The 68,320-nt window shown below is 40.2% G+C and overlaps 2 protein-coding genes across 6 annotated transcripts; one reads left to right on the top strand and one right to left on the bottom strand.

Moving 5' to 3' along the window:
• The first annotated feature begins 9,079 nt into the window (after positions 1 to 9,079).
• TERF1 (telomeric repeat binding factor 1) lies at positions 9,080 to 34,324 on the top strand. 5 transcript variants are annotated; one of them, XM_071554354.1, is made up of 10 exons: positions 9,080 to 9,265; positions 15,924 to 16,019; positions 18,189 to 18,319; positions 19,992 to 20,078; positions 21,401 to 21,550; positions 24,579 to 24,685; positions 25,643 to 25,703; positions 25,785 to 25,828; positions 26,886 to 26,946; positions 33,644 to 34,324. In XM_071554354.1, exons 1-10 carry the CDS (start codon positions 9,082 to 9,084, stop codon positions 33,800 to 33,802), a joined length of 1,080 nt encoding a protein of 359 aa, XP_071410455.1. In that variant the 5' UTR covers positions 9,080 to 9,081; the 3' UTR covers positions 33,803 to 34,324. The 5 variants fall into 5 exon arrangements, with proteins under 5 accessions (XP_071410455.1, XP_071410454.1, XP_071410457.1 ...); XM_071554353.1 differs by having other exon boundaries at positions 25,643 to 25,708; positions 26,886 to 26,950; XM_071554356.1 differs by having other exon boundaries at positions 26,886 to 26,950; positions 33,644 to 33,779.
• A 1,618-nt stretch (positions 34,325 to 35,942) lies between these two features.
• Positions 35,943 to 44,733, bottom strand: SBSPON (somatomedin B and thrombospondin type 1 domain containing). Its single transcript, XM_071554359.1, has 5 exons — positions 44,473 to 44,733; positions 38,651 to 38,845; positions 37,984 to 38,074; positions 37,014 to 37,190; positions 35,943 to 36,366 (listed from the first exon to the last, which is right to left on the bottom strand). The coding sequence occupies exons 1-5, from the start codon at positions 44,687 to 44,689 to the stop codon at positions 36,249 to 36,251; spliced, it is 798 nt and encodes a 265-aa protein (XP_071410460.1). The 5' UTR covers positions 44,690 to 44,733; the 3' UTR covers positions 35,943 to 36,248.
• Positions 44,734 to 68,320: the final 23,587 nt, after the last annotated feature.

Here is a 68,320-nt window from a genome sequence, read left to right as displayed (position 1 = left end):
TTATTTGGGGGTTATTATGTTGTGTTGTTAAGAAGATAAAGGACAAAAGAAAGATAACACAGATATAAATACAAATATTGTGTTAGGAATCTACAAAAACAGCCAGGGAGGTTACATGAACTGAGTCAATACAGTATTGAAAAAACAAAAAAAAGAAATCCACATTTTATCTTTATTTGTTGTGAGGTTGAACTTCTAAAATACGCAACTATGAATTAAAAGAATTATTAAGTCAAAGGTAAAAAAATAAATTTAAAATGTAAATTAATGTCTGATAGAGTCTAGGACTAAAACATCACACTTCTATAAAGCATTTTATGAGATATGTTCAAGTAGGAAAGCAGCTGAGACCACTAGTGTCACCAAAATAAACTGTAATGTTAAAGTATTGAATTGCCCATGGCCAGAGTGGCTAATACAAGTAATAAATTTGAATTCTGCTCCTTTATGCTTAGTGTTTGGAAATGTGGAATGACCCGGGAACAATAAGCAATCTTTATAAATTTAATTCTGTATTTGCTTCTTTGTGATTTCACATTCTAAAGCACTCAGGCAAAAGAAAGGCTGCATTAAGAGAACATCAGTGACTCATTCAGGAGATCGGCAATACCATATCTGAGATTGTTTTATAATGTTAATTCAGCTCAGCTGCGTGAGCACCTTGCCAAACAGTGAGTCATTTCTTGAGAGCATTTTTGCCAGAAGACCTCCATCTCACTCAGATCTGGGAATAAGTCAACAGGTTATGTTGAAGAAGGTGCTAAATGTGAGGTAGCAAATCCCTCACTTGCTGTAGAAGAGTAATTTGATGTAGTGAATGAGGTAGTGCTTGCAGAAGGGTTGCTACATAAAGGAATTTGAGTATTACCTAAAAAAATTCAAACTTTTCTTTCACTATAAAGTTCCAAAGCCATACTGGAATAAATTAAATAATATTTTTTTAAAATTCTCAGTAATTTGTTTTTATTCATTTTCCATACCCAATTTTAAATCCTCCCAGCTTGACTTGTGGAATTTTGAGATCTTATTTTTGTAATTTAATATTTCATGCACTGTAGGTCTCAAAGGAATTGCAGCTACTCAGAGTTAGTCAGAAGCTGAGTTATAGGATGCCTGCTATTCATCTAAACCAAAGTCACTGTGATAATTTGTCCTTCTTTCCTCTTTTATTATTCTTGGAACTTAATTCCAGCGGGCTATAGGCAGTCTAAACTTATGAAATACTATGAAAAAACAGGTCCTAGATTCTTCATCCTTGGCATCCAAAGTCAGTGAATAATTTGGGCTGTACTTTGTTTCCAAAATATGGAATGAATGAAAACTGAAATCTGTATATAGTGGCTGAATAGTAATAACAAGATGTATGTTGACCAGTTCTCCAGATCTTTGACCCACTTCCCAAGATAAAGAAGGATCCATAGGTGGACCTGAATTTCCATCACTGCTTTTCCATTCCAGGTGTTTCATGTGAACTGAAGGATTTCAGGGAACATCACAAAATGGACTTGCTGTGCAAGCTATACATAAACTTAACTCATTTTCAGCAAGCAAAGATGATACCACTGACTTGGCTCATGAGAGTAAAGACAAATTAGTGGTTGGTTGTGAATTGGTCAGAGCAGAGTGTGATAAATAAAGTGCAAGGTCACATGCTGAAATGGGAAGAAAATAACAGTGAATTATGTGGGCACCATCCATTCTATCCAACAAATGAAGTAAGGGTATATTGGAAGAATAGTTTATGATCTGATAAAGCAAGGCCATTGAAAGGTACCTTCACAGAGGGGCATGTTAAGTTTGCATGGATATTTTTAATTCTGACCTGTTCTAAATGTTTTGGTCTTTGCTGATCCTTAAGCAATAACCATGTACAATCCTGTTTCTATGCCATTTCATAGATTTTTGTTAAAAGGAAAAGTATCTACTTCATATTACACAGAGATACACAGATGCCATTTATTTGATACTACATTTCATTGTGACTTTCTAGTTCCCTAATTTGTTGAAACTGCTAAAACTCTAAATTTGAAGTTTGTATCCTTCACAGACACACACTCCAATTACCCATACCCTAACACATGTATTCACTTGTCGGAGGAGACCCAGGGTTTATACACTGGCAAAAATACTACAAGAGATGGATAGACGAGGACACCGAAGTCCAGGAACCCGGCTCCCCGAATATGGAAGCTCTGCGAGAGATTTATAAGGACTCTAATGTTCACACCCTATATTGATGTTTCCCCAGTTTGAATGTTATACACCCCAATGTGTCTACCCTGGTTGTTTTTCCCTTAGTAGTTCCTTGTCCGGGTTCCCTCTTCCCACAAAACCCTCCGGGTCGCATCCCCCCTGTCCTGGCCCGACCCGGCCATGCGGGCGGTTGCCGGCGGGGCCGCCCACGGGGTGCCGCTGGAGCCCGGGCGGGGGCTGTCCCCGCCTCAAAGTGCCTGAAGCCCTACGGTAGACTTTCCCTGCCCACCTCATTCTCCCATTGGTCCTTTTGCCGCTCCTCCCCTCCCTCCTTCCCTTCGTTTGCATGTACCCAATGAACTGTGTTACTCCACCCCGTCTCCGCCCCTCTTCCCCGCCTACATCCGGGGAATTCCCATGCTCTCCTCAAACGCTAGCGCGCGGCAATAAACTTTGCTTTTCCTCGTGGACTCCTGGCAAGTGCGGGCTTGTTCCGTTCGGGACGGTCGCCGGGCCGGGGGTGGGAGGAGCCGACCCTCGCTTCTAAGGGGCCTGATCGTAGGGAACCCTGCTTGTCACTTTCCTAGCCTGGCTCCTGGAGGCGGAAACCTCTCCACCGTATCGGTGGGCTATTTTTAATCCGCTGATATTCACTAGATACCCAACTCATTATGGAATTTGTGTACAAACAAGCTCAAATAGAGATAAGAAATTACACATCAAATCGAGCAACTTCCCCCAATGCTGGTTTTCCTAACCATCTGGTCTACAACAAAATATTATTATCACATACACTTTTTTTGTCTTATGACTTCCACATTTTTTCATATTAAAATAGGGGTTTAAATAAATTATTTCATAAAGATCAGCTGAAAATCTGTGGCACTGCCAGACACCACACCTGCATTTACAAATCCCTGGTTGGTGCTTTGGTCACAGTAAAATCTTCCTTCCTTTTATTACTCAGTAGAATTCAGTTCTTGTGATATTACTCCTATAAAATTTTTTGAGTCTTGTGATTTTTTAAATTTATGGAGCAAGAGAAATTTTTTTAATAGAAATACTGAGTATTAACTTTGATTCCCATCTTGCCTTCAGCATGATCCAATCTCCAGCTCACCTGTAGTCACTTCAGAGGAGTCCCACAAACAGCAGTGTTGTTGCTTAATAGTTTTGATTAGATCTCAGAAAAGGTGCAGCTTGTCTGTATATTGCAGATGATGTCCTATGGGATAACAATAGAGTCAAGACCATCTGGATGCCTTTACACTTAGGCATCTACATTACAGCTGGGAACCAAACTTCTGCATAGTTAAGGAAGAGAGGCTAAGTGCCTCCAAAGGAAAATTCTAAACACCTCAGTGGGGTGGAAGGCTAGTGTCAGTCAGTGTCACATCCTCTGGATGCCCCTATGAGCCCACTGAATCAGAGGAGGATGGGGTTGTATACCCAAGGTGCCAGGGTATGGTGCTTAAGAGAAAGAAGTTTTGCAGGCATACTGCCTTCTGGCATTCTATTCACTCATCACTTGCATGGACTTTACTTCCTATAGCATTTTAAATGGTCTAAATTTTACTTCAAATTTTCATTCTGTGTACATCACCCCCTGTGAGAAAAGGAACTTTCTTCATGTAGTTATTTTCATTTGGGGGCTTGTTCCAGTGCAAAGCTGAATCCCAGCTTTATTGATGGATCCCCTATACTTGGAGTAGCTATGAATAAAGTCTAGATCCACCATTCTGATCACTAAATTTTTGATACATTAGTGAAATGGATATTATAATAAGAATGTTTTTATTCTAAAGTTTTACATTACAATGCCCTGCAAAACTGTTTCACTAACACACCACCAGAAAACCAGAGTATCACTATATAAGAGATGTTAGACTGGGGCCATCTACTGGTTGTTTGCGGAGCTTTCACTGACAGATTTGAAAACCAGATGTAAACCACATGTACATCTACTGTAATTATAAAAATAGCAGCATATATTAATAGATTGATCACCTAAGTACGTGATGTTTCTTGTTTAATGTTTCTTTGTTTTTGTTTAAATATTCTATGAATTTTTTATGGCCCAATTATAAAAAAAAAAAAGAATAAATAAAATAAAAACAGGGGCTAAAAAAGCTCTTACTTCCCAATAATATTAAAAAGAAAACAAGGAATAAATTAAAATTAATGCCAAGATTTAAACAATTTAGTTTACATATCTTTAGTATTATTGCTGTGATGAAGAGGGTAAATAATTCTTATTGCCTTATTTGATGCTTTTTAAGATTTCACCCTGAATTTTTATATGGTGTTCTAAAATAACTAAGATGCACCATGCGTAGTTTTCTTGGGATTAAAGAAGATATGTCAATTTTATTATGTTCTTCAAAGGCTTTTATTAAAAATAAATTCAGACAAAAACAATGTAGCAGATGAGTAGAAGAATAAAGCCTTTAAAATTAAGAGTTCTAACAAATGAGCTACTGTGAACAAAGAATAATCCAGACAATTTACATTGGAGAGCAGAAGTATATCTATATAATGATGCTGTTAAGTATGTATTTACTCATTTATGATATGATAATATTGATAATTATGCTGTAATTTAATCTTAATTCTTATTTTAACTGTCTTCAGGAGCAAGAGAGAGCACTTTACAGATTTTACCAGTTTGAGAGAGATTATTTGCACCTATGAAATTACTATACATATACACTTATGTATATGTATGTATACACACAGAAACACAAATACATGTACACATTAACTCATTATTCTACTGTCTATACATACATACACCTGCATGTATGTATACACATATGTGGATATATACATATACACACACATATGCAATATATGTACATTCACCTGTATCTGTATATACACATGCACACCCATATATCACACCTAACATCAAACTTACACCTTTTACACTCTTGGTTGAACAAAATTCTCTGTTGGCTTTTAGTTGTACTGGGATTAAACATTATTCACATTTGCCCTCAGCAGATCCATCAGCAGGAGAGACTTCTAACAGGAGCTGTGAGTGGCATGTCATTTTTTCAAGAAATGCAAATGACAATCTAAAATGTTTAAAAGACAGGTAAGTGACTAGACTTTCCACTATGAAAAGGGAAGTGTAAACATGCTGCAGTTTTGGAGACCAGACTATGGGAGCTCAAAACAGGAAGACATTGCCAACATCACAAATGGAACTGGCAGAAACACCTGCAAGAGAATGAAAAAAACTGGTTTATGAATTAAACCGCACAACTGTGATTTTATGCCTCATTCATAAGAGTAATAACATGTTCTGTGCCACACTACATTACCATTTGTCATGCTACTGTAAGCTCACCCAGGACAAGAGTCATCTGATCTAAAACTGCCTACAAGACAGGCATCTTGTCTAAAATACTTCTTCAGGCTATCATCAAGTGGGGAGAGACAGGTAGTACCTGAAAACCATTTGCCCACATATGATATCATGGGTTCCTAAAAGATGCTTAGGGGTAGGTGCTATGCAGGTTTTGGCTGGAGCAGAACCAATTTCTTCACAGTGGCTGATATGGGGCTATGTTTTGGACATGTGCTGAACACAGTGATGATAATAGAGATGTGTGTTATTGCTGAGCAGGGTTTACACAGAGCCACAGCCTCTTCTTGCTTTTCATACTGCTGCATTGGCAAGGAAGCTGGGGCTGCATGGGGGGCTGGGAGGAGACACAGCTGGGACAGGTGACCCAAACTGACCAAAGGGATATTCCATACCATATGACATCATGCCCAATATATAAAGTTGGAGGAAGAAGGAAGGGAGGTATTTCAGAGTGATGGGGTTTGCCTTCCCAAGTCACTGTTAGACCTGATGAGGCCCTGCTCCCCTGGAGATGGCTGAACATCTGCTCACGGGAAGCCAGAGAAATAATTTGTTTTGCTTTTCTTGCGTGTGCAGCTCTTGGTTTCCCTAGCAAACTGTCTTTATGTCCACTCACAAGTTTCCTAGCTTTTACCCTTCCAATTGACTCCTTGATCCTGCTGAGGGAATGAGTAGGTGGCTGTGTGGGGCTTGGTTGCTGGCTGGGGTTGAACCACCACAGATGCCTAGGAGAAGCCTTCACAGTAAGCAGGGACTTCTAATCCAGCTTTCTGACCACTAGATTAAGAGAAAATTCAACCTATCTTTAATGTCCGTGGTTATGTCAGGAAAGATAAGAGTAGATCAATGTTTTATTAACTGTGAAAGGCCAGCCTGGATCCCACTGTGTTCTGGTTACTGCTCCACACTGGTACAATTCCATGTTGTTTGCACTTTTGCACACCTCCCCAGTCTGCATTTAACCATCTCCTGTTTTCAAGTGCAAGTTCTCTGGCGCACAGACCATCTGTTTATTTCTTTTCCTTCTACAGTGAAGTAAAGCTTTTTAATAAGGTTCTAAGCATTGAGATTATTATTTGCATTTTTGTGACTATCTGCTTTTGACTCAGACTTCTTCCATAACTTCTGTATACTACCCGTGACTCAAATAATCTGTCAAAATATTTCGTAGCTTAATTCCAGTTACCTTATATGGTCAATGTAGATGAGGTTTCTGGTATCAAAGTGTAATCAGGCTTGCACAAGTCAATCCAATCATAAGCCAGACAGAAATTCCAAAGTAATTTGTTAATGTAATAAGGTCAGAGAGCACAATAAAAGTGGATGCACTGATGGTCGAAAAACTCAGTACCGGTGCTGCAGTCCATAAATAGACATTAAGGTGGGTATTAAAACAGGTCAGTATCCTGACTGATTTCCAGCATAGCTTAATTGACCTACTGTGAACATTTTGCCATTAAGAACCTCAAATACTGAGGAGAGCAACAGAGAGAGGTGATCCAGGCAACAGAGGGGGTAATTCGATCAGCCCAAGTGATGGCCACAGCAACTGCAAGAAAGCAGAGTATTAGTACAGTACAGGTACCATATTCTGAATCATTGATGGAAGAAAAAATTAAAATTGAAGAAACACCTATTATTAACAGCAATGCCTGTAGTTAAACATTAATCTAATCATAAGGATATTTAATTCAGAAGCTAGATATCCTGGGGGGATGATAGCAAGGAGGAGTCCTGTCTGCCAGAGTAAGCCAGGCAAATCAGCTGGGGCCAATACCACAGTACTGGAGCATCCAGCAGGAGAGAGCTGCATCTCACCTCTGTCCTTCACAAATGGACACACATGGGCAAAGGAAAGAAAATTAACACCTTAGTCCCCAGCATGACCATGGTGGTGACATCTCTCTTACAGCAGAATTGCCAACAGAAGAAGCACAGGTATGTGCAGAGATACGTGAGCGAATGTGCTCTTAATGAGATTTTGCTTTGGGTGGAACTGGGAAACGTCAAAGATTGTTTCTGAACAAGAGATACTCAATATTCTTTGGAATATTCTTTGGAGTAGCCCATATTGTAGCAAGCACTAATATTTAGTGGGTCTATAGCTAAATGCTGCGAGGAACACAGGTCTTGCAGTGACCTGCACAGCATTAGAAGTTCTTAGAGATAGGGGAAACAGCTGCCCCCCAAAAAAACTGTAGTGAAAGAACAAGAACCACAGAAACGCATAACTGACAAAAAGCAAACAGTTTTCAGGTTTGGTCCTGCTGTTGTTTGACTGTTTCTACTACAGAACTCCAAAAATGCCTGCTCAAATAAACATTAATGCATAAGGACCTCATTTTTATGTCTAACTGGTTCATGGCAAACATTCTGAAAATTTTGATTCTTGAGATTATCAGCAGCTTGATGAAGCCTGTCACAGTTTCAGGCTTGTCCTTATCCCGAAGTACTACCATCAATAAGGCAAATAACCAAGCCAAGAAATTTGTCCAGTCTGAAGCATTCAAGTCCTTAAAGTTGTTACTGTAGATACACAAGATACACATGTAAAGCATCTGAAAGCTTACTACAACATAAGGTTACAACAGTTTCCAAATACTGTCTTTCAAAGTTCAAACTTAAATCTTACTTTCTATTAGTATAGCTCCGAATAATGATTCTTTTTAGTTAAATTATGTGTTTTCTTGTTTCTTTAGACTCATTTTTTGATGTCACTGCTGCAGGTGAATTTAACGTGACCACAGGAGTCAAAGGCAGCAAAGGCCGAGCAGCTCATTCATTCTGCTCTGTGATACCACCCTGCTCCTGCCTGGAGTGAAGCTCAAATGAAAGCCTTTCATCAGATCTACCAGAAGATTGTTTGACTCTCCATCAAGTTTCTGAAAGGTAAAGTGTTCTGCCATTCAGCATTTGCCTTAAAATTCAGCCCCCTGGAGACTACCTTGTTCCTCCTCAGGTGTTACATTTTAACACATACTGTGTGCCTTCTCACACAGACGCACTCCACACTCCAGCTAATTCAGTGCCTCTTCACATTCCATCCTGGGCTTCATTGCCAAGTCGAGGCTTCCCCTTTACGGTTGCTCCAGGCCCTGCAACGCTGGTATGTCCTTCCTTCCTTCGGCAGGTTCCTCTATCCAGAAAAAAGGTGCTTAGAGAAGCCCTTCGTATCACACACGCCCAAACAGCCACGTTTCGCCTTGTATTATCTGAGAAAGCGTGGGATGCGGCAGTTCTCAGAGCCACCCGCTCCAAGCACGACACTCATTCCTTCGCTTCCCAGCCTCTGACACCAGAAGGAATTCGCGCACCGGAGCCAGCGGCGGAGCTGGAGCGGGCCCGGCCACAGGGAGGAGGGGGCACGGCGCGGAAGGGCGTGGCAGGGTCGACAGCTTCGATTGGCTGCGGCGCAGATTGGGGGGCGGAGTCTGGACGGGACGGGCGTTATGATTGGCTGCGGCGCTGACAGAGGCGGGGCAGGGCGCTATTGGCCGTTAGCGCGCAGTTTGAACATGGCGGCCGCGGGGCTGGGGCGCGATGGCGGCTCCTGGCTCTGTTCGCCGCCGCCGCCTCCTCCTCCTGCCGTGGAGGCCGTGGCCGCGGACTGGATGCTGGAGTTCGCCTGCTCATGTCTGTGCCGGCACTTCGGAGAGGAGAGCGAGGCGCAGTTCCGGTGGTGGAAGAACGTGGTGAAGGGTGAGCTCTCCGGCAGCCTGAGGGGCAGCTGCCTCCAGCAGCGCCGAGGGAGAGGGTGGGTGTTCGGCTCCTTCGAGGCTTCGGGAGATTCCCGGAGCGCGGGGTAACCTGCTGAGGCGGCTTGATGGTATCGGCAACACTCGCACACGGTGTCAGTGAAGCAGTGCTGGCTGAGTTTTGGAGAGGTTTTGGTTGATGTGCGGGTGTTCGAGCTCGAGTGTTGTGAGGTAATCGCACCTCCTGTGACCTACTATTTTGATTGAGTAAGACTTTTTTATAGCTTACTCTGCTGCCATGTAGAAATAGCTAGGTTACCTGGAATTAAGGATTTAAAGACAGCGTGACAAGGTTACATGCCCTGCCTACCGTATCATTGGCGGAGTGTTAAGGTCTGTATACCTGAACTAGCTTGTGTAGTTATTTGTATGGCAAGGTTGATCTCTTCTCCCAGGCATTTAGCAATAGGACAAGGGGGCACGGGCTCAAGCTCTGCCAGGGGAAATTTAAGTTGGATATCAGAAAAGAATTCTTCAGAGAGAGAGTAATCAGGCATTGGAATGGCCTGCCCAGAGAGGTGGTGGATTCACCATCCCTGGAGGTTTTTAAACTGAGATTGGGCGTGACACTGAGTGCCATGATCTGGTAAATGGACTGGAGTTGGACCAAGGGTTGGACTCGATGATCTCGGAGGTCTCTTCCAACCCAGTCGATTCTATGATTCTGTTAACTGGATTTCTAGAATTTCTAGAAAGGCTAAGATGAGAAACACATTAGAGTGGCAACAGGAAGGAAAGTGATTTATGAGTTAATAGAGAAAATGCCTTGGGTGTGGGGAGGGAGAGCAATCTAGAAAAGATTATTAAGCCTATGTCCTTTTCTGTTTGTGTGCATTAATAGTGAGTGATTGCTGCTACAGACCAGGTGTTCACACAGTAAACATTTAAAAGTTTCTTACTGTTTGGAATAGCTCTAAAGGAGTTCAGTTTGCATAGTCAAGACTATTCCATTGCACAAACTAAGCACAGGAGGTTTGCTTTAAAAAGGCTCCCTTGCTCTGAATTAAAGCGCTAGTGTAGGTGCACCTTAAGAGAACAGAGAAAGCTGAAAGATCTCAAGCTGCTTGCCGACATGACCCCTTTTGTCCTGTGGAATTGTTCATCTATGGTATTCTGCCTGCTCCCAAAATGTCAAAGTTCTGCTTTCATCTTCAGAGCATGGTGTTTATCAATGAGCTCATCCAATCTCTTTCTCAAATTGATTTCTCTCTGTTGTTTGCTGTGAAAAGCACATAACTGATCACTATGAGGGGTGCTTTCCTGTTGTTCTAAGCAACATTCTTCTTTTACTTCATATTTTGGCAATAGGAATTAAAATCTCTTACATTGTGTGTCCTCACTGAAGCCATTATAAATGTTCTTCCAAGTCCAAATGACAATATTCTGATTGATTCATCATGGCTTGGCTTCGCGAATGAAGATTTGAGAAGGGCACTACCCACGCTTGCTGCAAGCGTGCTGGTGGCTGAAAAGGCCGATACAGGATAGGCAGGTCCAGTCACAAAAGGCACAGCGGAACGTCTCCCTAGGTGACATTGGCGAGGAACGGTTCTTTCTGTGTTGTCTTCTCTCCTCAAGACTGACTCTCCGTGCATTCTCAAAGGAAGCAGCAGCGTCGTGAATGGTGTGTCTCCATGAATCCCGATTGGAGGCCAGAGTGGACCATTGGTGGCAGTCAATATGACCAAGGCTGAGGTGTTGTTTCAGGGAGTCCTTGTATCTCTTCTTCGGGGCTCCTCTCTTGCAGCAGCCGGTGGCGAGTTCACCATAGAGCACAATCTTTGGAAGGCAGTGATCCTCCATCCTGGAGATGTGCCCTGCCCAGCACAGCTGCATTCTCAGCAGCATGGCCTCGATACTGCTGACCCCTGCCTGTTCAAGAACAGACACATTGGCCACGTAATCAGACCAGTGGATGTTTAGGATTGAACGGAGGCAGCGCTGATGAAAGCGTTCGAGAAGCCGCAGGTGGTGGCAGTAGATGACCCAGGATTCAGACCCATATAAAAGAGTAGACAGTACAATGGCTCTGTAGACACTGATCTTTGTACTTTTCTTCAGGTGTTTATTGGAGCAGACTCTTTTATGGAGTTTTCCGAAGGCTTTGTATGCCTTTGCCAGCCTGTTGTCTATCTCTTTGTCAATCTTACCGTCTGAGGAAATGATACTTCCCAGATAGGTGAACTGCTGGGCTGACTTAAGCTCTGAATTGCCTATGGTGATGTGAGGATGATGGAAGACTTCTTGAGGTGCAGGTTGGTAGAGAACTTCTGTCTTCTTCAGGCTGACTTCCAGTCCAAAAAGCTCAGCAGCCTCTGCAAAGCAGGATGTTAAGCGCTGCAGAGCTGCTTCTGTGTGAGCAACGAGGGCGGCATCATCAGCAAAAAGCAGCTCACGGACAAGGTGATTCCGGGTCTTGGTGTGGGCCTTCAGTCGCCTTAGGTTGAACAGGCTTCCATCGGTACGATATCGGATGTAGATGGCGTTTTCTTCATCGAGGTCTGCTGTGGCTCTTTGGAGCATCATGCTGAAGAAGATTGTGAATAGAGTTGGTGCAAGAATGCAACCTTGTTTCACACCATTGGTTATTGGAAAGGGCTCAGAGAGTGCATCGCCATATCTGACTTGTCCACGCTGATCCTCATGTAGCAGGATGATCATTTTGAGGAACCTGGGGGGTCATCCTAAACGTTCCAAGATCTGCCACAGACCTTTTCTGCTCACAGTGTCAAAAGCTTTGGTGAGGTCAACGAAGGTTACATAGAGACCTTTGTTCTGTTCCCTACACTTCTCTTGCAGTTGTCTGAGAACAAACACCATGTCTGTGGTGCTTCTATTGGCTCTGAAACCACACTGGCTTTCAGGTAGAAGATCTTCTGCAATAGTGGGTACTAATCTTTATTCTTGCAAGGATTTTACCAGCAATGGAGAGCAAAGTAATACCTCAGTAATTTGAGCAGTCTGATTTTTCTCCTTTCTTCTTGTACAGGGTGATGATGACTGCGTCACAGAGATCTGGTGGTAGTTCCCCTTGTTCCCAGCAATGCACAACAAGCTCGTGGAATTTGGCATGGAGTGCTTGACTGTCATGCTTCCAGATTTCAGATGGAATTCCATCAACCCCAGCTGCCTTGCCAGTTTTCACCTGTTGTATGGCCTTGAGTATCTCTCCCATAGTAGGGGCTGCATCCAATTCATGTTTCACCGGTTGTTGTGTAATGTGCTGAATTGCTGAGCCTTGGACTACACGGTTGGCACTGAAGAGAATCTGAAAGTGCTCAGACCATTGGTTCAGGATGGAGGTTTTATCTGTTAGAAGCAGTTGACCATCTGCACTGAGTAGGGGGCTTTGAACCTGGTGTGTGGGTCCGTACACTGTTTTCAGGGCCTCATAGAATACTCTTTGATCACCCAAATCTGTGCATAGTTGTGTCTTTTCTGCTAGGTCGAGCCACCATTTGTTCTGGATGTCTCGAAGTTTCAGTTGGAGCTTGCTGCATGCAAGACGAAAGGCGGCTTTTTTTATATGGCAAGATGGCTGAGCAAGGTGTGCTTGGTGAGCAGTTCTCTTCTTCTTCAGCAATTCCTGGATCTCTTGATTGTTCTCATCAAACCAGTCTTTGTTTTTCTTGGAGGAGAACCCTAGGGACTCTTCAGAGGGCTGCAGGATGCAACTTTTAATATGTTGCCAAAGCGCTTCAGGAGAGGGATCTATGGGATTATCTTTAAGTCTAGTTTGAAGGTTTCCCTGGAAGCTGTCTCTCACTGTGGCTGTTTGAAGATTGCTGACTTGGAGCCTCCTCCTTGGAATGCTGCCTCTCTTAGGTTTGGGCTTGAAGTGGAGGTTAAGTTTGCAGCACACAAGGTGATGGTCTGTTTGACATTCTGCACTCGGCATCACTCGAGTATGACGGACATCACTGACATTTCTCTGTTGTACTAAGATATAGTCAATGAGGTGCCAGTGCTTGGATCGAGGATGCATCCAGGTTGTCTTCAGGCTGTCTTTCTGTTGAAAGATAGTGTTGGTGATGGTGAGCTGCCGTTCTGCACAAAACTCTAGCAGGAGGCATCTGTTGTCGTTGCAGTTTCCAACACCATGCTTGCCCAGGACTCCTTTCCAGGCTTCAGAGATCTTACCTACTCTGGCGTTGAAGTCACCAAGGATTATGATCTTATCATCTGCAGGAACATTTTGGGTGAGGCAGCGCAGGTCTGTGTAGAATTTGTCTTTTTCCGCTGGGTCATCTTGGAGAGTTGGGGCATATACGCTAAAGAGAACAACATGTTGCTTGTTGTGTAGAGAGAGGTGTAAGGACATAATGAGATCGGAATGACCTGTTGGCAGATTTTCAAGTTTGGAGGCAATGGAGTTTTTAATCATGAAGCCAACTCCTGAAAGGTGTCTTTCGGTTTTGGGTTTGCCTGAAAAGTAGAGTGTGCAGCCAGCACCATGTTCTTTAAGGCTGCCTTCCTCATGAAGACGAACTTCACTGACAGCAGCAATGTCAATGTTGAGCCGTGACAGTTCGTGGGCAATTAGAGCAGAACGACGCTCAGGACGTCCACTATCCCCAGTATCAAGCATGGTTCTGATGTTCCAACATGCGAGTGTTAGTTTGAGCACAACTTTGCAGGCAGGTGTATGCCTTTGAAATCTCTTTGGTTTTGTTGGACCTCATGGAAGATGCCGGTTGGCCGCAGTTATCCAACCGGGTGTGGAGATGAGCTTTGTTTAGGCCACCTTTGCTAGGCCCCTCTCTGTGTGGAGCAAGCAGTGCTGTCCCTAGAAAAGGCTGCTTGGTCATTCAGGATGCTGCCGCAAGAGACTGTCATCTCCGGGGTCAAGTCTCTAATGACCAATATCCTGAACCACCTGCATGCAGGGTTGGGTCTGCGGCTTCCAGCTGCTTCCTATCACCTGCTGTTTTCGACCCTCTCCTGTCGCTACAGGGCTTTGCAATGTGGGTGAACCCTTCAAGCCTGCACAATGGATTTTTTAGGTGAGGCACAGCGTGCGCGGAACTGGCCCCACCCTTTACTCCTAAGGTTCATCTGCCACGGCCTAGCGAGCTTGGATGGTGACAGCAAATACCTCAGGACGTAGGTTTGGTTAGAGTATCCTTCTCTTAGATGGATGGCCTTACAGGGCTAAATGAGCTCTATCTGCCTGGGTTTGGGGTTGGAGTTGTCCTTCTCCTAGGATGGTTGCCAGACGGCTAGCGAGCCCATCCTGCCCATGGACACACTTTGTCTGACCCTTCAGCTGAGACCTGTCTGGCATGGGAGACCCTACCGGCGGCACAAACCACCTCCAGCATAGCTCTCAACCTCATGAGGGCACGCAAGCTTCTCCCCCACGACAAGGGGGTGTCCCCGGAGAAGTCTGATTGATTATAGCTTAGGTAATCATTCAGGGCTATTTACTTTATATTTTCATGCTCATCTATTCTTCATGGGAGATGATCATACACTAATAATCAAGTAGGCTGAGTACTTCCAAGTGAAACGATGTGTTACATGCTCTAGTTGTGTCATTGCAAGACTCAGGGGTTCCATGCTGCAGAGTCCTGGGTTTTTTTGCTAGGATAACACTGAAATATGTATATAAACAATTCCTGGACTAGAGTGTTCAGTCTGCAACTTGGACAAGTAACAAGACATGTTCTTCATAATTCTGTGATTTTGTTGAGCACAGACTGAAACACAATAAAGTTTCATCTTAATGCAAGGAAAAACTTTTCTTTGGGAGTGACTGGAACAGGCTGCCTAGAGAGGTTGTGGAGTCTCCTACTCTGGAGATTTCAGAACCTGTATGGATGTGATCCTGTGCAACCTGCTCCACCTGAACTTGCAGAGTGTTGCACTACAGAATCACAGAATGGGTAAGGTTGGAAGGGATCACAGTATGTACAGATGATATCCAGAGGTTTCTTCCAACCCCAGCTATTCTGTGATTCACTTTTCATTTGGAATGTTACTGTATTATGCTGTAAAGATGAATTACTATATCCAGCACACTAAAATAAGAAATTCACAGTAACCAGCATGATGGGAATAAACTCATGATAGTTCCCATTCTAAATACATAAGAATCCTTCTGACCTTCCAGCCTTGAAGGGAGGGTTTCCCTTGTAGATACACATTTCTGACTGAGCTCTCCTTGTAGCTTTTACAGCTTTTTGTCTGGTAAGTTGCTATAGCAACATGCAAGTGTTACCGGTCTGCCCGTGGCTCATTGTTTATGGGCATTCCGTGGACGTGTTCCCTGGAGCAGAGAGATGTCTTTTGTAGTAAGCTACTTACCAAAACAAAACTTTATTTCAATTCTATGGTCTTTGAATTTGATTAATATAAGCCTGTGATGCATTTTATTGCTTCTCTGGAAAAAGAGATCTTTTTCTGCTTAAGTTCCTAAATATTATTTATTTAAGTTTTTTTTTAACATAGAAGAATACTAATTAACTGTGCTTCGTTGGTTTCTTAATGATTTAAAAAATTTGTAGATCATTGAATTCTGATAACACAGTGTCTAGTATATGTCTAACCACACTGTGGCAGTGCTGGAGCAAGACTGACTTATCTTTTGTCTTCCTTTCCAGCTCTTACGAATGGTTTCTCCGAAATACCTACACATCAGAAAAAAATGGTTTATCTCTGCCAGCTTTTGATAAAAATTGCAAAAGGAAAAAGACTTGGTAAATACTCTGATTCTTCTTTTTCAATTGTTTAAAAATATTTGTGTGAATTTGCACAGAGCTGTATTAGATATGCTTTCACAGAGCCTTTACTGTACATATCTATAAATACATACATTGATATATATATTTATATAGAAATAAATTGAATTAATTCCACATTTTAGACTGTCTATTCTGCATGTAACTGACTTGTATGCAGGACTGGTGTTACTCTGTTCTGATTGACTCAGCTGCTTTGACTTTGAATGACTATATACTTCTTAAATTACCAGTCTATTTTTGTCAGAGTAGCATCAACAAAAGAATACTGGAAAAGACTGACTAGCTCTTGGCAAGCAATACTTGCAAGTTTAAAGCTCAGGATGTGCATTCCTTTCTGCACATGTAACCAGAGGTTAAAGTAGGACAAACAGTAAGAATAAATATGGATGAAAAGGATAACTGCCCTTGTGTCCTACAGAAGGCTGTAAGACTTTCAGCCGGTAGCAGGTCCTTGGGACTCTTCTTCACTATCATCTTTGGCTGTGTTTGCAACTTGTTGGTTTAGCCAAGATGATTTTGTTTCACTCTGGAATTTTTGGAAGTCTTAACTTTTTTTGCTGCAGATTTTCTCTGTTTGATAACATTCATTGGAATTTAAGGACTTCAGAAACAGGCTTGCCAGAATGACCGTGGAAGAAAGGAGTGTATTCTAGCCTAGCAGTGCCACAAAAGCTTGTTTTTATAAAATTAAATTCTCTATGTTGCTTTTCAGGTAATAACAGGTGTCTTGATTTATTTTAGCTTGAGAATCAAATTCTAATATTTAAAGTAGTTAATTTTATACAAATTATTAATATTTTCTGATAATGCTCTAAAACTATATTATTGAATATAACACTTGGGAATGTGATGTCCCTGTGTTGTTCTTATCAATGTGGAGAATGACTGGTGTGGTGAGGAACATTGCATATGTTTAGTAGGTATTACATCAGGTGTAACTGCACCATATACATAGAAAGCTGCCATATGGTAGCTTTCCTATTTTTTTCTAATTATTAAAATATTTAATCTGTACTGAGTCTTAAAACAGAGTAGGCTGTTTCAGATGCCAGATCTTTTAGAGTGAAGCGCTTTGGTTTTACAGTATTAAAATAAACTTATATGAAGTTATGACTTGATTGAAACAATAATTAGAAAAACACAGAAGTGTTATTTTTTTAATTATGTGTATATATGAACGTAACTCTGTTTGAAATTTCACCATTTGACTTATTGTAGCTGGTATAATGTAATTTTTATTTTTTCAGTACTGCTTAAATCATTTACCTTCTGTCTGAAAAATACTTAATGAAAGGAATAAGTTAGAGAGATTCTGCTGATGTCATATAATATGAAGGAATAATGAAGCTATAGTTCAGTGAACACCTTGAGCTAAGCTGGCAGTGGTGCCATGAGAAAAAAGCACTTGTGGACCTGCCAGCTCCTCCTGCATCTGTTGCACTGGCATATTCACCTATGCAGATGTTCAGTGACCAGACTGGGAAACTTCTGAGAGTGTTGAGTGGATGACTGTTTGGCTAGGCTAGATCTCTGCCAGAACTGACCACTGATCCTGCTTGCTGGGAGTTTGCACAAACCTTGATGTTGGCACAGCAGTGCACTGAGGTTGCTTCTGCTTTTTCAGGGACACTCCAGAGTCAAACTCTTTGATTTTCCCTCTTGGTTTAAGCACTTCAACAAAAGGTTAAGACATGAAAATATAGTGAAATAACCCCCAAACCTTAGGATGGTGATTATGTTACATCATTAACAGTATCAATACCAAATGTTTTGATATGTGATACTAAGCTTCCTGTACTATGAATGCCAGCCCAATTACCTAATGCTGAAGCAGCACTATTGCAAGAAGCATTTTAGGTGAAGAATAAATAGCTGACACATAATATCCCTTGAAAATGCAACAGTAATGTTATTAGAAAGGATAAGAAGAACTAGTCTGTCTGAAAAAGAGATAGTTACTTCAGGTTTCTAAAACACACTTGGAGAGAGAGACTAAAAATTATTTGAGGAAAAGGGAATAAAAATATGTATAGTACATATTACTTCAATGCATATAAATAATGTAATATATTTAGCTTTATCCTTTAAAGTACTTTTTTAAGCAGTTTTTTTCTCCCCTCTAAGAATTACAGTTTGAAAATGGTCAAAGAATTTCACCTTTGGAATCTGCTCTCTCTTTTTGGACTTTACTTGAAAAGGAAGAAATCAAACTGGAAAAGCTTCATGAAGATATTCGTCGCTTAATTCAAATTCAGGTCAGTGTAACTTACTCAAAATGCTTCAGCCTGCTACCTATTCTTTGGGAATGAGTAGCTGGAAAGCTGCCCAGCAGAAAAGGACCTGGGGGTGCTGGTCAACAGTGGCTGAACACAAGCCAGCAGTTGCCCAGGTGACCAAGATGGCCAATGGCAACCTGGCTTGGATCAGAAATAGTGTGGCCAGCAGGCCCAGGGCAATCCTCATCTCCCTGTACTTGAGGTCTTGGGAACCAATGTGGGAACAGTTCTCGAGCAATTAACACACACACAGTGGAGTTTGGAATGCTCAAAGCCTTTATTTCCAGTTGGGGTGGAGTTTTAAGGGTTCAGATGGGGCAGGGTTTGGAGGAGATTGGACTGTACATCTGAGGGCAGGGCTAGGCTCGAGGGCAAGGCAAGGAGAGGCTTAGGTACTGGGAGGAACCACAAGGGGACAAGGGGAAACCATGGGGAAAAACCTCAGGGAAAAAACACACAGAGAGCGAGAAGGAACATGGGGGGTGTGAGCCTGACACTTGGGGTATGTGGTGGCGGTGAGGCTGCACCTCAAGTATTGTGTCCAGTTCTGGGCCCCTCACTCCTGAAAAGTGATTGAGGTGCTGGAGTGCATCCAGAGAAGGGAAGGGTCTGGAGCACAAGTCTTATGAGGCGTGTTTAAGAGAGCTGGGGTTGTTTAACCTGAAGAAAATGAGTTTCAGAGACCTTACCATTCTCTACAACCACCTGAAAGGAGGCTGTAGCAAGGTGAGAGTGGATCTCTTCTCCCAAGTAACAAGCAACAGAACGAGAGCAAATGGCATCAGGTTGCACTAGGGGAGGTTTAGATTTTGTTTTAGGAAAAGCTTTTTCGCAGAGAGGGTTGTAAAGCATTGGAACAGACTTGTTTAGGGAAGTGGTAGAGTCACCATCCCTGGAAGTGTAAGAAACACATGGATGTGACACTTGAGGACGTTGTTTAATGGTGAACATGGTGGTGCTGGGTTGATGTCTGGACTTCATGACCTCAAAGGTCTTTTCTAATCTCAAAGATTCTGTGATTCTATCCTGCTGAAACAGAGGCCCTTTTACAAAAACTTGGGCTATTAACAAGCTGAACTGAATTTTCTAAGTTTTAGTACAGAGTTAATACATCTGTACAGGGGACTTTTTCTATCTAAAGTGGCTACCTTTTATACCAGTTGAAATTTGTATCAAAACCTGTCAGTCTGAAAAAAAGTATATATCAATTGAGATCAATTTCAAAACACCACTATCTTGAGCTTTAAAATATATTATCAATAGCTTTTTAAAATGGAAAATTAATAATTTGTGTTAGAAAAGTTTTGATTTCAAAGAGGAACATATAAAAACACATGTACAGCTACTGAGACTCTGAAAGTCTTTCAGGAAGAGATGGAAACAATGCTTAGTGGGTAAGTAGGGAACAGTTAGCATCAGTGAGGAGCCTTTTAAATGCCTGATGGGGAGGCTTTTGGGCCTTTGTACATGAAGTTTAATATTACTTCAGAATTAACATTATAATTAGATAATTGTTGGTAACCCTTAAGTATATAATCTTCTGAATTTTTGAAGTCTTAGAAAACTGTAGAATTGTGACTTTTCTTGGGGTTTTTTGTTGACTCTTGGATGAAAAGTGTTTCAGCATATCTTGTAATTATATTTGTTGTAGATTGTAGCAGTCTATATGGAAAACACATATTTCAAGGAAGCTGCTGAAGTTCTTGAAAGGCTGTTTACAGACTCTCAATCAGATAAGGTAGTAACTTTCTTAAATTGCATTAAACTCTCTTATTTGCAGAGGAGAAAGAGGGGAGTGGGTTTCCAAAACTGGCAAATGCTACCTGCATAGTTATGACTTATTTACTCTCTGTGCAGTCACTTACACACCTGTGGCATTTTTAAATAGAAAAGGAAATTTGTGGCTAGGAAATTGATAGAAATAATGGGTGATTCGGGGGAGTAAAATGCTTCTAGCACTTGTTTTTCTCCCACTCAACATGAAGATTGCGGTGGCACTGCAGAATCTGGGAGTTTGACAGTGCTGTTTTCTCAGAGCAAAGACAGTATAAACATGCTAGTAGAGACATAACTCCCTAGAAATCAGGCTACTGACTTACATTGCAGTGGGCTCTGGGTCACTTCTGTTGATCAGTGTTCTATGTACTGAAGCATCACAGGAAAGGAAAATTCATTAGCTTCTGTTACATAGACTGAATGTTATTGTGCCTCTACCTGGAAAAGACAACACATGGGAGTCAGGCCACCTCCTAGTTTGAAGCTGACTGCATCATTCAGAGATGCAAGTTTGAGTGCATATCTCTTTAAAATAATAGGTAGTGCACACACCTGAATTTGCTAGGGTGGAGAAAAGAGCAAAAGAAAGACTGCAGACAAAAAGAAAAGAAGTTAAAATGCTGCCTACCTCTTCATCTGGTATATTAGGATATGTGTTCAATATAAGTAGTAGCATGTGTATAACTTACTCTTCAGACATGCTCCTCATTCAGAGGATTTGGATGTTTGGCAAGCGTAGACTGTGGGAATAGTATTCAAATTCATGAATAAAAATTCAACCTGTACACAGAAGTTGATTCTCTTGGCTATACTGGTTTCTGTAAGATTCAGAGTGATTGGCAGAAAAAATGGGAATTTCTGATTATCAGTATTTGTGTCCTTAGTGCTGCTGTACTAAGTAGTCCTGTCCCTACACAATGTACACCCCTTTCAATGGCAGTGTTTGTGAGGCAGCAAATGGGAAAAGAGAACTCAGGAATGAGTGGCTTTTTCTGGGTGTTTTTTTCTTCATTGATAACCCTGCTTTCACTATTATTCATAAAGGAAATGAAAAGGGGGATCTCTGGGAAGTTACACTTTACCATTTACTGAGCACATAAAATAAATGCCTGGTATTATGCCTAGTTTACTTCAGAACCCTTTCAAACTGAAGTTGTATAGGGATATTCGGAACTATATAATCATCATGTTTAGCTTTCTGTATGTCCTGTCTGTGTGTACTGTTTAGCATTGATACCAAGTTTATTACAGGATTTGTGTTGTATAAAGCTGTGCTTTTCTTAGTGTTTAAGGATGAAGCTGGCAACCATAATTAAAAACAAGGATCCATATGTTCCTCTTCTCCAAAACTTCAATTATAGTCTTTTGATAAGTAAAATCAAGTCTTACATTGAACTTTTCATGAAAGAAAATGAAAGTAACTTCTTAATACAGGTATGTAAAAAGTGTTTTCAAAACTTTTCAAAAGAGTTACCTGGTAAGATTAAATGGATTTATACTTTCAAGGGAGTTTTTTTAGTGTCTGTAGTGTATGTTTAAGAGAAGCAGTTCTGATCTGGGCCTCCTTAAAAAATAATATAACTATGTATTTAATACTTAGTTTGTTTAGGTCTATATGACTTCTCATACTAAAAATAAAATATCAAGATGTGTTAATTTTGCTAAAAGCTTTAGGAATGTCAGAGCAGTTAGGAAATAGAAAACTATTATTGCTGTTTTTCTGTAAACAAAAAAGGACCTTACAAACAGTCCTGCTCAAAAGTGATTTAAAATGGGCAAGAACAACATTCCTCTTGCAGTTCATCTTCAGGAGGATTGTAAAGAATTTCTCTTATGTTTACTTCCTATAAAAGGGTATTGAATTATTCAATTACAAAAGCACAGACATCTAAAGGTAATAAGAAGCAAATTTTAAATAAACAATCCTGAAGTTCCTCTGTGTTTTTCATTTTCTAGACTAGACAACTTATTAAATGCATTCAAAGTATAATACAAAGAATACCTTTTAATGGTTTCACTTGACTGTCAGTTTTCAAGTTTATTTTCCAAGGCTATTTCTTTGAGTCTAAAAAGGAGATTGAGGCTTGGAGGTGTCAGAGAAGGCCCAGAACTCCATCCTAGCATACCTAGGCCCTCTGTGGTTGCACCCCCACTGCCTGCACATCTGTCCTATTGTGCACCAACACTGCAAATCTTATTTTGAACAGAGTTATTCTGGGACATGGAGGAGACATCTTTGTGAAGAGTTTCCCCTTCTGTATAGTGCACAATGGTTTCTCAGCAGTATACTCTGAGTTCTCTACAGAAGAACACTCCAGCTTTAATTTTAATCTCTTTCTTCTAGTGCCAGATGTAGAAGTATAATCATAGGATAGTTTGATTGGAAGAAACCTTTAAAGATGGTCTAGTCCAACCCCCTTGCAATAAGCACGAACATCTTCAATTAGATTAGATTGCTCAGAGCCCCATCTAACCTGATCTTGAATGTTTTCAGGCATGGGGCATCTACCACATCTCTGGGCAACGTTTGATGTTTCACCACTCTCATTGTAAATAACAAAAAAAAAAATATCCTTCCTTACATCTATCTAAATCTACCCTCATTTAGTTTAAAACCATTAAGCCTTGTCCTATCACAACAACCCCTCCTAAAAAGTTTGTCCATCTTTCTTGTAAGCCCCCTTTACATACTGGAAGGTGCTATAAGGTCTCCCCAGAGCCTTCTCTTCTCCAAGGTGAACAACTGAAACTCTCTCAGCCTTTCTTTGTAGGAGAGGTGCTCCAGCCCTAAGATCAATTAAGTGGCCCTCCTCTGGGCCTCCTCCAGCAGGTTCATCTCTTTTTTGTGCTGAGGACCCAAGAGCTGGAATGCAGCACTCCAAGTGGAGTCTCAGCAGAGCAGAGTAGAGGGGCAGAATCACCTTCCCTGATATACTGGCCATGCTGCTTTGGATATGCAGCCCAGGACATGGTTGGCTTTCTGGGCTGCGAGCCAACATTGCTGAGTCATGTCCAGCTTTTTATCCACTTAAGGTGTTCTCCATTGTTCAGCTGTTTTGTAGGCAGCTTTTTCTAGGTTAGTGTCAAGTTTGGAATCTACAATCTTGCAGCTTCTACTGTTGATGAAGCTATTGCACTTCAAGAAACTGTTGTAGGTTAGCTGCCCTAAGAACAGTCTGCAGATAGCGCATTATGAGGATAAAGGACCTATACCAAGAAAGCTTTGATCTGAACACTTTGTAATTGCTCATTATAACTTTGATTTTTCTTTCAAAGGTTATTTTTAGGAACAAGTACAATTTGAAAGCTACTGTTAACTTGCAAAGTACAAGATAGTTGATTTGAACTTTTTTTGTTAAACTAAATCCTTTCTACCTATTTCTCTATATGGAATTGTGTCCTCATTGTTATATGTGTTTTGCTGCCATCAGCCACTGCAAAACAGTCAGTATTTTGACAACTTAACATCTGAAAGATGTGGTATTTTGGGTAGTGATGAAATTTGTGACAGTGAAACCCTTCTATGATTGGAAGCATTCTGTGACCAGTATACATTCAAGTATTTTCATGGATGAACAAGTGAAATAGAGAATGTTTTTATATTATCTGACTGTTAGAGATGTTCAGACTCTGCAAGTTACTGTAAAGTGCAGGTTAAGATTTCAAGATGACTGAAAATTGGATGGATGAAAAAAAATTAACAGGGAGGAAAGGAAAGCCCTTAAAGAGGAAGCAGGTGAAAAGTCAGAGCAAGTGGCTAAGCAGAAAGAATTTATACTGGGTCTATAGTGAAGCTCTCAACTTTGAATCATTTTGATATTTGAATGCTGCAAAGCAGATCACCATTTGGGATTTGTAGTGTTGGATAGAAGATGCTTGGCTCTGCTTGGTGCACAGTTGGCAAGAATGAACTCGTGGGCTAAGTTGGACTAAGTGATTTCTCTTTTTTTGAGGCTGTTATTTATTACAGCAAGTAAGTGGAAAAAATCAAGGGAAAAGTACAAATCTTGGGATTGTCTGGAGATTCTATAAAGAATAGTGAACTACTACTTCCTTCCCTTGGCAATGGAGGAGAAATAATCTTTGTTTGTGGCTAAAAGTTTGAGCAAGATGTTAGAATTTGTTTTTTTGCTGGTGCAAGAAAGGTTACATTACGAGCCTGAGGTCTGATTAGACATGTCTTTTGAAAGTGTTATAATTATGCTTGATCCTGACATGTGCTACAGAACTAGATAAACTTGTGAGACTTGTCAGTTTTCAGTTTCTAACCTAGTTATAAAAAACAGACTCTGGCATACTTTGATAGTATTTGCAGTCTTAGTTAACTCTTTATAAGTTCACACATTATGCAAGTATTCATTGTATTTCTTTGTGTCCATATAAATATCACTTGCAACTATGACTGAAATTTCTCTGAGTTATTAGTTGATAAAGATCTTTATGGCTTTCAAATTTCTCACAGGAAGCCACAAAACATGTGGAGTCTAAAGGATTGGGAGCAACAGCATTGCAAAACAAATCTGTGAATATCAACAAAAATGACAAAAGTAATTTGGACACAAAGCAAAGGTTGGTATTAAGCATTACTTTACTGCTTGGACAGTAACTTGAAACTTGTAGAACAAAGAGTAAGTAGAAAGAAGGACATTCAATTCCAAACTGCCATCCGATAGAAAATTACCTGCCAGCACACTCCCTATTTCTTTAAATGTAGGCTCTTCTACTGTTGTGACTTCAGGCATGTACATCAAGTAGCTTGGTATTAAGTTTAATTATTTGTGAAGATGCACAGTTTTCAGTTTAAACAGCTGTCAGTCTTGTATGACAATAAAAACATGAAAACACTCTGCTTTTTTTAATGTTTGTTTGAGCTTCTTTTAGTCCTGCCCTCCTAATTTCAGGCTATAGGTCATCTCACTAAGAAAGAGAATAAGAAAATGGAATCAATCTGTTAGATTTTCCTTACAGCTGAATGCAAGATTCTGTTGGCGATATTATTGTGAAGGGAAATAGTGATGTTGCTTCATGATTCTGGCAGTGTGAACCCTCAGTACAATTACACGCTTATTTGAGTAAATACTAATATTCTAGATTTATTGCCTTGTTTTTCATGGAGAATATAACTGTAGTCTTTAGTTGGGATAGAGCTTCTATTTCTGCACTGTTATACTTGGAATATTTGGAATCATTTAGTTATGGAAATTTTCTCATGCAGACAGTATAAAGGAAGACGTTTCCTAAGTTTTTTGATTTGTTTTTTTTTAGAAGGACACAATTACATCTGAGGGATATGATGAAAGACTTGATCAAAAAAACCTGTAGAAATAATTCCTAATGAAAAAATAGATGTGCAAAATGCCATCAACTTAAATGTGTGAGGCAAGGTTAAAACAGTTAATGGATTGATGCAGTTAGTGTTTGTATGCCACTGTTTCCGTAGAGAGATCTTGGAATTTTCTTTTATTGTTGAATCATATAAATGGCAAGTTGCTGCCTAGGACATTATTCTTTGTCTCTTTTTTCAAGTTTGGATCAAGAGCAACAGTGTACCACAAGTCAGTCACCTGGAGACCTAAAAAACCCCACAGTAAGGTAAAATTTGTTGTTGCTTTTGGTCAAACTTTTCATAAAGTTCTGTGTATTTTCACTCCAATTCTGTTCCTTGCAGGCATCATTCAGGGCAGAAACACAGAAGGAGCAGAGTTCTTCAGAGTAAGTGATAGTTTATTTTTACACTTTTGAAACAGTCATATCAAACACTTGTTTTTAACTGCTAGCCAGTGTGATTGGATTAATACAAAAATGGTTGTGGTGGAAATAAACTCTCCCAGTTTTTGTGTGTGGTTTCTGTACAAGTGCAGGTTGGGTGGTTGCTGTATTTAGGAAGCTGTGAAGTGGCTTAAGATTCTCTGGAAAATCATTTTGTAAAATCATTCACTATTTTCTGGTTTCCTTGTGGTTTTCTTTGCCTTACTGTGATTTACAGTATTCTGTGCAAAAGAAAGCTGTCAAAGGAGTACTGAAATTTGAATTCTGTGCTAGATAACTTTGGTGGGAAGGAACTAAAGGGGTTGCTGATTGGAAAAACAAATTGTAGTGTAAAATGCACAGTTAGGATGTTTGTACATTTGCTTGGTAACTCAACAATGTGGATAATGTAATACCTTTAAGTAGATTCCAAAGACCATTAGCAATCTCTTCCCACAGAGAAATGATGTTATAGTTTCCGCATGTGGCCATGTTGTACATGGAAGGACAAACTCTTCAGATGCATTGAGTGCTTGCCACAGTTAAAACCTGATACATGTACTGGGAAGTGATGGAATTTGTACACAAAGAAACATGGCTCTGGTTGCTTGTTACTTCCCATTCTCTCTATGTAAAATGAGAGTAGTATGTATAATAAAATGCTTTTACCAAAATTAAATGTTTCATTATTATGTACCAATTTTTACTTACTTTATTTACCTGGTTAATTTACCTAGTTAAAATTTAATTACTCTGTGAGCTCTATTGTATAGAAATTGTGGTGGGTTTTTTGAACAGGCTATTTTTTGAGTCCTTGGGCCATAGCAAGGTTCATGTGTAGTCATATAAAAAAGTATATTTATATGTAAACAGACACTGAAATTTTCCCAATCTAACATATCAAAATAGGGTACATTCTTGTCTCAAGTAGAAATGGGAGAATGCAAAACTGCTGCCTTAATGTTGACTCCCTATTGTACTGGATGTATATTGTACTGGATGTATATTAACTGTCTTCTAGGTCTGAACAACCTGCAGAATGTGGGAAAACAAGAAGTTGCTTCAGCTTGTGGCCGAAAAAGGCAGGTTTGTACTCATTTTCTGTTCTAAATGGAGATAGAATTCTATGCAGTGCATATTAATTTTTTCTCAGTTTTATTTGACCTCCAAAATGCTTAGATTTAAGATTCTGTAGATTATTCAAGCTGTTCTACAGCTCCTGAAACTGTTATTTTCTTTTTAAGGAAAAAATAAAACTTTTTTTGCAGTCTCAAATATTGTTGCTAATGCTTTCAAGCCTTGAATTTGTTGAAATACACTGTTACTAAAGCTTAGTTTGATTCTTTTTTTAAAACATGAAAAAATAAGACATTCTTTCCACTGTTGGAATTAAAGAATTTAGGATGTCATTTGACCATAAGAATTTAGGGCAAACATTAAAGACTTCTTGTTTTCCAACTTAGAATGGTAAAGATTTAGCAATTTCATAATTCACTACTTTGTTCCTATGAGATGAAAACATCTGTTTACTTGGGGAAACTATCCTAATTTTTTACAAACCAAACAATGAGGTCTTCTTATAATGCTGCATTTCAAATGGTCCTTTGCATTCTCTTCATGGGTGAGCCTACTTCATTGAACGACTTAAAAGAATTCTACTGTGTTCACTAATGCCAGAATTCCCTTTTGGTGGGAACTACAGAAGTGTATCCTTAATAGAATGCAATTTGAAGTTGATTTGATGTTGAGGTGAACTGTTTCAAGCTAATTTTTGCACATAGCCAATTTTCATTCATAATTGTTCAGCATCCTATCTTGATAGCTGAAGAAATTAATGTTAAATAAATGCATTGCCATTTTTAATTCATCTTCATAATACATTTTAGGAAGCAATTTGGAGTTTTTCTGTTTAGATAACAGTACAAATTACCGTCATATGTCCATTTTGGTGTGAGCTGTTTCATTTTTCTGGTGTTCATTTTCACATTTAATTTTTTTATAAAACAGGGAAGGCCAAACTTGCTCATGCTTTTTTTTCCAGATTGTCCTTGAGGAAAGTTGTACTTATTTCTAGTTCTTTAAGCCTTTTTACTGCAGTTGAAGTACTGGTTAAATCTTCAGTTATGTGGTGTCCTCAAATTGGTTGAGGGCCTAACGAGAGCTCATCTATTATCCTAGGAGGTTAAACCCATATAAACAAATTTTCACTTGCTCACAAATCTCAGGAATAGTTAATCACTGGGAACATCTTTAAAAGCTACAGATACAACCAGTACCCTAAAAAAACCCAAAAATAGCAGCACTTACTGGATTTGCTGGTTGCCTTTAAAAACATAATTATTTCATTCCCAAATATACTTGGATAGGTACCTTGTTAGCCAGTTGCTGGTAAGTCTGAACACTTCCATCAAACTTGTTTTCAACATCAAGATTTAAATGATTTGGACCACAATTGACACAGAGCTAATGAGAACTTTGTATTCACATATTTTCGTGCTGAGGTAGTCTGTTATGGGGTCACTTGCAAGCAGTGTATCTAGGTCTTGGACTTATGCACACATCTTGTTAGAAAAAAACAGATGTTGTTTGCTTAATTATGTTGTTCTAGTTCAACCCTCATTGAAATGTAAAGACTAATTTTGTAGAAAAATGGATCTGATAGTAGCAAAGAACTCCTTGAAAATTCTATAAAAATTTGAATGAAACTTAATAACTGTGTTTCTTTAAACGCTTAGAAAAGTTGTAGGCATTTACTGCCTCTGTGATATTTGTGCCATACTCCCTTCCAGTGAGACTGCTCATAACTATTGCATAGAAAGCAATGATAATTGGCCTTTTAAACAATAAATCTGCTACTCTGCCTAATCATCTGGGTTATAAAATTTTCTGCATGCATGAAAGAATGCAATGAATGTCAGAGCTGTTGACTTCTAGAACTTCCTTTTCCATGTAGTCCCTCTTTCAATGTTGGCATTGTTTGCTCTTGTTTTGTAAATGGCATTTCATTGCAATGGTTCAGTGCCCATTTTCAGCCTTTCATTGCTGTGTTTTCAGTTAGTTGCAAATAACACTCTGCAGTGCTATTGAAAGGAAGCGTGCTTTATTTTCTTGTCCCTAAATTAGGGGATGAAAGTGTCATGGAATTCTGGGAACTGTTTGTACTCAATTTTACATCCTATATATGTATGGAAGTCCTTCGAGTTGTTTAAAGTCTGACTGACAGTTCCTTGAAATTAAAGGATGTGTCTGAAAATCTGGATGCTCAGAATTTAGTCAGATTTGTATGGAAAAAAGCCCCATATATTTAAACCTGAAGGAAAAAAGTCAGAGCAAAGTCCCATAATGCATAAAGGAAGACTGGTTACTAGAGGAGTACTAACTAAGGAATAACAAGATCTTTAGATATGAGGGTATTTCTCCACATTCTGCTTGGCAAACTCAAGCTTGCTCTGCCTGCCTTCTAAGCTGGCCAGACGTCTTGTGTCTCTGGACTAGGTGCTCTGATGATGCGAGCTCAAGCATAGTGCTGCATTATGTCTGGGCTTTCACCCAGCCTTGGTAGCTTATAACAGTGCAAAGCTGGAATCTACACAGGTGCTGTCCCAGAGGGGACAGGCAGTTCCTCAGTGAGTGGCACAGGAGGCAAGTTACTGCTCTGTACAGTTCCTCAGTGAAAAGAAAATGAGTTGGTCCCTGATTTATCTGTAAGGCAGGCTCCTCATTTACAGGTTAAACTGAAGAAATTTATGGTACAAAAAAATTAGTTAATTAAGCAATTTAAAACCAAAACAAGCTAAAACAACCCTTTTAAGAGCAAATGTTATTAATCATTGCGAGTAACAATGGTCATGATTGTCTCTGATTGAAGTATTTGAATTATCTGGTGCTCTAGGTCAACAATAACTGTTACTTGAATAAAGATTGTATTTAGGAATGTTTTCTGGCATGCTCTGAAATGAGATGAACTATGTGATTCCAATGGAATCTCTGGCCTTTTAATAAAGTAGATAAAACCAACCCAACACCCAAAAGCCATTCACTGCTAATGTTGCAAAAGATCTGTGGAACAGGAAGTGTTGGAAAAAGGAAGGATTTTTGATAAAGAGTAGACTACTTTAGAGAAGTTTTAGGTTCCTAACTGTTTAAAAATACAGCTGAATTACTATCACTTGTAATTCTTGCAATGCTTAGTGATCATAGTTTACTGAAGAGGCACTGATGGTTGCATTAAGCTGGTTTTCATGTACCTCAGCTTCCACTTTGTGTAGGTGTCACATTTTCCCTTGTAGTATAACCAGGATACAGTTCTGATCAGACTGAATGTTATCTAAGCTCCTTCTCCCTCAGATTCACCCCCTCTGCCTTTCATGTTTGAATGCTGCTGACACTTCTAGCAACTTAAATTTAAGGGAAGTGGGGAACCATGTCAAATGGCACTCAAAATTGTCACCTGGCCCATTCCCAGTGTATGAATTGATGTTGCTTTTAAGAGCAGAATCTTTTAAGGATCCAGAAGTATTCCAGGTCATTCGTAGAGATAATTTTTTTTCCCTGTCTCCGTGGATGTGGGATTTAACACAATGACCTCCTGTGCCACTGACAATCGTACCGGCTGACCCTGGGTTTTCCTGTCCACCTGCCCTTGTACACCAGCAGGATGATATGCATTTGTCTAATGACAGCAGCCATGAGATTCACACTTCCACTGAGTATGTTATTTGCAGACTTAAGTGATGTTTGTTCCCCTGTAATTCACATATTTTCCCATACTTACCAGATTTACTAGTTGACTTGTCAATTTTAATTTTTTGTAAGCTGAGGCTATTCCTTTGCACCTTCATTTTCCTTTCTGTCCAGTTCTTTACAATTTTGAAAGTTTCAGTTTTAAAGGTGAGACATGATTCTCTAGTGTTCCCTTTTGCTTTATAACCAACACCATTTATCCATTTGATAGCTGGAAATGCTCTGTTACTTATAGGAGAAGGTTTTATGCATATTCTAGTAAACCAACCTTTCTTTTAGTCCACCAAAGTACAAATTTTAGGCCTTCAGATTCAGCTATTTACAATAGTTATGGCTCTTGTAACGTTCTATAGACACTTGTTATTCCAGTCCAGTTATTCCAATTAACCCAAGGCCCGATGATAACCAGCAACTCAAAGGAAAACTACAAGGCACACAAGGGCTCCTCTTGGTTATAACATCTGTTCTGAGCCCACTGTGTTGATCGGGAGCATTAACAACAGGTCCCAAGAAAGCTTATGCAGGAGATAGGAAAGGGAAGGGAATTGCAGGCAACCCAGGACCAAATCTCTGCTCCTCACACTTCCAATCCTTGCGACAGGCACTGCAGCCCTGTCCTGTACCCAGCTTGTTCATTCCATGTTTGTGCCATGTCAGTAGCTGAAACCAACCCAAGCTTCTAAATTTTACCTGCCTTACTTTGCCCAGGCCAGTGTTACAATTACCTTTCCCTGGCTTAGCTTGCAGAGGGGTGCCTGACTGACCTATATTAAAGCTGGGATTCAGCAGCCCTCACACCCACAGATAACCCTGGACTGAAGCCACAGTAGGGATTTCAGAAGGTCCTGTACCTTTCTGAGCAGTAGCAGGGATGAGCCCACGGTGTGCCTAAGTGAAGCAGGATGTGGGAATCCCAATCACAGCACCAGGTGCTGCTGTAGAAATGACCCGAATTGCAGCTTAGATGGGGTAGTGTCTGTGCCTATAGAAGAGGACAGGTAGCAGCAGTGAGGCCTCTGCTGATGTGAGTTCTGCCCAGCTGGGTCAGCTATAGAGTTCTATAACTTTTACAAACTGCTTTTTCGCCAAAATTGTGTCAGATAAGCAGCTTACCATGCATAACAATAGCGAATTCAATTCATCAGATGAGAAGGCTCCAGTCAGTGCATTCTTTTATAAATGGTTCGCTCCTTTGTCAATTTAAGTCGTTCTGACCGGCAAGACCATTAACTCCTGAGGCTGCAAAGGCCTATTCAAACATTAACCATTTTGCTTTCACACACTCAACATTAATAAGTAATTGCAGCTCTTTTGATCATTTGCCTGTGTAAATTTTATAAGCCTTTTTTTGCAAAAACAGACATTTTTGCTGTTTCAGAGCAACTCCAAAATCAGTAAAGCACAGGTGGCGGTTAAATGCAGAAATGAGAGTCTTCTGGTTGGGTTTTCAGCAGTCCTTTGCTCATGACATGCACATAAACACAGGTAGATTTTGTACAAGTCTGGTAACTAATGATTTTTAATATGGAATCTGTTGGTGCTCACAGAAATGCCAGCATGAGACCAGTGAAAATAGACCATTTGTCTCCTTTCATAATTTACTGTGGTCAATGAGACCATCAGGAGCAGCAGGACACCTCCTGTGCAAGAAGCAAAACTGAACACGAATAAATTAAAATGGAACAGCTGCACAATACAATTCTCTATGTAGCTCAATCTTAATAATGTTTTTAAGTTGATGTTTTTACAGTAAGTTAAGTTTTTGCCATTCAGGGTTTGGGGAAATAAATTTAGAAGAAGCATGCTATCAAACTGCAGTTTCAATTAGAAACTGGTACTTTTTAGAAACAGTTTTCCTACGCAGTTATTTCATTTGAGGATCCTGTCCTGTGTTTGCATAGATAAGATGCACTTCAATTTGGCTGAGGAAGTGTGCTGATCATACGGCAGCATGATCAGCTGTGTATTGAGCAAGCAAGGATTTGAAGACATTTATGGAGGTTCAGATTCTAGCCAAATAAGTTGTTTTAAAATTATTTCATATTAAAGTTGTTAATTGCTATTTCAGAGTGAAAAAACTGACTGCATCTAATACACCCTATACATATACATATTAAAAAATGCAGTAGTTAAAAAGGACATGATAGGATATATATAGATTTTGTAAATTTTTGTTATGTATATGTCTGTTTTTATGAAGTTATGCTAAAGGAAAATTGATAATTGGTTCACCCTCACACTTTGCTGTAAAGGTAAGATTTTTAATATCAAGTATTTGATTTTTTAAAAATTCTGTTTTCTTTTACTCGGTGTACAATCTTAAAATTGTTTATATCGAGGTATTTGTACCAAGAAACAACTAATAGAGAACTGGAAGGGATTGCTTACAGACGTATAATTGCAAATAATTTTCCCTTACTTTTATGAGAGAAAGGTCATCCCCTGAAGGTGAAAAGACTTGTAGGTCATGGCAGTCAGGTAAGTAGTGAGCTCAACAAATGGCCATAAGCAAATGCATAGCTGTTGCCAGAGAATATGGCTGATCTCACTTTCAAATGCAATATGTGTAATTTTGCCTCTATGAGCATTTTAAATATTGAGATTTTTTTCATAAGCACACTAAAATTCAATTGTTATTCGTAAATGGTTTTGATTCTCAGTCCTTAGCCTAATGTGTCACAGAATACTTTCTCTTTTGTGGTGCATACTAGGTACAATTTTGGAAAGCATGTTTTGAATGAAGCAAAACTTTGTCCAGTTGGTTTTTTTCCTCCAGCAACCTGTGAACATCGAAGCATGTGGTTCTCATTCTAGGTGATATCTGCTACTGTGTTGTAACACTTGACTTGATAATATTTGTTATGGTATTTGGTTTCAAGATTTAGATTCAAGTTTGAAAAAACCCCTCTGATATCTGTACTCTGTAATAACTAGAGAGCTGTATGAAAACTTGCTTTTATATTTGCTATAGGGTTAGCTTTTACATTAGTACATTTCTCTGTTCATATTTTCAATATTTTTCTGTTCTTCCCCTAGCGATGGACTTTCACAGAAGACTTGCAACTGAAATCAGGAGTACTTAAGTTTGGAGTTGGTAACTGGGCTAAAATTTTGGTCCATGGCAACTTCAACAACCGGACAAGTGTCATGTTAAAAGACCGGTGGAGAACTTTGTGCAGGACTGATCAAGCCTAGGTTTTCTGTATAACAGCTTGTTTTTCTCTCAGAGTGTCCAGTAGTGTTGCTGTCCTAAAACATGAAACAGAATAGTAATAGGTATAAAACATTCATATAAGCAAACTTGTTCAGGTGATGACTTTAATATAAAGCCTGGCCTTGTAGCTACATGCAATAGTTGACCTAAATTATGAAATGTGAAAATGCTTGCAGTGATTTAAGGTCAATTATGTACATAGGGGTATTAAACGTCTAGTAGCATCTTCAGCTTGATAGAGGCTAATACAAAGTCAAGGAGTCTATATTTTTAAAGGGCTGGATCTCTAGTTAGATTGAGTTTTTTGCCATTTTACTTTCTACCATGTAACTCATTCTAATCTGATTTCCTTCACTTTGAAATTTTAGACTAGTCATCTCTATCAGTAAGTTATATCAACAATATATGTGTATCGATATGGCTAATTTTAAAAACTGATGGTGTGTTTGTTTGATGCTTTTCTGCAAATAAAAATGTGTTACTTCATGTAATTTTATAAGTAACACAGGTACCAGTTTGTTTGTTTGCCTTTTTTTAGTAATTAACCTAAAGTTCTAGGTAGAAGATTTTTTGAGCTTAGATATACTAGTGTAATAGCACCTTTTATCTTGCAGAAGAGATGAACACATGGAAAGTAACAGTATTACCGTAGCACTTAATCTCTCTTGATCATCTTGTGCCACCTACCTTTGTCTTGAGAAGTGTCTTCTTCTAGACCAACAGGAAAGGGAAAGCTCAAAAACAAATGGCCAAAGTGGGGCTCACTAACGAGTCTACGCTGTCACTGATGACCCTGCTCATGAGACACATCTCATCTGCGCTCTCACCATCTCTGTCTGCAGGATAGCAAGCAAAGATATGCTCTAATGGGGGTCACTCTCAAGGTGTCAGCTGGACACTTTAAGTGTCCTTCTCATATGAGACTGTAACAGATGGATGATGGCACTATGTAGTCTCTTGATTCAGACTGTTTAGAAAAGAGTTCCACAAACTCAGAAAACTCCTACTTTCCACTGCCATACTGGTGTGAATCTAGTGACTTGAACTAACATAACACAGCATTCTCTTAAAGGTGAAATTGCTCCAATTCAGATGCTTTCTGTATCTTTCTCCATGGATAATGTTTTTATTTTCTAAGAACCTTACAAGGAAAAGCATCTGTCTGAATTGGTCATAATAAAATAAACCTCTCAAAGATAATTTTCCTGGTTACAAAGGAAGAGATATTCTTGAGGGCTGACATGTTCAGGGAGTATTAAGTTTCTGTTTTCGAGGCCTGCTTTTATTACAATTAAATGGTAAAGCATGGTTACAAAGATTTGTTTCCCACTCTTACTGTGGACAGGACCTCAGCCAGATCACCCTCCTCATTCTTAGCACCTGCCACTATGGTTTCTTCTTGCAGCTGCTAGAAACAGTGGCAAACAGTGGTCTTTAGGTTCCACGAAGATGCTGCATGTCCTAACAGTAAATTTGCTCGACCTTAAAGCACAATTTGCCTTTAGGAAACATTGTGAAATTCATGATCTTGATAATAAACAGGCTTTGTTCTTCAGCAAGGAATCCTGGAACAGCTGTAAGCCAACAAATCAAAAAGTCATAGCAGGTATCTGACAAGTGAAAAAGTGCGGGATGCAGCCTCTTCAGTGCCATAACAATAATTCAGGGTAATAACAGGTAACAAACCAAGGATTAGCAGTCTTGCCCATGTGCTAATGTTGCTAGTTGCTGTGTTAATTGTTGTAGGTGAGCATTTTTAACTAGTAATAAGGATTTCTTTTCATGTTAGCCAAGGCCTTAGTTACAAAGTCTTATTTAGGTTCGTCTGCCATAAAGTTCACATGAAGTCCTGAGAAATTACTTCCTTAACCTTTACTAGTTACATATCTTTATGAAGGTGGCTGAACATGAAAACTGCAATGTAGAGGAAGAATACTTCTGCACTTACAGTATGAACAATCATCTAGATGTTGCTGGGGAGGAACAAAGGATCTAAACTGAAATCCAGTTTTAGCTCTCAAATTTTCCTTTTTTATTCACTCTTGCTATTTAATAATGATAGTAACTATTCTCAGACTTGACAAAATTTGGCTGGCTCACTACTGAGTAGGAGCAGTGCCTGTAGCCAGGGCTGTGGCCAGTAGAGAACAAGAACTTCAGGAAAAGAAACAACTATGGTTAGAAACATTAACTCTTTAATTACAAAAGAGAAACATGGAAACATGCTTCTAGTGTTCTAACAGAAAGATGTCTTAGCATTTTATATTAAGGCAGAGAGAGTTTCCTGATATGCTTCTGCCAAAGTTCTGACTCCTTTAAAATTTGTTTAGGCTCCAGAAAATGCAGCAGAAAGATGTAGGCTTCTTGGCACTGATGTTAATTTTTGGAATCTTTTTGTTGTTGCCATTTTAAAGATCTTTTAAACTTTTATGTAAAAATAAAGCTATGCACCAGGGGACATGAACAGTGTTCCAGTTGTCGAATCTTCTTCCAGGTTCCTTGGCACTGAGAGTTGCCAATTGCTTCCCAGTGTAAGATTTTATCTCTGAAATGTGACAACAAATGAGAAATTATTGAATGAAGATTCTGTATTTCATGTTACTGGGTTGTCTTGTTAACATGTCAGAAGATTAGATTTGCTTAATCATGCTTTAACTCATCTAGCTCTTAAAATGCTTTATGAAGCAGGCACTATATTAGAAAGTATAGTCTTCAGGATGGTGGATTGAGTAGCTGGTTGTACACTATTAAGTAGTATGCATGGATTAAGTAAAAATTGTTCTGAATAATAAATGTATACTTTCACAACTACTTTTCTAGAAACCAGGTATGTAGGTTTGAGGGGAATAGTGATCCACCACTGTTAAACCTGCAATCCGATTTGGATTATGTCAGGAAACACCATTTTTAAGTAAAAGTGCCCATAGCTATCAAAAGTCCTCTTGCGCTACAGAAGTTGCACCACTCCTTCACAATTGTGAAGAAAGCGTGCAAAGCACTGAACTCTTATATTGAAATTACTTCCCAGTTCTGTGAGAACTGAAAGAGTAAACCTTCTGAGCTCTACAAGTGATACAAGCTGTTTCACTTTTTAGGTATAATAAATGCAGCTTTTAATGAGACCTTGAGAAGTTTTAACTTCTGTACTAGGTCGTGCTCTAGAAGAGAGAGCAGAAGAAAGGCTTTCTTTACCCATCTGCATTATGACCATCTCCAGCACAGCGATGCGTGTCAGAGTTTATAGCTGGAGGCTGGCAGGTGACACACACGGTATGTCCTTCACGCAGATACTGCATCCAGCGAGCATACGGCCGATTCTCCAAAGCACAGTGGTGTGACAGTGACTCTGTTCTAAACTCCACACAGTATCTGCTCGGCAGGAAAAGTACTACATTAGTTATGACAGGTAAAACACAAGCTAGGTATACACTTTGAATGCACCCACCCACCATATAGGTGGTATTTTCGAAGGCAAGTTAGACATCATCATTGCTAACAAGTCCTTCTGACATAACTTATTGAATGGATTCTTGAAAACAATTTCTCATTCTATGCCCCAATCCAGTGTTTTATGTATAGTTTCACTTTCTGGTTGTGTTCTGTATTCTTAAATTATGTTGAATAACAGACCTTGGTAACCCGTATTATTTCTTCTATTCTGCTGAAGGACAAAATGGAAAAGAGACTAAGAATACCAATGGGAAAATAGCACAGGACAAAGCATTGTGAGCTTACAGACCCAGTAATAGCCTCATTTAAACTTCATAACCATCTGTACTGGTAACCAAAGAAAATTTTTTACTACTTGGGTCAATTAAAAAAAAAGTTCCCTTGAGACCAGTCCCATTCAGCCCACTTTGTGAGTTCAGAGACCTAAGTCTAATTTCTTAGACTTACACTTAGGATACATTCAACTTTGGTTTACCATTATGTACTGTTGGCTTTCAAAACCAGCCATTATCACATTTACCATGATCCCAATATCTAATTCAGGACAATTAGCAAGTGATAAAAAACAACATCTAGAATATGTACATAAACAGAAAAGAAAGCCAGTACAAGCTATAGCTTATTGTTTAATTATTGCAAATTTCATTTTTCTCCATAGCCAGCTTCCTTCTCTTGAACAAGATGACCCACGTGCATATGACAAATAGCTTACCCAGCTGCTTCTTTGTCAGAAGGCCAGAGAGAAGATGCTGCTTGTCGTTTTCTTTCTTTACCATATTCAGAGGTAGTTATGAAAGCAGGGACTGAGGAAGAAACAGTTACAGTAAAGCAGCAAGGCACAGCTGAGTCATATTTCGATTACTGTAACAGTGCATGAATGAATCGGGAACTTGTGGATGGTGATGCTGGCTGACTTTACTGAAAAAGTGATAAAATGTTGGCAACACCAGAGATCAACCCCATTCCCTATAGCTGAGTTCTCTCCTTATTCAGAGGAAAAATATCTAGAAATGCATGCCATCTAGTCTGTGAGGACGTAGGATGTGCTGCAGTCCTACAAGGAGTACTGTGTCCTGTTTCATACTGAATTTGTGTTCTAACTTGCACAGATATAATGTGATACTTACTGAGGGGATTATATCCAGAAACTGAAGGAAACACATGCAGCTTAGTTGTTTACGTAATAAAAATTAAGAAAAGCTAGAGTGGGGAAAAATAATAAAGAGGAATATGACAGTGGAAAGCAACATTTTCAATTATATTTTTAACCACCTATCTGCAGACAGATGCTGCTTTTTTTTTCCACTGTTCATTGACATCAGTAAAATTTATGACGGCTTTGATGGACACAATGTACAGATAAATCAAAGAGAGAATACCATGTTCGTGGCCGCAGTCCTCCCCCTGGTAAGTCAGGTATTCCAGGCAGCCAGCCTTCTCCTCCAGAGCAGGGCAAGGTTCCCCACCATTTTTAGGTTCCTGTTGTACATAGCGTCTACGTATTCGCAGACCAGGGTGACATTGTTCTGCACAGCCACTCCAATGACTCCACTCCCCCACAACACAGGGAAGAGCTGCAAAGGAGTATTAGAACATTAGTAGTAGTCAAGATTTCTGTTGTATTGCTCTCAATAGCTTCAGATATTTAGACTGTGTTGGGTTTTTTGTTTTGTTTAGAGTTATTTTTACTTTTTTTTTCTTTTCTACTTATTGATACAATTTTAAATCCTCTTCAAGGACTATGCATCCCCAAATTTAACATTTAAACCTGCCTGCAGTGCTTGGCTCCCTATTCCATCCCTTGTCCACAAAGTGACAGCACCTCAGAGAAACCTTTCACTACAGCTATGGGATTATTCTGTACCCTCTTCTGAAGCATAGAGCATTAGCCCCAAAGAAGACCAGCTTATGGATTATCTACACGAGTGGTCTGACCTACCCTGGCCAGTTCTACACCACTGGATTTTGTTTTAAGGTTGTAACAATGAGTAGCAGAACTCAGGAAGCCTTTCAGCACTTTTGATTCCCCTCAGATTGATTTCTAACCCCTTTTTCCTGAACACTTGAAATAAGATCCAGTGCCACAACTTTGTTGCCGTGTTTTAACACAGGATGTCCTATTCCATAGTCCTTGCTGCAAAGACATTTTTGGGAGATAATTTTGCCTTGTTTTTGTCTCAGAACTATGCAGGGCTGTGTGTAGAGTTGTGTTTCCATGTCTCTATAGCTACTGATACAGAGCTTTACAACAATGGAGACAAACTATACAAAATGTGTACAAATGTGATTTTAAGGTCCTGCTCATTTGCAACTATGGAACAGTTCTCTGGACATTTGTATTTTGGTTCTCATGGGTGACAAACTCTGAACGTAACCAAAACATGGGGAAAATGTCATTATTTTGAAAATAAATTTTGCATCATAAGAAACTGCATTTCCCTCTAGCATAGCATCAATAGCACAGGTACCACATATTCGTGCCTTTGGCCTCTCCTAACCCAGCCTAATAGAAATACAAAGAACTCTCTTTGCACATAATTAGGTGTGCTCCAAGACTTGAAGGTCTTGGATGAATAAAGAATGAAAAATGCTTTGGTTTGTATTTTGTGGCATTTTTCTGGCAGCTGTGAAAACCTTTAGCCTGGCTGACGGTCTTTGACACCTTTTTGATTAAGTAACATGCAACTTCTTTAGGAAAAAAACCCTAAATCATCATATTATGTAAAGAATGAGCCCTTATTTCATGTTTGTCACTTCTAACCTTTCCATGAGAGCTGTACATGATAGACTAAGCATCTCTTATTTTCAATATTGTCTTTAAACTCAGAAATCATCAGATCTGCTATCCACTAGCTATTTCCTTTACTATTTTATTCTCTGCAATGCATCTAATAATGATGGCATGCTCATTTATATTAAGTGTGATATATATATTTCTGACCTATAGTTTTCCCTTCTTTGGCATTTCTCTTTAATATTCTGGGAAAACATTTGCTTTCTGCCAGCCTTTCTAATGAACAATATGCCAGTTATCTTTTTTAGGTGGATATGTACAATCTACTCTGGAAAAAAAAAAAGGTTTTGCAGCCTGATTCCCAGAGAATACAGAAACAGATGACAGATACATTATTCCTAAGTAAGAAGCTACGTAACACAGGAGTCTTCACTTTATTTGTCCATTAACATAGTATACAAAACACACAGGTGTTTCACATGTTTGCTCTCTCACTACATCTCTAATTTCTTGTAGTACTCACATCATAAAGCAGATAAAACCTCTGAAAGAGGCTACTTGGCAAATGTCCTCACCACACTGCTATAAATCCCCTCCTCTGTTCTCACTTTGCACCTGTTCTTACCAAGTTTGTCCACTTTTAGTGCCCTGACAGCACCAGATGTATGAGTGGCTGAGGATGCTGCATCCCACTCCCTAGGGAGCTCCACTGAAACAGAACCACTGAGCTGCCCTGGGTATTAGGCCACCAGTTGTCCATTTTCAACAACTAGCATTCTCTGGTGTTTTCTGCTACTTGTTATGAACACCTTCCACATCAGTCCCTGGGTATGATTTGTAGAACAGCACTGAACAACAATGGAAAAAAGCTCCTTTTACCACATGCAGATACCTGAAACTACCACCAGGTGCTGCCCTCAGACACATCTAGGCACACCAAGGTACACAACACAGCCTCTGTAGCTGAGGAAGTACCATGCTGACATGCTGCAGCATAACCCTCAGACATTTGTTTCAAGCATTGGGAATAAGAAAACAAAACCAGTGATAGTGAAAATGTCTTAGACCCCATCATGGGATAGCCAGAAGAAGTGCTAATGTAGTATGGAGCTGACAGTCTTTGCCACCTGGCTGCAGGGTCAGGAAATGGTCCTTGTGCCCACTTTAGTTCACAGTACAAGGACAGACTTCAGTGTCTGAGCACACATCTACAAATCATACCCAGAGTACTCAAAGGACTGTAAGTGTCTATTTAGCCTGTTTCCTTATCTGTTGACTCTCTTCCAAGCTGGCCTATATATGTAAGAATTTCCACATAACTTTAATCCCATATTGGCACCTTGACATGCAGATAACATCAAATCTAACATGACATTTTCCATGCAGGAAACTCCCAAAGGGACTGAGTAACAAATAAATCAATGACTCCATGTCTTGCTGGAATTAAACCAAGCCGACAGTTAAATACTGGTCATCTGCAGCAATACATAGCACATTTATCAAGATTTAGAACAAGATGGATGAATTGACTTAGTGATGTGGAAAAATATGAATATTGGGTTGCTAGAATGGAATTCAGTCAGTGAGATAATAATGTCCCTCTTGCGGTCAGTACCCAGCATCTATTAAGGGACAGTACATCAATTTCGTGTCTCAACGAGAAGATGTCAAATTCCTCAGCATGACAGAGAATGGGTCCCAGAGATGACACAGAGGGAATGGTGTCATGTCTTGAAATACAAAAAGAATTACCAGGGACCCATAGCTACATCTTTATGGTCTCTCTCCATGTTGCTAGTCTTCAGCTTAGTTAATATAACAATGGTAGATGATGATTTGTTGAAACAACCGGGGGATGCAAGTCAAAGGAACCTGAAGGACAGGATTTGTGCTCAGATACGATGTTGGAAGCTAATGAGGCACTTGGAATTTCAAAAATACATGGAAAAATTACATTGCTGTCTTAGGAAACACAGACTGAGTAGTCTGAACTTTTTTCTTGTCTTGCATTTACAGCACTGTGAATCATAGATCTTTTCTCCTGGACTTAAGTTCTGCAGTCCATGGACTTCTGCTGAACCATCTACTTATAAAGTACCAGATCTACTGCGATTTTTAGGCATGGTAGAATTTAGCCCTACCATTGACACCTTTAGGAAGTCCCTCCTTTCAGTGGTTTCTGTTATTTTGGAGCATTGTTTTTGTATTATTCCTAACGCATTTCTTGATTACCTATACTTGAGGCACTTTACACTTTCCCTAAATATTTCATCCTGTTAAATATTTGTGAAAGGATGAAATGTCATTTCAGCAGGTGCTGAAGTCATGAGTGATGAACAGGTTGACAAGAATCATTGACAAGAATCATTGATCAACTTTCTTCAGCTTTCTGTTTCCAAGTTTTGAACTTGACATTCAAAACAGTGAACTATGCCAATAAATGCTCTTGGTATCATTAAACACATAGACAGAATTTAGAAAGACTCAGTAGGGAGACCTCAACATCCAATAGGAACAAAAACAACTTTAACTTTTCCAGCCATACTTGTGTAAGGTGATACCAACTCCCATTGGAACTCTGAAATTTCTGTTTATACATAATACAATGCAATGAGTGCCTGCCATAGAAAGTATATGTGATCAATTGCCTTTAAAGAATGATTTGTGAATTTTGTGAGTTTTGTAGTTTTTGGATTGTATGTGTTCTAGGACCACTTTCCCAGACTGCCAAAATCCTGCCCACCCATGCAAAATGAGCTACTCCCTCTGCTTCTGTTAGCACTGGAGCTCACAAAACTGGGCAGTGAGGCAGTGCAGGAAGTCAAACCATCCAGAAATGGGTAATAGAGGAAACAGAAAGAATTCTCTGTGGGTTTAGCTCCCTAAACTGCGCCATCAGAGGCTGTCAAATTCTGGCTCTGGTGCAGGAGGGGCAGAGAAGACTCGATGGAGACTCCATCTTCCTGCCTGATCCAGAGCTCCCACTGCCCACGCAGGGTACAAGAGAGAGGCAGCACAAACACATAATGCCTTTTGAGGAAACCACCACTGACCATGAGACAAAAAATGCCATCTCAATAACAGCAAGGCATCATTAGATGCCAGAAGTCATAGTAAGGAAAGCACATGTTTATCAGCTCTCTCCTTTTATATTTGAATATTAAAAATCATATTATTTACTGAAAAGATGAAATATGCCATGACTATGACGCATTTTGTCAGTTCTTCCCCTACTGATTTTCCTGAATGAAAGAACAACGTATTTGTAAAACATTAATTTTAAAAGTGCTACCTTTTGTCATACCCTGTGCTGCACTTTTTTCCCCATGTTATTCTACTGAGATTATTTAGTGGTGAGAGAACTGACTGTGTTTCTTCCGGAGACCTGGGGTCAGAGCTATGCTCTGTTGAGTTCTTCTGTACAGCTTTATATCCCTTAGGATGTGTCTACACCACCTTACAGTCGTACTCCCCCTTCCCAATACAGGCAGACATAAGCCAACTTGGGTCCAAAAGATATGTGGCTATGTCAGCATGGCACTGAGCCTGCTAAATACACCCTAATTAGCAGAACTGTGCAGCAGAGGCTCATGACTTTTTGGCTGTAGGCTGGCACAGGGAGGGAGAGCAAATTGCAAAGACCCCAAAGGGTAGAAATGTCACAGAAAGAGGAAGTGTGAATACCTAAAAGGCTGCTACTCAGTTTGTAGAACTGGACCACTTCCCCTCCTTGCCACTGCTCCCTTGGTGGCCAGGCCTTTCCCCAGGGGCTGGCTGAGGACCCTTTTAGAGAGTCACAGAATATTACGATTTGGAAAGGACCATCGAGTCCAACTCTTAAGTTAATGCCCCTTATGGGAATCAAATCCATGACCCTGGATTATTAGCACCATGCTCTAACCTTGCTGATTCATATCCCTAAATATGGGGCCTAAACCTCACAGTGGGGATTTCCCCAATCACTTCATTGGCATTTGTTTGGCAGGATGTGAGCAATCAGCTGAAAGACACAGACCCTGCTGTCTCTGTAATTGGACATCCCCCCTGCAATCAATGTGTGTTTGGGACTAGCACAAGCGAAAAGTAAATAACATAATGATCTAGAGATAAAATAACTTCAGACTGTCACTGTACTACAGCTGATCTGGAAACCTTGCAGATGTCTAGTGAGAGAAAAATCTCTGTCCCGATTCCTGTGCCTGCCTCTACCTTGGCGCTGCCCCAGCCTGGTCCCAGCTCATGCCATCGTCCCGGGGGTTGAGGACGCCAGGGCAAGAGGAACATGGCCCCCTCGCAGCCCTTAGCCCAAATCCAGGGAAACCTCCATCCCGCGGACCGCCGGCAGGCAGCCAGCAACCTGTACCGGAGAGAGGGCCGGGGGTCCCGCCGGGGCAGCCCCCACCGCGCCGCTCTCGCCGAGGCTGCGGCCCCGCCGGACCCCCCAGGGTCGGGGGCGGCGGCACCTACCTGGACACGCCTGGCTGTGGTCGTGGCAGCAGTCCCCGGCTCGCCGGCAGTCTCCGTCGCAGTAGCAGGTCCCGTAGCCCCCTCCCTCCCTCCACCCCTCGCCGACGCAGGCTGCATCCCGGCCCTGGCAGCACTTGCCCGAGCAGCTGCCCCCGGCCCCGCTGCCGGCCCACAGCAGCCCCAGCCACAGCGCTCCCGACAGCGCCGTGCCGCCCATGGCCGCGCCGCCCCGACGTGCGGATCCCGCCACGCTGCGCTGCGGCCGCCACCGCACCCGACGGCGCGGGGCGGGCTCGGCGGGCAGGCGGCGGGGGGGGGGGGGCGGCCGGCGCGGTCCTGCCCGGCCCTCCCTGTCCTGTGCTGCCTGGCCGGGCGGCCGGCCCCGCTCCCAGCCCCGAGGGGCAGCGGGCAGCGGCACAGCTGGGAGCGGAGTCGGGGAGCGGACGTGACCCGGGGGTGTCCTGCCAGGCGATGGGTGTTTCCGCGGGGTCCGCATGGCAGGACCCACCTAGCGATGCCCCACACAGCGATGTTCTTTCTGCACCGGGACGTACAGCGACCTACACAGCCATATCCCACACAATAGCGTCCCACTCTGCAGGGACTCACACAGATATGACCCTCACAATGATGTCCTGGGTAGGGATGTCTTGCACTGTCCTGGCCCACACGGTCGTATCTCACATGGCCACAGCACACACAGTTATGTCCCACTCTTCAGTGCTGAACCCCAGAGTGATGTCCTGTGCAGGGATGCTCCACACTGCCATGTCCCACACAGTACCACACTGCAGGGACCCACACACTGGTGGCCTGTCATATACCCCATGACAGCGTCTCCCACATGGTGATGTTCCTCACAGCAATATCCCAATCAGCAACATCCCATGGGGTGGTGACTCTCACAGCAATGTCCCACACAGCAGTGTCCCACACTGCAGCGACCCCCACAGCAATGTCCCTTCCACAGTGAGCTGTCCCGCACAGCAGGGTCCCATGTAGTGGTGAGCCACAGGGCAATGTCCTTCACAGCAGTGTCACACAGCCATGTCCTGCACAGGATCCATCTGCAGAGCAATGCAGGTGCACAAGGAAAGTGAAGTGGATTCCCAAGTAACTTCCTAAAATACAAAGATTTGGATTCTGGTTTTCATTTCAGTTCTCTTCAGTACTAAGAGGTTTTCAGGATTAATGGAACCTGATAATTTTAGCCAAAAGTCAAATCCCAAAAGTAAGTAGTGAGGTGACTGCAAAAATATGTTAGTTTGCACACTTCAATTTGCAGATAGCTACTAAAGCAAGAGACATCTGGTCTCCCAAAGCTGCTTACAGGTGGGAGGTAACAGTCTTTTATATTATCTACTACATGTGGGTACTTGAATCCCCTGAGACAGCTTGGGCCAGACAGAGTTTAATTTTTTCTAGCCATCAAACATTGCTGTTAAAATGTTGTCTAAATCCCTGAGGATTGGGTCTGTGCTATTATCCAGTGTGCCATTAATGAACTCATTGGCATATTGCCAGCCTAAATCTTGAACCCCTGAACAGCAAATGTTGGGGGAATTCCTGTAGTGGGAGAGAGGAGAATAAGACTTGAAGCCTGCCTTGGTAAAGGCAGTGTGAGAGAAGGAATGCCTCTATGTTTTCCTTTCCTTTATTGCATTCCTGTGCTTCACCTGAAAGGCAAAATATTAGCAAATAGTAGTAGGAACTACCTTTGTAAGTAGATAAATCATGTGCAGATGACTTATGCTAAAAGGATAAGTCAGTAAAACTTGGACAAGTTCAGAGCAGATTAAAGAGGGGCTTTGTCTCAGTGGATATGTTTACAGTAAAAACAAGAAAATATGTCTGCAATGGTGTACTAAAAGAAAACAAAATACAAATGAAAAATGCTGTAATTTCTACAAGATGTAGTAAAGTGGATTCTTCAGAGCAACCAGAGGAAAAAAATAGAATCTTAAAGGAGTGAACAAGCTCACCAAGTTTGTTCCAGCAAATAATTTGCTTTTTTCCTTTTAATTTCTCTCTGTTAGGAGTCGCACTAGGTAACCAGGTAAAGAAGAAGGGCAAAGAAACACAGCGATGTGTTCTCAGGCAATGACGCAGCATTGAAAACCTTACAGGCAATTCCAGCAAAACAGTCAGAGATTTCATTTCAGTCTGACATGAGGTGGTCCACAGAAAGTAGGTGTTGCTCTTGCCCTGCTGTTGGTTATCTTTTTGTCATGTGGAAAACTTTACAAGAAAAAGCAGTTTGAGGCAAGGGTTATTTAAAATGCATGTGTAGGTAAGCTTAGGAAATGTGCAGAGCCCTTGCTCTGTCTTCCTTGTAAGCCTCAGAGGAGCATTTTATTGATCAGAAGTCATCTGGCATCTGTTCCACATGTGCACTTCATGCCGAAATACTTCTTAATCCCAGAGGTGAGGAGAAATCTAAGGACTGTATTGTAGTCCTCTCAAAAACAGGTGTTGCTGTTGGCTCTAAGATTTTGAAAACCATGGTCTAGCTCAAGTTGTCAACCATTTTTGTACTTTTCTCCATTTCTGCCCTATTTTTGCTTTAAAACTCAAAACTCAAATTCCCAAACTAATACCTAACTGCAGTATTATATGGTAGGAGGGCAAAAGAAACCAAGGCTGTGAAAAATTTTGTCAACTAATTTTTCAAACATGTGTATGGTTCCAGCGAGTCTTTTTCCATTGTTTTATTTCCAACCAAAGTGTCCCCATTGCCTTATATGGGGTTTTCCTTGGTTTGCAATACCACAAAAACAAAATTGAGTTCCAACAGTAAATTAGAATGAGTACTAGTCTCTCTTATTTACCATACTTACCAACACTATTATTTACTGTTGTTGTTTATGCTCTCTCTATTTAAAGAATGTAAACCATAGCCAAATTCTTACTCTCTGTCCACTCCTGTGGTGCACATCTACCCATAATATTAGATAGAAGGCTGAAAGCACCTGCAAGTGGGAAAAGCTTCAGATTAGGAACAAAATACATGTTTGATAGTAAAATACCTCTCATGTTTCAAGTTTAACTTACAGCCACAGTGACTTTGAGCACCTGATGTAAGGACTATTCAACTCAACTTCAAAGTAATTTTCAAATACAGGATCTGTCAACCAGCAGCATTCCACATGCCCGCACCTCCTCACGAGCAAACTTTCTGGAAGGTCCTAACTTGCACAAATAGAGTTAATTTTTCATTGCTTCTAGGAGGTTAATCCAATGGCATCAAAATTAGAAGACTTCAAAGATCCTGCAGGGCATTTATTTTTCTTTCAGACTCATGTTTGCACACAGCTCTATTTATTTGAGAGAAATACCCTTCCAAAAGCAAACTGCTTACATTTTATATTGAGACAACAAGATGACTGAAGTGACTACAAAGGCTACAGGCTGTCTCTATCCTGCCACACAGAACTGTGCTGCCTGAGAGCTCCACAGTCAGCAGCAGCATGAGTTTGTCATAAGAGGCCCTTGTTCCCATTGTTCTGAAAAAAGCAGACTTTCTCCTGATAAGAAATAATCCCTTCTAAGGTGAACAACCAAATCATGATGTTTGCTAGTGTAGCTGACAGCTTAAAGCAATAGCAACATTTTATATGTAAGAAAAATGAGGAGTAATTTGTCTTCACTAACGATCAGCCCATATAAAAACACAGCAGATGAAACATAAAAGGAGGTTTCTGTAGTTTCATAACCTGTGCTGTTATACAGAAAGCATGATGCTGTTTCAATGACTAGCTTGAGCTATTCTACATTGAATCACTCATAAGAGAGCAGGCTGAATACCCAGCTATATTTTGATGGAGGTCATTTGCTGTGCAAAGAGCCTTCCCTTTCCACCCACTTAGCCTTGGCAGTCCTGCCAGACCCAACCCTGTCATGGGAGATGCATTGGCTTGCTGCATCTCAATTACAACCATTGATTTTGGTTGGGGTTGTTAATGATGCATAAAATTGCTTGAATTTGAGAGGTTAATGGAATTATAGCAGAACTATCTATCAGGATATTTTTAGCTGAGTTTTTAAGGGCCTTCATCCTCCCTGTAAGTTATCGAAGGAATATCCAAGTAGTGAGATGAAAACAGAGTTGCTTTCAAGCTTCCATGCAGAAGAAGTCAAGCAAATCTGTATGTCCACTCTAAGCATATTAGGGCTGGAAAACATCCTTTTGCTGCCTTTTCCCCTGAATTTCTCCTTTTTTCAGAGTCTGGGAGCTGAAATGAAATGGAGCACCTGAGCCAGCATGAGGAAGGGCAGGTAAGATAGGGCAGAACAGGCAGAGGGCAGCAGGAGTGCCTCCACAGGCAGCAATTGATGATGAGACTGGCTCAGCAAGGGCACATGGTAGAACATTCTCCTCACTTTATTAGGCTACAATCTTTTGTCTGAATTAAGAGCCTATGGCTTATAGTATAATAGTATCACATTCACTGGTACATTTTCTCATGTTAGTTATTATTTTATCTTAATTCTAAATGCCATATAATCCAGAAGCGTTACTGATATAATTCCAATTTTCATTTGTCTTCATGGTGTTGAGAACAACATTCACCCCAGGGATCACGCACAAGTGAACATGCTGACTACCTGGCTGTATTTGATGAAGAGCATTTACAGCATAACCAGTGATGCATAAAGTGATGAGTTTTTAACTCCTGGTCCTGGAAAGTCAGACTGTTATTCGGACAATCTGTCCTGGTTCTTCAGGCCAAATAGGACACTTGTGCTTTCAAAGGCTTTGCTCAGATGTGAAGGCATCTATTCATTATGTGTGAGGAACACAGTCCACTTGACTCCTGTTTGTTAGTTATCTTCCTGCAGGGTTTACCAGGTAATTTTACATTTTAAAGGCACATAATCAGCCAGAGTAAGAGCTGGTGGCAGTTTAAAACAACCACTTTCCATAACAGAACTGCCTCTTATAAAATTGTGTGTCACTTCCAACCCAGCATATTCTGTGAAAATAAGCATCCCAGGATGTTATTCCACTTACTTTTCTGTTTCCCATGCTTTTGGTTTATTTTCTTTGGTATTTACAGACCCCCTCTTTTCTGCAGTCATGACTAAATCAATTGCTTCCCTTTCCAATGTAGGAATCATTATTACCCTTTTAAAGATAGAATAAAACTGAGAGATTAGGGCACCTATCCAGCAAAACGCTTAAACACTTGCATAACCCAAGGCACACAATAACCCCACCATGGGACTGTTCACTTGTTCCAAGCTGTGCAGTCATGGAGGATTTACTGAACCGGGGCCTTCTGGTGTGCCTGAGGGCTCCCTGAGACTCAGGTCTGTCAGTCTCTGCTGCACACTGCAGCCACCAGCCTCTGCAGCCACAACATCCAAGAAGCCACACTATTCTGTCACATCTAGGGCAAACATTAGCCCTGATTTAGGTCCAGTCAGCTCCTTTTTCATCAGCATATAAAGTCAAAGAGATTAATAACTTATTCTCAAATTTGTTATTTAAATTCATGCAAAAAGTGGCTAAGACTGTTTATTTCTCATTAACTCCAGATCAGGTTTGTTCTCCTGTTTTAAACTATAGCCAGTATCAGCATAGTCCAAAAGTCAGTCTGTTTATTTCTTTCTCAGTTATCACATCCAGTAGCAAAGATCCTGCATCTTGGAGTTACTGGGTGATTTTGATGATGATGCATTTTGCAGAGAAGAATGCAGCTCCCCCTCCTGCAGCTGATGAGCATGCTCTGCTGCAGGAATAAACACTTGTTTCTGTCAATAAAGCAAGCAAGAATAACTATGAGTTTATGAAATTAGGGCACTGAACCACTGAGAGAAAGAGTAATTTTTTCTGATCATAATCCCACTTTTAAAAACCTCTGCCAGTCTTTCCGCTCGTCTGATGAAAAGGTGGATTTTGCTGACTAGAATAATTTGAAAGTAAATTATGATTCTGGTGTACACTGGCTGGCAAAGGGAACTGTTTATATAATTCTGGACTTGCTAATAACCCTCTTCATAGCTGGAAATGGTGCCAGGGAAGCTGCTGGCTATATAAAAACACTCTCCCATTTCCTTGCCTTTATTATTTTCTGTCACAGCTTGTTTTTTTTTAATTAGAACGTGAACTATTTTTAGTGTCTGTAGACAGAAATGTATTGTTCAGGCTAAAATGAGGCCAGGTACCATGAAAATGTTTTCAGGGAAAAATATTTGGAGCCAGAGTTTGTCTTTGGCTGTGTGCACTGAAAGTTTGCCTATTTAGTCCAATTAGTTACAGCCATGTCACTTCACATAAGTGAATGTAGTTGTGTCAGTGTATGGGGCAGATTTTGGCACTCAAGCTGCAGAGGAATATTCTAAACCACACACAGCATCTCTAATTTTCCATCCAAATTCCATGCACAGCTTGCCATTTAAGAGCAGAAGAGTGAACAAAACTTTTCAGTAAGATGATGGACTAAGGCAAATGTGATTTTTGATAAAGCATCTGTTTGTAACTCATCTAATCAGCTCTAAGAGGTCTTAGAGTCCCTGCATTGTAGCCAGACTGTATATGGGTAAAGGTGCAGCAAGTTTGTGACCCCCTAATTCAGCCAGAAGAAATAGAAAAATATCTCTTCTATCTGTGAGTCTCAGCTGAGAGACAAGACATGAAGCCTTTTCATGCAAGTTCCCTGCAGACTTTCAAATCAAGCTCTGTCTTGACCATTTCCTTCATGGGTGCCCAAAGCCCAGTCCCACACTATGCCTCCACTCTAGTCAACCATTAAATTCCTCTAATGTGATTGGGGTTCCATTACCAGGGAATAGCTTATCTGTGTGGAAGTAGTGTCCATAACAGGAACCCAAAGAGAAATCCACCAGAAATCAAGAGCTCTCCGAAAGAAACAAGTGCATCCTGTGCTGAGTACTATAGCATTCTTTGATTTTGCCTAATTAAAAAGAAGCATATATTTACCAAAAAAGACCCTCAACATCTACCGAAATTAGTCACTCCAATGTATGCATTTGCCGTTTTAAAAAAGACAAATATTACTTGTTGTTAAACACACCTGTGAAATTTAGCCAGTACTATGGTGACCAGAAAAACAAGACGTGTTAGGTGTAGATCAGTCCTAGATGCATATATGAAATGGGTTCTGATAGTATTTTCAGTAAAAGAAACCAAGTATTTCAGAAAGAGAGAAAAAATATGATCTCCAGTCATCTATCACTTGTGCAATGCAGGCTTTTAACACTTCACCAGGTAATTCCTATGCAGAGGCAGATGACTTACAGATAAAGTAGCTCTACTTTAAAGTACTGGGCATGTTCAACTTTTTGCAGGTTATGGGTCCCTAAAATATTCGAGATGCACTGATCTCTACAGAAAGCATTTAAAGACTGGAAGTAATAGAGAAGCCACCAGATCTTACAGTAATCCAAATAGTTATGTTTTCATATGTGCTTAGCTGCGTTTTCAACATCCCATTCCTGGATCCTCCCAGCAGCATAACTCCCTAACCTTCAGCTAGAATGGAACACAGCTGGATGACAAAGAGAAGAGAGGGTTAAGGGATGAGCCTCAGAACTTGGCTTGTCTGTGGGGTCTGCTATAGATTTGCCATGGCTCACTCTGTCTTTCAACACCACAGGATTTGAGTAAGGTTTTGTGCCTGAAAGTACCAGAGTCAGGACCTGACACTCCTCAGGGAATGTTTAGGTACCTCTGCAGGGGAGGAAAGCTCAGAAGCAAGCAGCTAGTCCAACTGTTACCACTTTTTTCTCCTGTTCAAACCTGTCTTGATAGCAATAACCTTTGACTAAGCGGCCACAGAACCACAGTATGTGCATGTGGTATAAAATGAGTCTCATCAGCCAAGGAGCTAATTAACCTTGCAGAGTTGTGTCAGGTGGAGGGTCTAGTCTAGGAAGAACCCTCCATTGCCATCAGTAGTTCAAGGATTCTTTCAGGAGGTTCTCTGCAGGTATCCTCAGGACTGCATCACCTACCAAATATGACTTACTTCTCCCTCCTACCACCTTGTCCACTTGGTTACTTCTGCGTGTAGCATGTCCAGGGATTGCCTCAATGGGCCTTGGCACTCTCTGCCTTTGCAGCACCTGATGGATTTGTGACATGGGCAATTCAGCTGAAGCACTGGGAGAAATTTTCCCCAGAGGCCCTGAATGACTTTTCACCTGGTATACCCCCATCTCTGTCTTTGAAGGTTGTCCTTTCAGAGATAAGTGGACTCTTGTGGACTTACAGAGGAGTGCATGTGAAGGGCCTGGCTGTGGGTTGATTTTTTCTTAGCACTTACCCCACTGAGAGGACTATTAAGTGCTTCCTTCTTTTGGGCTACCAGTAACAGATACGTCCATATTTATGGGAATGCTAACTAGAAGTGCAGGTAGGGGCAGTGATCACAGAATCAAAAATCCCTCCTGCTCCAATGTAAATATTTCTGAGTGCTGTGCAGTTCCACTTACAAAACCTGTGCATTGTTTTGAAGACAAATATTATAAGATCTAAATAAGAGGTCAATGTCCAGTCTCAGCTGGCATCACTCCATGTGACTTACATGGAAATATGTTATTTTAGATGAAGATCTGCCTTTCTATGTTTCACCTGGTTCATGTGCTCTGAAATTTTTTGAATGCTCTGCACTTCATAAAATGGCCCTAAAATAATTTGGGTTTCTTCCTGATGTCTTCTCTGCTTTTCAAAAGGCTTTTTCAAATATATTAAAGAGATTTGCAGGAGACCTATTCCCAAATGGCAGCTGGAAGAAGTGATAGAGTGAGAGCACCAACTGGGCAAGAAGTAGTGAGAAATGATTTCTACTGAGGTGTTGAATTTGCATCCAGTTCAAACTCTGAACTCTGGATGGGTGCATCTCTTTTTGCTGTTACTTCATCAGTAACGTCATCAAGTTTGGTATGCTGTACATGCAGCCTGGGCACATCTTTGTTACCTAAAGTGGAGATTACCCAGAGTGTACAGAAAGTTCATAAAATATTGAACAGTGCTAAAAAAGAACAATTTATCCAGCCTGAGCCAAATTCTCTCCAAGACAAATTTACTGTTGTGCCATTTTTAAAACTTTTGTTCGTTATATCACACAACAGCAGATTGTAATTGTAAAGGGGTGACACTTCATTTCATCCAAGGATATTTCAGATGGTTTCAAAGATGGTAGCGACTAACTCCTGGACTCTCCCTGCTTACTAGGAGAGTCTAGGACTTAGTTACTACCACTGCACAGCTGGAAGAAGAGACAATAATAAGTGTGCTTTACATTCTCCTGGGGTGGATGTATGGTAAGGGCAGATACAGCATTGAACTTAACAGGAGTCTGTTCAGCTTTGCCTGTAGCAGATGAAGAGGAGAAGCCATCTTCCCAGCCAGTGCCTACAAGTGGGAGGGCTTTTCCCACCCAGGAGACACACTTATCCATAGCCCTGAATTTATTTCAGTATCTCTGTGTTTAAATGTATATGTTACAGGTGTAACTGCATAATATATAAAAAGATAATTAATTTTAGGGCCACATTGTGTCTTGATCTTTCTATATCTTTCTCTTAAATGCCTTATTTTGCTATCTAACTTGAATATGTGAGTATTTAGGATGTCTTTCTGTCCCTCTTTGAATTCCTCTGTTGGCTTAGTTACAAAGCAGAGGTCTCCAGGGTGGAGGATACCCACAGTTAGACCTCTGTCTGAAACACGTTTATCAGTTCTTTGTGAAGTTATCTGCACCTTAATTTCATTGTAGACCAGCACAGCCTGTCTACAAATTTGATACTAAAATTTTTTACATCAGTTTTGTGTTCAGCTAGAGATACATTCTATCCATGGAAAGCAAACCTACATATCCTACATTTAGCACAGAGAGAAGTTTATATCCTAGAAAGGAGAACAACACTTTTCTCATGGGATCACATTCTTGTTTTATCCATCACTCATGAAACTCACAGAACCATCCTTCTGCTGCACTGTATGTCAGTGCAGAATGGACTGCCAGCAATTTCAAAGTTTTTATACACTTCAACTTCACTAGCACTAACAAGAATATACTGTAGAGACTCTTTGGTGTGACTTTCAAAGATCCTCAACACCTACAATGACAAGGCCATCCCTTCATAACTATTTCTTCTGGCAGACAACATCAGTCTCAGAGATAATTTTTGTTCATCCAAAGCAATCAAAAATACTGCAGTCACTCATATGGGGAAAAAAAAAAGCAAGTCCCACACCCATTTTAAATGCCTTCATATTTAGAGCATTAGGAAAATGTTTGACAGCACCAAGTGTTTAATCTACAAAGGGATTATAGTTATCTTCACAGCATGCACACATCATTAATGTTGATGGGAACTGCACCTCCAAGACTCACCCTAAAATGCTGACTCTAAATTGCTGCATCTCAGCAGGATAATTAAAAGTCTCGTAGAAATACAGCAAGTTCCAACAAACATTTTCTCTCCGGGTAAGTGATCAGAGAATTTGGAATTGAAAAATATAATCAGCAGTTTGCCTGAGATGGGTAGTGCTTTAGTGTTACAAACAAGCTCATACACAAAGGCTTTTCCAACAGGTATATTTTCAGTTGGTCTATTTGTTTCTATGTTCATTAGCCTACTTGTTTTTTACTTTATTTCTGTGATTCTACTAGACTGGAAGTTCAGTGCTGCAATATGTTTGCAATCGTTATTGTATCAGGATTGCCACTTATCATGTTTATTTCTCCCATGTTAATTATTGGTGAAAATTATCAACACTGTTAGCAGAATTACATCTATTTTTTTCTTATTTATTTCTGCTCAGGTTTAACAGAAAGTCATGTTTCATCACTGTAGGTAATTTTTGGAAATGAATATGTCTTCTGCCAAAATTAACTATCTTCTAAAATTACAAAGGCATCAACAGATATTAACAACAAAACTGATCTTATTTTCTTATTTTGTAAAGATTGATGATGAAGGCAAACCTAGGAATGAAATCAAAATAATCATCTAATACTCCATGAGGACCAAATTGCACTGTTAGGAAATAGCCTTCTAATATATGCAATGTCCCATATGGTATCAGATTTTGAGAGGACAATGTTTGCCCATAGGGCAAAGTAAGTCATGGGAATGGTTTTCCTAATCCACAGATATTTTAAAGTTTCTAGGAAACATTATAGGCCTTGACACATTCTCAGTTGATCTAAAGTGTTCACACAGAGGCTCAGAGCTTATCCAGTAACCTTTGAATCTGCATCGCTGACAGCAAGAGACTTCAGACTTAGTCCCCACCATTGCCTTTTCTTGGCCTTGGAGAAAAAAATTCTCCCAGCATATTCCTGTGTGTGCATGTTTAAATGTGTGCATGAGATGAGTGCCTTAGCACAGGATATAAAATACTTCAAACAAAATGGACTTGATTGTTTATGAGGAAAATAAAACCGGTTTGCAATTTTGGAAGTTATGCCACAGACCTTAAGCAAATTTTGCTACAGTGTTTCTAGAGAAAAAAATACACAATTTCCTAAAGTGGAGATACTCAGCAAGAATTTCTGCAAACTTTTAGAGGGAAAAAAAAAAGAATGTTTCTTTGTTGTGTTACTTGGTTTCTTGACCTCCTGCAAATCAATTCACATCCTCTTTGAATCTATCTTGGTAAAACAAGTGGCGAGCACTTCCCCTAAATGGGTGTTCATTTGTCTACAGAATAGGACAAAAAGCAGAATCACTTGTACTTCTGCACTGAAGTAACAGGCAGTCTCAGGGAGAAACTGGATCCAAAAAATTACAAACTTCTTTATACATGATTGGATTTAAAAGTCCAATACCACTCTGCACAGCTCAGTTAAATCAGTGGGATTAAATTGATTCCCTGAATGAGTAACATATGGATCTGTGGAGGACACAGAAAAAACATAGCACAATTTCTGGTTATGCCCTATGGCAAGGAGATAGCATATTTAATAGGCCTGAATTATTATCGGTGGTAAAAATGAAGTTACCTACCAGCAGTGAACCTCAGGTCCATAATGCTGCTCCTGCTGCAGCTCAGTGTCAGGAATGGATCTCTGCAACACCTGATGCTGGGATAGAGAGTCTGAAGTCTGCACAAAGCAAGTGACACAGCTCTCTGGAGCAATTTGGCCCTCCACTTCACATTGCAGGTGGCTCTGCAGGATGTCTAGGCTGGGGGCGTTACTTTAAATGGCCTTTTTCTGCCAGTCAGCCCAAGGGTTTTTACCAGGGGTTTTATAAGTGTTGCAACTGCCTATGCAAACTCTTACACAACCTCCATGACATTGTGAGGCACAGAAGTGCCTAAATACCATTTTGAGCTCAAGATGAAGTGACTTTGAATGAACATCTTCACCTTCAAGAGAATAGAAGCCAAAACTATCATCATTGCTCTGTTACTTGTGGACCCAGACATCATCCTCCAGTCCTGCACAGCACTAGCATTCCCATTTCTACCACCCATCAAGTGGCCTAAATGACCTCACAGGTCTGGGAGCCATCTTCTCATCTCTGGTGCCACCTGTCCCTCCAGCATCCTGCCTAGCACGCATGCTGCTCTAAAGCTTGGTGCAATCCCCTCTTTTTCTGGATTGAATCTCCAAGGAAGAACAGACATATTCTTCACAGTTAGAGTGGTCAACTGCTGAAAGTTAATTTTCCAAATGGGTCATGGTGTCACCACCATCTTTAGACACATACAAAATTAGACTGGACAAGACCTCAGGCAACCTGATGTAACTTTAAAGTTGGCCCTGCTGTGGGCTTGATGATCTCTGGATGTCCTGTTGGACTACTATTACTTTATAATATAGCTCTCCTCTTAATCAAATCAATGCATTGTGTCTGGAGTGATAGGAATTGAGGAGTATCTCTTTCACATCTTGTGAAGCATCCAGTGACCTTGACTGTATTCTCTGCTTCAGAGCCACCAGAACTCAGTCCAAGCAAAGGTGTTTATAAGTTGCTTGCCCTTGCACAGTACACACGTAGGACTTGCAAAGACTAAATGATGTTCAGACTTCACCCACATTGCTCTTCGGGACTGCACACCATACGGAGAGAAACAGGCAAAACAGAAAGGATCCTGCTGTACAGTGAAAACAGACAGAAACTACAGACACCAAGTGACCATGGAAAGGAAATACGGCGTAAGGATTAGTTTGGCTCAGCAAAGGATTTGTCTTCAACAGGATTTAATTGCTCAGTTAGTTATGAAGTGAATAATTGCTTTCTGATGACAACCCCCCACCCAGCTGTTTCCTCCTCTAGTATTTCTGAATTGCTGTGCATTTGATTGCTCACATCAAACAGTTGTATATCTGGACTTGACAAGTCACTTGCAGTATACAGTTAATTTTGACTCCACTGCCCTGCCTTTTTTCCCTTACAACGCCAAAATAAAAGAAAACAATACTACTCAATAAGCATTTGCTTGCACTAATACATCAATGCGCTTGTCTGTTCCATGACAGTGTCATGCTATAATGCAGAATTTTCTTAATCCTTAATTTTTCAAGCACCAATTATTTTTCTTGCTCTCAAGCCAGGTAGTGGGCATTTTGCTGTTAGACATAGAAACTCTTAAAGCAATAGCTTGAAATTTTCAGTTAAGTATACTCAACTCTCTGCTACAGTAAGTAACAAAACCATGTGTTGGTATCTATTTTAGCCTGTTACTTTGATTCCTAATAGAAATCATGTTTTTAATTTAAAATCATTTTATTTAAGCAGGGGGAAATAAAGCAAAGACTAAATGAGAACCTTAAATATTGTAAATATAATGGAAAATTTAAAGTTCTGCACTCTGGTAGTATCAAGAAGCTGATGCTGAGCTAGGTGCTGTCATGACTTTCAAACAACTTTTAATTATGATTGCATTGGTTTTTACTACAATGGTACAAAATAGTCTTAAGGAAGAAAAATTAATCCAGCCCTTGGGCTTTCTGCTTAACATATGGTGGAGTGATTTATGCCTGCAGAAAGCAGATAGAACACACTGACAATGGAAAAATGAACGTTCATCTGCCCTATTTCTGAAGCCCAGTTTGCACAGGTTGGAAGGGTTTCCTAGCACGCAAAGCAATGGAAAGGCAGCACAGTTAGAATGAGACAGACCTTGTTACCCTGGACAAACTCATAATATCAAGGTCCACTTTAATGAATAGCTTGAGCTGGTTTTAGGACAAGCTTCTGTGTAAAGGTTGTCGTGCCTTTTCACTGCCACTGCTGCCCCCCATGTCTGATATTTGGGATGAACAGAGAGCCAAGTCAGCTTACTGATTCAGCTAAATGTTAGCTTTTTTCTTTTTGCATGGGCTGTTTTCAGGCAGCTATGCAAGCAGATCCAACAGTTCTGAGATTGGATTATTGGCAGTGCTAATGAAAAAGATGCGATGGGAACACACAACTGGAGTGCAGATGATTGCACAAACATTTTTGATGGCAATGTGGCATTGCCCTGGATTAAGAAACCATATTTTTAGAAAGCATGTTGTGATACTGACTATGACTTGGCACTAGCAGTGCCATCAAGTTTTAAAAATAATAAGCTTTATATGCTATTCATCATGGTGATGAATTTACCCTTAAACTATTATACCCCTTACCCAATAAACTCACTTCAACTTCTATTAAACATTTAATTTAATTTGATAAATTCAGCTGTTCTTAAACAGAAACACAGTATTCAGTATAACTTTCCAATATTTCACAGCAAAGCCAGTAGCAGAAACTCATATTGATAAGGAGGAAATAAGAAAAATATTTGTCTGTGTCTGCCAGCTTCTAGAGAGCTAGAAGTTTATCAAGTCCAGGAATATCCAAACTTCGATTTGGTAGTAGAGTACTGTCTCTTCCTTTGAAGAACCCCTTAAGTGAACAGACTATTTCACCACTGAAGCAAGAGCTGATTTTGCAATTTGACTTCATTGAAACTCTGAGCAGACCTTTTACAAGATGCTCATCTTTCGTTGCAGGGAAAAAGCTGACTGGGCAAGACTTTCCTGCTGCTTTATCACTTTTTGTACCAGAAGTATGGTTTTGGCATTTATTCTTTCAGTTTCAGTGGAAATGAAGAGCAAGCTTGACTGAGGTGTTGCCAGCTTTCACAATTTCATCACAAGTCTCAACTATTTATGTTTTTTTGTAAAGCCTCAAGATTCTGGCTGAAAGAAAGATGAAACTTTTCTATTTCATGGAACTCTCCCCTTGCATTAAAAGCAAAGTTTCTGTCTTTTTTACTTGCAGAAAAAGTATGAGGAATGTGAGACAATTATAGTTTCAGGGCTGAAGAGTCCCAAGTCAGTTATGAATAACTCACTTTTCTTTTTTTCTTCATGACTTCTACACCATTTCAAGGCTATGGGGATTATATTCTTGTTTTCTTTCAGTTTGCAGTTGGCAGAACTACAAATGTAGCAGGAAAAAACATAAGCATCTTTTATCAGTTTCAGTGTGACCTATCAAATTGAAAAAAGTAGGACTGGGACTTACAGAACTGACTCCAAGATTTGGACAGCTAATAAAAATGAAAGGAAATGGTGCAGATGACTGAAATTGCTTTTGTGTCAAGGGAAACATGATGTTTAAGTAATACTCAAGTTGTTGATATTTTTAGTTTATTTCAGTATTATTTCAATATTTTTTAACCCTAGATCATCAAGGTTGCTAACTTGTAAATACTACAATGAAGTATTTTGAAACTACCAGCTTTCCAAAAATTAAATGTTGCTGTTTGTTCTGTCAAAGATACTTCATATGATAGTCAAATTTCCATATTCAGTGAGACATCTGGGAATATTATATGTAACATTGTAGATAAATAAAAGATAATGCTATCCTACTTGTGTCAAACTTAGCCATTGAAATATTAATATTGGGGAAAAGTCCTCATAAATTATTTTATCATTTATGATGTTATCAGAGACAATGCACAGTTCACATTCTCTTTAGCATTCAGGTTTTAAAAACTGAAACATACACAAAGCAGGCATGAGCATAAGCCAGAACTGAAAAAAATTTGAACATTCTTCACTGTTATTTCCATCACTAATTTGACCTGTTTATAGATAGACATGCAGACTGGCAAGGAATAAATGTTTATTTATTTCATGTCTTTAGGTGTTCCCTGTAAGTTATGCAGCACAAAAAAATCCAAGGAGCAATTTGTTTATCCAGTAACTGGAGAAACTGTTGTAGCTTTTTACATGGCTGTCATGAGACACAGCTTTTCACTGTCACTTAAAGTATATCAAATGAACACAAAGAAAAGTTAATGACACAGTTATACAAGCAAGCTAAAATTTACTAATCAAATGCAATTTTTATAATATTTCTACAAAGTAAAAATCACTACAAATGTAGGACATGTTCATGGTTCTATATTAATTGTTTCATTCTGGGTGTGTAACTTAGTCATAAATATGAAACTCAGCACAGATAGCGCCAGCCCTAAAGCAAACTGGTTTATGAAACTGAAGATATCCATTTAAATTAAAACCTGAAAAATGGGATTCTGTTGTGATTACAGATTTTTAGCCTTTAAAAATCAGGAATTGAAAATGTAGGTCCTGATGTGAGCTTGATTCCACCTGCTTTGTTGTGTCATGGTTTGGAGCTATAAAAAAGTAATTATTCAGGGGAATGAAACAGCTTTGTTCTCTCAAACAGAGAGCACAATCCAGGCCTGAGGGAAGCAGTTCAGCTCTCTGCATGGTCCCAGCATCTGCTTTCACTTCCTGCACTGTCCCCACCTCTATGCCACCTCAAAATGTCTTGAAATTACAGTAGCAAGGCCTGAGCCCACTGCCCAAGCGCATGGATAACTACCCACAGCATGCATAGATGATCCATCATGAAAAAATGTCCATTTCCACTTGAAGTCAGGTGTTACGGAAACTTTGGTCCAGAACTTATAAGGAATTGGTTAAATTTATAAATACAACATGGTGGGACTTAGAGTCAATCTCAAATGAAGTCTGGCGCAGTAGGGGTGGAGTGGAGCAGTGATAGGAAAGATGGCTTCAGCCAGCCAGCTTTATGTTCATCCCATTGGGGAGCTTTTCCAGACTCTTACTCTGAAGTCCTTGAAGAACACTCAAGCTGCTAGGCTGGCCATTTCTCACTCCCTCTAATTTCAGAGAGATTTGCCTCCCCAAACCTCAGCCAGCCCATATCTAGCTGGTAACAGCCTCTCCCTCTTCCAGCTGGTTTTGGCCTCTGTAGCAGTACAGGGAGTGCAGCAAGCACATCCACCTGGGGCTGGCCTGATGGATCACTAAACCAGCTGGGTTTCTGTCCTCCCTTGATGAGAGGAAATGTTTCTCTACCATTCCTTTTTCCCTCCTCTGTCCTCGTCCTTTACCCAGACATGCTGCACAAGTGGAGAGGTACAGGAGGGTGTCTGGGCATTTTGTGTGAGGGAAAGACTTCTTGGGGTGGTGGGAGATGAAGAAAGAAACTTTGTTCCTGTAGTTTCTCAAAAAATATCCTATTTGCAGCACCTGAAACCTCTTCTTGTCCCTATCCCCACTAAAGCTCTGTTAGGTCTACCAACTCCAGAAATATCATGGACCTATTTCAACATGTCAACTCCACCTTCCCCCCTCAACACAACATTGCAGAAAATGTTCCATTTCCTTTGACTTTTTATAGCTTTCTTAGAGGCAATAAACTGAATTATATTCCCTCCTGCAGGAGGATCAATCAAACCTGCATTTTTAAGCACTCTGGAGCCTGCAGAACTGGAACATGTAGAACATTTTTCTTGTTTTCCTAGGAGGACAACATCTCTTGTTTCCACAGGCTGGACATATCTCTTAGATGAATGGGATCTGTGCCCTGTCCTGCTAGGTGTGCAATACCATCCTGTCCAACACAGCCTGTACTTTATTTTTATTGAAGATCAGAATGGGCTTCATGTAAATAAACTGTATCTCGTTTAGTCTTCTTGGAACAGGTGCTCATGAAAGAGCAGAGGCTTTCATAACATTTATTCAAAATATTTATTTAAACTTTGGTGGCCTTCAGTACATACAGTTTTACTGTTAACATTTCCCAGACATTATCTCTAGATCACCTACACTAGTTTTATCAGTTCACACCATATGTAGAATGATATTGGGGCTTTTCCAGACTGTTGCACATTTTTATGTATTTTCCTCACTGGTAAAGTCAAGTCATTTTAGTTGTATGGTTGCCTACACTGTAGGATTTGTTTTTTTATTAATTGTTTTGTCCTTAGAAGGATATGTTGAAGGCTTTAACTCTGAGACCAAAAACCGAGGGATGGAAAAAGGGTGCCTGAGTTGTGACCCACTTTTTCCTTCACTCCATTTATATTGCTATCCTCTTAAATACATAAGAAGAGCTGTGCAGCTTTTTTGATTAAGCTCCATAAACCAGATTCAGAAGGCTGTGGAGTTAACTCTAGACTTCCATTAGTATAAAGGAATTTGGAGCTGAGAGTTCATGTTGTGTTTAACATATGCCCTTCATATGAAGAAAAAATCCCACATGATCCCTGCTCAAATAGGCTGCAAATGAGATTCCAGGCCACCTCTTGGAATACATTTTTCTTTGCCAATAATGTTGCTATTTCTCTGCTGGATAGCAATTAACATCTTTTTTTCAAACCTTATTCTGGCATAATTTTTTGTGCCAAAGTGTCCTGGGCCTGGTTGATACGCTTGAATGCTCTTTGCCCGGAGGCAAATACCTTCCAGCAACACTGAGTGGTTCCTGCAAAGATTAGAAATGGGCAAAACATTCCCACTGTGTTTGATTCTAGTGGTGCAGCAAACCTTTGGAAATAAGTACTCAGTCCAGTGAAGAGTGTACTCAGCAATAGCCCACTTTCTTCTCTGCAGGTTTCTGGCATGTTTTCCATGGCCCTACTGCTTCCTAGGGCAGCATAGGGGGCCAATGTCTGCTTTCTCCTCAAAATATGCCAATTTCTATATTGCTCTGTCAGCAGCAGAAGGCTCCCCCTAATATCTGGAGAATCATTTTGGAAAGTTTAATAGGAAAGAACACACTTCTTAATGTTTGAAAATGAGAAGGAGTCACCAAGGGGTTTCCAGCTGCATTTGCGGACTCACTTTTATGGGGTAGTCCTGAGGGACTTTGGCCAGGCTAAAGCTGACATAATCACAAAAGTATGGCCAAAGAATTAGCAAATCTGTTGTCACAATTTCTTGAATATCTTTCATTGACACAGGATTTAATGTAACTTTAATTACATTCTTACATTGAAGAGTAGGAATATATTTGTGCCAGATTTGATTTGAAAATAAGAAGTGGGCAAAAGCCTCACAAATGTTTCAGATAGCAGTGTTAAAGGTTGAAATGTGTTTGTCCAACACTATGTAGTAGCACAAATAACTGAGGAGAACATTTCTGCAACTTCAAGGTATATTTTTTAAGAGAGTTTAAACATGTGCCATGAGAACTTAGAAATATTCAAACAGTCTCTGGAAAAAGTAGGTAATTTTTGTCAGGCTTTGCAAGGAAGTAAGGCTTGCAAATCCCACTTCTTTTTTCTTTTTATTTTTTCCATTGGTTTGGAAAAAAGGTGGAGATTTTACATATATATTTGAAAAACTAAAAGTATGTTTTACACAGAGAGAGAAACTTTCAATACATTTAGTACTTGGAAACTTTGGGAAAATCAGAAGATGTACAGAAAGACCAAAACAATTCCCCTGCCAAGGAAAGGCAGTCTTAACATAGTTGTGTTTCTACTCTGTGGTGCAGCATTAATTTGACCAATGCACCCTACTTCTTGTTCAGTTAAACACAAGGCAAATATCAAAGGAGTTGATTATACTGCAGTGAGAAGAGGGGACTGAGAAAATGAAGACACACAACACACAAATCTATAGGAAACAACTTCGTTCAGCTGCTCATGGAATCATTTTTTTGCAGCATATTAGAAAAATTACTTGCACAGATAGGTTTAATGATTCCTTTCTCATTTACTTATTGAAGTATGTTGAAGAATTCATTCAGTGCTAATAAAAACAGTGCAATACAACATTAGCTGCCAAAATACTTATCTGAGGAGGACCTTCCAACTGCTTTCAGGTAAAGATTCAGTATTATTCAGTAAAATAGTGCTTGAAATTTTTCCTGAAATAAAATATTGAAATGTGTTTGGATTTTTAATTATGTTGTTACTGCTCAAATAAACATTTCTGAGTGCATTCAAACAATTTTATATCCTGTGTTCACAACTGTTTACAATTAAGTGAAATTCATATTGACTGCAGGTAGAGCAAGATTTTGTCTAGTTCATTGATGGACTTATGCTTCTGTGTGTGAAACACTGCAAGCAGTGAAAAGATGCTTCCTGCAGGAAGGAGTAGAAGTCCACAGTGGTGTGTTGAGATGAGATTAAATACTGCTGAACTGGAGTGCCTTCATTTCATTGTATCGACTTTGTATTAAATGGGAGTTCCTTGCTGTTCAAACATGAAGCCATTTGGTTCATATTACATGAAGAATGCAGATAAAGGATGGAGAGGAAAAGTGATTTGACAAAGTCATATAACCTTTAAAAGGACTTGATTCAGGTCTGGAGGTACAAAGGGATGAAACTGGCCCCTAAAATCTCAGAGTTTGTTCCTGTGATAAGCAATGATCATTATTCAACTTTTTTCTTGGTCTTAGAGAAATACAACAGAAAGAATGTCTGCACAAACCTTTGAGGATTGGCATGAGGTCACACTGCCTGCTGACCAAGAATTATGTGGCTATGCTACATGCATCCCTAAGCCATCACTGAAATACCCTGTCCATCAGCTGGCATTCAGCATTGCAAGAACATAGACATGAGGTTTATGCCAGGTGGAAGGACAGGGAGAAAGAGCTCATATTTATTTCCAAACCACTTCTAAACAGTGGTAGCTACAGGTAGGTATTATCAAGAGACACAAACTGTCAGTTTTGACATCATTTTTCTAGACTAATTTACTTACGAGGGGAAGCAGAAGGTCGGGCACGGATCTTTTCTCTCTGGTAACCAGTGACAGAACCCGAGGAAGTGGTACGAAGCTGAGTCAGGGGAGCTTTAGGATAGATATTAGAAAGAGTTTTTTCACTCGGAGGATGACTGGGTACCAGAACAGGCTCCCCAGAGGAGTGGTCACAGCACCAAGCCTGACAGACTTCAGAAAGCATTTGCACAGTGTTCTAAGGCATTTGGTATGATTCTTGGGGCTGTCCTGTGCAGGGCCATGAGTTGGACATTGATCATCCATGTGGGTCCCTTTCAAATCAGGATATTCTATGAATCTAGGAATACCGTCTAATATATGTTTAATAATATTCCAGATAGACCACAAAATGCAAATGTGTCAAAGATTGCATTGTCTTTTTTTTGGTGAGATTATTGTGGTTTGCATTTAGTAAAAACAAAACACTCAGGTTGTAATGTTTGTAGTTCTGTAGGCAAAAGGTCTGAAAGTAACTATAATGAAAGAGGTTTGACAATGAAGAGAGTTGCATGCACAATGCCAACTTACACCTTTGTCTTTGAATACAATCATGTGTGCAAACAGTTAACATTAGTAGATATTGTATCTTAAATAAGCAAGATCCTTACATGGGGAAGAGCTTCTTTATAGCTAAAACTACCTGCAGGAGGAAACTCATGTTCACTTAGTCTCTATAATTTACCAGTCTCAGATGTCCACTACTCTGTCTGGTGGCTAATCAAGTCAGTGGGGACTGAAGCCAGACTGCTGTACTGAGCACTTAGTTCCTCTTTTCATGAGGACAACACTCACATATGTCCTTTATTTCTTAGATGGCAGTCTCTGGTCTTTGAAAGATTGCCCACCTTTTACTTCAGCAGCACTGCTATTTCTTGGTTTTATCAATGGCATCACATTTTCTTAATCCTATTAAGAGCATCAGTCCTGTGTGATACCAGCTGTCTCCTGCTGCTCTTTGTCTTGCCTTGTGCTGAGTGTCAGACCACCTGTACCTTCACAAGACCAGCAATATTACACAAACTGTAGGTCTTTAATACCATGCATAAACATTCTCCTTGCATTCTGCAAGCACAGTGAACATACGTTCTTGTTAACTTTATGGTGGCTCTAACAGGCCAAACATTTCACAGGGAGCCACAGTATTACTTAGGCAAGAAATAATTGTTGAGTAGTCGGAAAGTTCCTTTGTTAACATAGTATTTCTCGGTTAACTAGCTCTTTAGAATTTTTTCTTTATAACCACAACTAGTCACAACTTTATTAAATCATGCCATAACATTTAAAGTTATCTGGATGCATATTATATACACTGGGGAGTGGAAACAGCTTCTTTAAAAACTGAAAGTATATGGACACAACTGCGTTGCCCTTATAGTTTTGCTTCATTCAAGAGCAGGAGGTGAGCTGGACCTGAAGACAGAGTCATCTATAGTTCTGAATATTTCTCTACAGGCAGTTGACTTGTAGTCAATTCTTTGTGCATTTTCACCAATTCTCTCTCTCTAGTTACTTCATTTCTAGGTTTGGGAGATACTGATAGCAGTTCCTCGCTTCCTCTGTGGATGTATATCCCAGATGGGTGGAGCTACAGAGGATGACTTTTAATAGGATTACACAGCATATTTCATAAGAAATACCTTTTTATAAGATAATACAGTCCAGCCAAATGATTCTTGTGACTCAGTGATTTAAACTGAAAAGCTTAGGGAAACAACCTTCCTTCTGCAAAGTGTTTCCAGTAAGCAGCCTCAGGAAACGTGGTACTGCCGAAGTCAGTATGGTAACATACCAACTGAGAACCTGTTTTGTAGTCTTTAAGTGCTGGTCATAGTATATAAAAAACAAAGTATTGAAATGTATCTCTACTACTTATTAAACAATTCAGAAGAAGCAGTAAACATAAAAGTACATATAACATGACTTCACTGCAGTCCTTGAGCACTGGGAGGCATGAACTCCAACCAAAGGGCTCTGGTTTCAGAGAGAATGATTATCTTATGATAATGGTAAGGTCAGTCTTTCTTTTACAGGGGGAGCATCTGCACTTGGACAGTGAAAAATAAATAATGATGTTGACATTTTAAAGTGGTTGATCCTTTGTTAGGAGTCAACATTACATGCAGTAAGCTTAACATCCATTCAAGATACCATTCAAGAGCCTACTGTCCCTTCCAGTCGGTCAGAATTCTCCCTCTGTTCAGACATCCAGTTTGTGCTTAGAAAAACCTGTGATGCTGCTGACAGCTTCAGTTTCATGGCAGGCACCAGATGGATATACACCCATCACACTTTGGAGTCACCTGGTAAGAAAGGCTGAGGAATTTAGGCAAGTCCTTAATGGTTGGTAGAGCAAAAGTACTCCTTGAGGGACTAAGCTCTTCTGTTCCCATACAGATTCAGGGACAGACAGAATAAAATACTAAACCCCTAAGCACCTTAATGTTTGAGAATTTGCCTATCTTGAGCCAATGCTAAAATCCAGTCTTGCTATATTGTTGCAGTGACTTCATTTTCCTATGAAACTGAACTTGATCCAAGACACTCCTTGGAATCTTGACATCCAGAGAAGTAAGAAAACAAGGGTGTTCATGAAGAAACACCTGTTTGTTGTTAATTTAGTAAGGACTTTTGGATCATAGCCTGCTTTGATTCTGTCTTTCCGGTTCTCCTTAAAGACTCCAGTAAACAATGTAGCAAAAAGTAATTTTTCAAGTCCCTTTCATTTCACTTTTTTGAGCATAGTTCTGGTGCAAAACTAAGCTTCCATTCTGAGATTTTTGTCAGGTGTGACATAAGCCAGACACTAGGCCTTCAAGTTTTTAACTGACTGGTCCATATAGAAAGAAGAGTCCTTGGGAAAATTT

Source organism: Pithys albifrons, chromosome 4, assembly GCF_047495875.1.
Source record: "Pithys albifrons albifrons isolate INPA30051 chromosome 4, PitAlb_v1, whole genome shotgun sequence".
Taxonomy (NCBI): domain Eukaryota; kingdom Metazoa; phylum Chordata; class Aves; order Passeriformes; family Thamnophilidae; genus Pithys; species Pithys albifrons.
This window is presented reverse-complemented; position numbering and strand designations above follow the sequence as displayed.

Coding starts and splice junctions, on each gene's coding strand:
- TERF1 (XM_071554353.1), top strand. CDS start 9,082: ATGGCGGCCGCGGGGCTGGGGCGCGATGGCGGCTCCTGGCTCTGTTCG. Junction 16,020..18,188: donor TGCAAAAGGAAAAAGACTTG/GTAAATACTCTG, acceptor CTCCCCTCTAAG/AATTACAGTTTGAAAATGGT. Junction 25,829..26,885: donor AAGGAGCAGAGTTCTTCAGA/GTAAGTGATAGT, acceptor ACTGTCTTCTAG/GTCTGAACAACCTGCAGAAT.
- SBSPON (XM_071554359.1), bottom strand. CDS start 44,689: ATGGGCGGCACGGCGCTGTCGGGAGCGCTGTGGCTGGGGCTGCTGTGG. Junction 37,191..37,983: donor TCTGACAAAGAAGCAGCTGG/GTAAGCTATTTG, acceptor CCTGCCGAGCAG/ATACTGTGTGGAGTTTAGAA. Junction 36,367..37,013: donor GATGGTCATAATGCAGATGG/GTAAAGAAAGCC, acceptor GTCACATTTCAG/AGATAAAATCTTACACTGGG.